Source organism: Crassostrea angulata, chromosome 8, assembly GCF_025612915.1.
Source record: "Crassostrea angulata isolate pt1a10 chromosome 8, ASM2561291v2, whole genome shotgun sequence".
NCBI classification, from domain to species: domain Eukaryota; kingdom Metazoa; phylum Mollusca; class Bivalvia; order Ostreida; family Ostreidae; genus Magallana; species Magallana angulata.
The window spans coordinates 23,878,298-23,950,386 of NC_069118.1; the positions used below are offsets into that span (position 1 = coordinate 23,878,298).

The window sequence follows — 72,089 nt, forward strand, 5'->3', positions numbered from 1 at the left end:
GCAGTCTCTCAATCACAAGATTTGTCTTCTTTACTCCTTGAATATCCCCACTTTGTTGCTAAGCATTTATCAGGAATGCCAGCAAATCTGTCTTTACTTCTGTTCCCTGATAAAAATATATCATGTTTGTACTGTCTTTTGATATGAAAATATGCTCATTGACAAACGGATTAAATTTATCCGATTGAAAAACACATTGGAATTTCACAGTTTATTTTCAACCGAGATTTCAGCTGAATGAAGATGTATTGTTCATAAAAAACGTCTCCATATGTGGCATGTATGTCCCAGAGTTTGGGGTTCATCTTGAAGACGAACTTCAGGATTTTCTTAGCCTTCTGTTTTTCATTTATCTAAAAGATTATTTTATTTCATTATAAATTTCATTTATTTGTCATTTCATTTATATGAATTTCATTTTTCTTCATGTTGATTTTCCTTATAAATCTTACATTATATGTAGTTCAAAACTGATTTACCGGTAATTAAAAAAATAAGTAAACTTCTAATTTTCAAATATGATTATTAACTCTGTTAAGTTATTATATTTTTTTATTCATAAGGTTTTACCATAAAACTATCAAATCAACATTTAAAATTAAATGCACTGTGTTAGAGTTATCTACCGTATTTTCTTTGATGAACAGAAAACAAATTTCCAATGAAAATTTACAAGCATTTGTTTCTTAGTTTATCCATGCAAATGCATTAATGTGGAAACATAAAATAAAGAGCCTCCCGTGATTAAGCGTGACTGTAATACGCATGCCCGATATTATAAAATCCAAAAAATTCATTTGATTTCCGGAATTTTTTCGTTGATTAAAATTAGCGAAGCTTAATTGAGAAAAAATAAAAATAAATTGTTAATCTTCAAGTACCAATGATGTTTAGAATATATAAAACAAAAGACAGTACTCTTTCGATTTATCGGTATTAAAGCCCAAAAATTCGAGTCTATGATTTTAATATAGTAGTATAGATTAGCCGTTATACTGATAACAATTTGAAGATTTATCTTCTCTTGTGCACACCAAACATTGCCAAGATCTCTCTCTATGTTTTGCATAGCAACAAAATGATTCGGCCTCCTGTTGCCTAATGATAATTCAATATAACAACCTTTAGTTTTATTTGATTTGCTTTTCATTTTCCCAAAAATTGTTTTAACCCCCCCCCCCCCCAAAAAAAAAAATCCTACAAGTTTCTATAACTGCATTTTACTCTGCATATTTATCATCCGTTATGTTCATATATTGCATGTATTTACAGATAATACTGAATTCATAATGAAGCTGGGACAAGCTTTTGCTGATTATGGACAGATTCAATATGGCGTGAAATTCTCTTAATAAGCTATTGATAAAGGTCCATATTTTGTGATAATTTTACCTTAACAAAGCCAAGATGCATTTGCAGAAGTTAGATTTACACCTGTAATTAATACACACTCAGGTTATGTAGACAATTCAGTTTAGGTAAACTAGTACTATCTAAACTATTAATTGCTTCACTTCAGTGCAGAGTGTTGTGATCTGAATGTGCATCGTTTATATAACCGTTCAGTAAAGGAATCAAAATAGTTGTGTTTACATGTCACTAAAATGAATAAAACGTTTTCCCCTCATCGTAGATTTTTGCAAGTTTTTTCAGTGGCGTAGCTAATTAAACCACAACAATAGGGCAAAACATTCATGATTCAAAAAAGGTCGTGTATGATTACCTTGAAGCTTGTTTTATATAAATTTCTTATTCAAAGGTAACGGTAAAACAAGTTTCAAAATGTTTAAGGAGTCTAGTTGTGTGGTTAACAAATTCATCATCAAATCTGCTCTAAACTTTTAATATGATATTTCGGGTCATAAACAATGATCCAGTAAGGAAGTAATTCAAATATTTTGGCTTTAAAACTTGATTTTTTTGTATATAAACAGAGGCATTTGTTTACAGGAAAAAAATACAGCTTAAAAATAGCCACGACCAACCAGTTCTTTTAAAATTCGAAAATATCTACATAGTAAATAAAGCACGGGGAATAACTCTAATTATTTGAAATCATCTAACAGATAACGAGCCTACGCAGCCATGTTGGACTGAAGAGTAGTAATGGGTGGATAAACATCGTTTTTATAAATACGTGACAATTTATGATGAATTTATATTTCCAACTTCGAATCTACTTTGATAAACCCCATTATATATTCAGTTAAAGATATAATTTTAAAGTTTATAAAAAAAAAACTACTTTCATTTTATTCATATACTGTATATACGGTTCATAAAGTTTAAAATTCGGTCAGATCTTTTTTTGGCTCTTGGTTGAGATCGAGGGACGATTAAAATTGAAGTTTTTAATACCTATTTGTAGAACAACTATGGATCCTCGTTCTAGTGCCCAGGACGTACACCGATGTGACCTTTGTGAGACCGCTACTGTGCAAAGCTACTGCGACTTTTGTCATATCAACCTCTGCAAGCTCTGTATAGGTGAGCACATCTTGGATGGATATGACAAACACAAAATAGTTCCCTTCCAGCAACGAAAATCAACCTTGATTTATCCTAAATGTGAAACACACCCATTCAAACATTGCAAATTCAAATGCAAAAATTGTGAAAATATTTTAGTTTGTTCATCCTGCATGGCATCAGAACAGCATGGGGGACATAGGTTTGAGGAACTTTTAGAAATTTATAAGACAAAGAAAGAAACTATTAAAAATGATGCAAAAGAGTTAGTAAATTGTATTTCTCCTTCATATGAAGAAATAGCCCTTGATTTGGAAAACCAGCTAGCCAACTTAGATGGAGGATATGAGAAAATAACAACAGAGATATCCAAACAAGGAGAGGAATGGCACAGAGAAATCAATACCATCATCAGCAGAATGAAAACTAAAATCAATGAGGTAAAAATGAAACACAGAGATGTTTTACAGAAACAGTTGGATGAAATCAGGAAGACGGAGTCTCTAATAAAACAAACATTACAGGCTTTGATGGATATTCAAGAATCCACCGAGGTATTACGAACGATTGAATATAAATCTGACATCAGAGATTTCAGCAAGCTTCCTCACATGGCACAGGTATCACTGCCAACATTCATTCCTAAACAAATAGATCATGAGAGGCTGTATAGTTCATTAGGCCATTTTACACCATTATCTATTGACACTAAAGAAAGTACCTTGTCACTAAACCAACACAATACTGCAGTCAGAGAATTACTGGATGAACCGGAGCTTGTTGTCTCAATAAAGACTGGATACTATAAAGATCTACGCCGTGTTACCTGCCTTGATGACGACAAGATATGGGCGGTTAATTGGACTAATAATATCAATTGCTTCAGCTTAAACGGATCACTCCTTCAGACAATCAAAACTAAATCAGGACAATTGTCATATGATATAGCTGTAGACAGTAAAGGAAATCTACTGTTTACTGGCGGGAAGACAATGTATAAAGTAATAAATGGGCAGATAGAACAGCTGATCACATTACAGGGATGGCGTTCCTCGCAGCTGTGCCTCACCTCTACTGGTGATCTCCTGGTTACCATGTACACTGATGATACATCTCAATCCAAAGTTGTCCGTTACTCGGGATCTACGGAGAAACAAACCATTCAATTCGATGATGAAGGTAAACCTTTGTACTCTGGGAATGGCATAATTAAATACATTACAGAGAACAGAAACCATGACATATGTGTAGCTGACTGTGGGGCTGGTGCAGTAGTGGTAGTTAATCAGGACGGGGAACTCAGATGGAGATACACCGGTCATCCCTCAGTTACCAAGAACGAACCTTTCAAACCCTATGGTATCACATCAGACAGTCAGAGTCGTATACTGACAGCAGATTTTGACAATCATTGTATTCACATTCTAGATCAGAATGGACAGTTTCTCCGTTACATTGATAACTGTCATCTAAACAATCCTTATGGTTTATGTGTGGATAATAATGACAATTTGTTTGTGTGCGAATATAATTACGAAAGCAATATAAAGAAAATAAAATATTTGAAATAGAAACCGAGTAACAGGGATGCGCTTAACAAAAGAATTTAAAGCTGAACACCTCTCGTAAATAGGCACTGTCCGCCATATTTCTCTTTAATCGCTGCTGTCCCTACAACTCTTATATAAGGGACAGACCTCTAAACAGTTCAAAGTACTTCGCTGTAGAGGTCTCACCTGTGTGGACGTACATTTTGCCTCGCCGTGTTACTCGGTCGCGATGAAATTATCAAATTTTACGGACCTTTTTGAAGCCAGGAGAATACTAACATCAAATAAATTGGTCAATGCATTATTTACGAACAGAAAATGAACATAAGATAAGAAAAAAAATGAATAAAATCTAAAGACCACGAAAGGAATACTACATGTCGGCCAAGAGGTTCAGGTGTGCAATCGGGTGTAACGAAATCGAGGGGTTTATATACCAGGTATCTGTGTGACGGTGCCTATTTACGAGCGGTGTTCAGCTTTAAGACTTACGATCAAATGTAAATGTTCATTATTTACAGGTTATAAATGGTTTGACTTATTACCGATAAGATTTACAAGAATTGAAATTATTTTTGAATACTATAGTAGTTTGCCACGAATTATTTTTTCTTATTAATATTCATTTCATGGGACTAAAAAGTTTTATGACTTTGTCGTCAGTTCTATTTGTTAAAATTAAAGGACCACGGAACATTGATGTAAATAATAAAAGTTTAACATTTTTCATGCGTTGTGAAATGTTTTAAAAATACATGTAATTTTATAATGTTGCCTTTATGCATCACTTTGGTACTCTGCACACTGCATACTTTAAAAATATATATATCATATAGAAAAGAACATGAAATGCATTATTACTGTATATTTTTAAATGCGTAAATTGTAAATCAAGCTTTGTTTAGTTTCTCAATAAATTAATAATTGGTACATGGAATAGACGCGTTCAACAAATTTTCATTTGGATAAGGCCTGTTTACATAGTTACATATGGGTGGTAACATCCTATTTTAATTATTCAAAATATCATTGTTTTAAAAATTTAACTGCACACAAAAACTGACAAGTTTTGTAGCCGTTGACGTTAATAAAACAATGGTAATAATATGCATAAATGCCAAATACTTCTAATATGACCGTTAACCCCCCCCCCCCAAAAAAAAAAATAAATAAATAAATTACAAATAAAGGAAAAGTCGTTCTAGAATTCTCAAAGTAATGGAGTTGAGCAAACACTGAACATATGATTTTATGCGACTATAAATGTTGTCTGTTATACCAATCTGGGAGCGAGTATAGACACTTTTGTTCGCAGCAGTTATTTGATGTGCTTATACTGAAAATTAAACGTGTGATTTATTGGATTTTTTCTGCATACAAATGTAGGTTTTCATGCAGTATCATTAGATACTGCAAATAATTCAAAGAGATTTTTATAAACATTTCAGTAGAGTGTAATTCTAATATCGACAATTTTAACAAATATTTACAAACATTGAACGCACACACAAGATTTACAAAAACAAGATTCATAAAAGCTTGAATTATTTTATTAGGTTTTTTTTTAGTCTTTTTTAGACATGAAGAGATCTCCAAAACAAATACAAAGAGAGACAACCCTAAAATTAACATTGAAAATGGAATGTACATGTTATGCTACATCGTCAGAAACCCACGGTTGGTCTTAGGTAAGAGAGGCGAGACCGACCGTGGGTTTCCGACTATGGCTATGCCAATACAGCAGAAAAATAGAAAAAAAAGATGGCACTATACCCTTGATAGAAAGATAAGAGTCAAAAATACATGGAACCCATGTCAATCAAACTTAACAGTATCTTATAAACTGAGGCAGCTATATAATTTTTTAAACAATAGATTTAATAATTAATTGTATTATATATTAAAATACATGCATAGGCCTACATTCTACATGTATACTGCAAATAGATTTTGTTTAAAAAAAGAAATTGGAACATACAAAAATAAACAATTTTAAAAAAAGACAATTCATATCAAAAATATTTTGCTGAATAATATTTTACAATGGGAACGTAGACATATATGTTTCAAATAAAATCAATGTATGAGGACAGAACCATGCAACCAACCCCTACCCCTAAGAATAGATACTGAGTATTTACTGCTTTTTTTCTTAAATCATCCTTTTATGACATATTTCAGATCTACTCTCATTTATACAGTGTACGTCAGTCCGAAAAATTATCTAAAGTAAACATTACCATCTATGAAAAGTTATTAAAGAATGAACCAAGGGTCAATACAGATTAGTGCTTGTGGAGGGAATCGGTCCTTTCTTCAAGCACATTTGATGTTGTATGAAGGCAGATGATTTACTCAGTGATCTCGCACAAATATACTTGTATCAATTTTCTCTTCTGTTTATTGAATATATGAATTGAAACAAGCTTAATACAAATACGATATTCATATCCATATATTTAAATACCAGAGAATGATTTCAAACTTTACTCTCACATAACATCAGAAATGCTTTACATCATTCAACTTTCAAAAACAAACATACATGGAACATGAGACAGATTCGACAACTAAGGGTCATGTATTTTCTACTTTAAAATTGTTATTTATGTTTTGTAATAATGAAATACCTTTCCTTTATTTGAATTAAAACAATCAACAACAATAAACCAATCCCAACAATCTGGAGTGAATCAAATTATGATATGCTTAAATAATTTGAGGACTTTTAATAGTCTTATTGCCTGCTTTGTTGTTCTCGATGCAGTCTCTTTATCATTGGATTTGTTTCCCTTGCTCCTTGATTATCTCCACTCTGTTGGTAATCATTTCTCAAATTTGCCCAAAACGGCAGCAAATCTAGCTTCACTTCTGTTCCCTGAAAAAGTAAATATTTTCTTATTGTTTTTGGTTATAAAAATATGCTCATTGACAAATAGCGGTTGATACAGTTAATTCGATTGAAAAGTTGGAAATTAGCAGTTTATTTTCAATTGGGATTTCAGCTAGATTAAGATGAAACTTTTTATACATATGCACTGCTTCCTTAAACCTTTGATTGTTTATTAAAAAGTTTCCATATACATGTTAAATATCGATATCTCGAAGTTCGGGGGACCACGGAAAAACTTCGAGATATCCGGGTGTTCGAGATATCCAAATTCGAAATTCTTCGACTCCATTAGCGTTTTTGTTTTTGTCCTGACGTGTTAACACAATTACCGTGTCATCGATAGCTTCACTGGCTAAGCGTGGAGTTAATAGACTATCAGTCTTGAGAAAAGGTGTGAATTGCCGCGGGCGAGAATAACGAGGACACGACATGCGGGGTGCGATTAGCAGACCGGAAAATTGACTTCACTTCGAGATAACCCAGGTAAAATTTGTTATTGGGACCGTAAACATACTTCGACATAAGCGGGGTATTCGAGATAACCGTATTCGAGATATCAGTAGTTTTTAAAATCAAATATATAGGGAAAACGGTCGGGACCGGCGGCCGACTTCGACATAACCGGGGTATTCGAGATATCCCATGTTCGAGATACCGATACTTACCTGTATAGCATGTATGTCCCACAATTTTGGGGTTCATCTTAAGGGTGAACTTCAGAATTTCCCTAGCCTTCTATTTTTCTTTTATCTAAGAGAATACTACCAATATTACAACTTAGCTTGTCTCCGATTTTTTTTTCGAGATAATTGTACACTCAGTAACATATAGTATGTGTTGGGTAAGATTCAGCCTATAATCAGCAAGAATTGAACTCACTTTGATCATCTTCGAAGGAAAAAAAATCAAGCGATTGTATTATTAACATCAATATAGTTACATGTAAATGATGTAACTCTGATAAATACTTGGTATCACAACTTGATTTATGTAGCAAAATCAGAAAAAAAATAATTTTAGAACTACGAATTCATGCGCTTTATTTACTGCTCGATATTAGGTCATTTTTTCCAATTACGACATGCATTGAACAGGTCCAAGTCCTTAACATCTATATTTTTATCCAACCAGTTTTGATAAATAAAATAAAATGAAAATAAATAAATAAAATAAAAAAGTTTATAGCTTCTTTGACATTGTTCTAAATATGTATTTGGTAATCTGTATGAAACGTTCATAAAATAGATTTTCTTTGTTTTATTATATTTATTAAGTAGTGCGTCTTTTCCATTGGTTATCCCAATGAATTCAAATGATCTGGGTGAGATTCAACCGAACCGAGTGTGATTTACAGGGAAGGACCATATCTCGTTTTGCAACAAGCCAATATCGTTACATCGTTTCAAATCAATAGAGAGACATATAGAAATCAGTCATCCCAATGGCAGGACAAACGAATGTATTCCATGGCCAGAGATGTTAGTTTTTCTTACTTATTTTCTGATTTTTTTTTTATTCATAGGATGTGTTGTTGAGAGATATATGCATTAATTGTCAAATGAATTACATACGTTATATCTTAAAGAAATATGCATAATAGTTAATAATCAGGTCTACGTTCCTTTTTTTTTATTTAAAAAATGTATCTTCAAATAGTTATGAAATGAACAATTTGAACTTTGGTTCAGTGCATGGTGTCTGATCTAAATATGCATCGTTTATATAACACTTCAGTAACGGAATCAGAATAGTTGTGGTCACCGGTCACTAAAATGCAATAAACGTGCAGAAGTTTCCCCACCTCGTAGATTTTTGCAAGAAAATTTAGTTGCGTAGCTAGATAGAAACTTATGAGCAAAACATTCATGATTCATGAAAGGTAGTGTACGGTTACTTTAAATTTTTGTACGGGATTTATCACTCAGCTGGACACAAGTATAGTATATTGTAACAGATTTTATTGCCACTACAGATGAAAGTTATATATGGCTCTGATACATACACAAACATACATAAACATACACATCACAAGACAACACAAACACATACATCAAGTACAATAACTCCATTTCATAATTCAATCACATTTAATATTTTAATGAACTGGAAAATAGATCATATTAAAATCCATCAATTGTTCATATTTCACCATTATCATAAAGAATGATCAATATGTAAATATATCACATATATGCATAATTATGACTTTTATATATAAATGTCAAAAATTAGTATAGACTCAGTTTAGACAATTAGGATACCACATACATTTAAATGTTAGTCACACAAAACATAAATCTTACCAGATATATGGTATCAAAACCTAGTAACATGCATCACTGTAATTTACACGTGCAGGATTGTAGGAATGACTCTACAAATCAACCAAATAAATAATTGATTACTGATAAAACAATTACTTTAATAAATAGCATTTTAACCCTTTATTTTAATTTTTAATTTATTTATCTTTCACACAAGTTAATAAAGTTAAACTCTCTTACTTTAGGTCTTAGTCAAAATCTGTATAGAATGAAATAAAACAGACCGCTCTCAACAGTAGTCACTGGAGAAATTAAATCAAACATCCCAAAATCACTCTACCTTAAAAGAATTCTACCTTTCACCTTATAACTAACCAACCAAAGTTAACAATCACTAGACCATGAACAACAATCTGAATACTCTCTACTTTTCATGTATGGTAACCCATAAGTGACTACCAAATAAATAACTTTAATAATAAATAAATAAAACTGTATAATATGGAAACATACGACAGCATGAATAAATTTATTTAAACAACCAATAATTAAAATCACTTGCAACCTGTTCTATCACATTTTATATACATTTCTTTTTCAAAAGTAATGTTGAAACAAATTAATGCTTAAGAAGGCTAAATGGTCAACAAATTCATCATCAGATCTGTTTTAAACTTTTAAATGTGATATGTTGGGCCATAAACTATCTTTCAGTGAAGGCAAAATTCATATATTTTAGCTTTAAAATTTAATTATTTTCCTATATACAGAACTCTTTGACTAAAGGATGTTAATACAACTAAACAATGGTCACGAACATCTTAAAACATCTACACAGTATATAAAACACGGGGAATAACTCTAATTATTTGAAAACATAGTAACAAGCACACGCAGCCTTGTTGGAGTGAAGAATAGTAGAGGATGGATAAATATCTTTTCCATTGATTCGGTATGATGAGTGTATATTTCCAACTTCGTATCTATTTTGATAAACCTCAAATTTATAGATTCAGTTAAAGATACAATTTTAAGTTTATCATTAAAAAATTACTTTCACTTTAATCATGCACTGTATATAAAACTTTATGTTTATAAATACGGTTCAAAAAGTTTAAAACTTGTTTTGATATTTTTTTGGGGGGCTCTTGGTTAAGATCGAAGGACGATTAAGTTTTAAGTTTTAATATTTATTTGTAGAACAACTATGGATCCTCGTTCTAGTGCCCAGGACGTGCACCGATGTGCCCTTTGTGAGACCGCTATAGCGCAAAGTTACTGTGACTTTTGTCATGTCAATCTTTGCAAGCCCTGTATAGGTGAACACATCTTGGATGGATATGACAAACATAAAGTAGTTCCTTTCCAGCAACGAAAATCAACCTTGATTTATCCAAAATGTAAAACACACACATTCAAACATTGCAAATTCAAATGCAAAAATTGTGAAAACTTTTTAGTGTGTTCTTCCTGCGTGGCATCAGAACAGCATGGGGGACATAGGTTTGAAAAACTTTCAGATATTTATAAGACAAAGAAAGAAACTATTGATAATGATTCAAAGGAGTTAGTAAATTGTATTTCTCCTTCATATGAAGAAATATCCCTTGACTTGGAAAACCAGCTTGCCAACCTGGATGGAGGATATGAGAGAATAAGAACAGAAATATCCAAACAAGGAGACCAATGGCACAAAGAAATAAACTGCATAATCAACAGAATGAAAACTGAAATCAATGAGATAAAAATGAAACACAGAGATGATTTACAAAAACAGCTAGATGAAATCAGAAAGACGCAGTCTCTCATAAAACAAACATTTCAGGCTTTGGGTGATATTCAGGAATCCACTGAGGTAATCAAAACCATTGAATACAGATCCCAGGTCAGAGATTTCAGCAAGCTTCCTCACATGGTGCAGGTATCATTGCCAACATTCATTCCTAAACCAATAGATCATGAAAAGATGTATAGCTTATTTGGTCATTTTACACTATTTTCTACCGATACTAAAGAGAATACCTCGTCACTAAACTTACAAAATACTTCAGTCAGAGAAATATTGAATGAACCGGAGCTCGTTGTCACGTTAAAAACTGAAAGCTATAATAATTATCCACGCAATGTTACCTGTCTTAGAGATGACAAGATATGGGCGAATGATGAGACTGATAATATCCATTGTTACACCATTAACGGCACAATCCTCCAGACAATCAAAACTAAATCAGGAACATTGGCATATGATATTGCTGTAGACAGTAGTGGGAATTTACTGTTCTTAGACGGGACAAACACAGTATATATAGTAAAGAATGGACAGACAGAAGAATTGATCATATTTCAGGGATGGTTGCCTAGTAAGATGTGTGTCACCTCTACTGGCGACCTCTTGGTTACCATGTACAGTTACTGTATTGATATGACTCAATCCAAAGTTGTCCGTTACTCAGGATCTACTGAAAAACAAGCCATTCAATTTGATGATGAAGATAAACCTCTGTACTCGGGGAACAGTAAAATTAAATACATAACTGAGAACAGAAACCATGACATCTGTGTATCTGATTGGGCGGCTGGTGCAGTAGTGGTGGTTAATCAGAGCGGGAAATCCAGATGGAGATACAAGCACCATCCCTCAGTTATCAAGAACAAACCATTTAAACCTTTTGGTATTACAACAGACAGTCAGAGTCATATCCTGACAGCAGACAGAGACAACCATTGTATCCACATTCTGGATCAGAATGGACAGTTTCTCCGTTACATTGATAACTGTGATCTGAAGGATCCTTACGGTGTATGTGTGGACAATGATGACCATTTGTTAGTGTGCGAATATAATAGAAATGGCAATATTAAGAAAATGAAATATTTGAAATAGAAACCAAATAACAGGACATTGATGTAGCGCTTTACAAAAGAACTTACGACTGATGGCCAGATTTAAAAATTAATGTTCATTATTCACAAGTTATCAAATGGTTTTGCTAATTACGAGTAAGATTTACTTACAAGAGTTGGAATTATTTGATACAGTTTAGCTCGAATTAAGTTTTAGACGGTGGCTATAAATAGCCATGGTCTATTGCTACCGTCCCGACCGAAAGAGTATTTCTCACGGGGACCCTAGCGGATAAGGAACGATGACTCTGTTAGGTATGCAGTGTTACAGACAATGTTTTTTCTATGTGTCGATTTCAGTATGAGAACTAATTTTAATCTTATCAGATATTTTAGGCATTATAGCTGCTAATTATTTTGTACATATATTTAAATAATTTATGAAATTGTGTTTATTTTAAATGAGCCGTTACCCTGTCTGCTTACGCGGTATCAAAAATTTATGCACTAACTGCCAGTTGTGACGTTACACTCTGTATCAGGGCTGCATAAACTATATCACTGTGATAATTTGTTAAGAGATCTCACAATAATCGCTTCTTGTTTTTTGATGATGTAAAAAAATGTCAGAAACACACTATTTAAACAGGTTTGCCATTTCATATTTCATTTTTCAACGCATTAATTTTAGTGGAGGCAGAATATTTATTTTGTTGTAGCGTATTCCAAAGAATTCAAAACAGATACTGACAATGAATATTACATAAATTACATTTTATTGAACTTCAACCGATCAATGGCACACTTTCTTCTACAAGTCTGCATGTGTTTTTAAACATACAATGTTCAAACAACTTGAAATTTACGATACAAATGTATTTAATTTTGGACTTACCTTATTTGGATTTACCTTGTTTTGTAACCCACTAAGTCTGTAGGAACATTAATTTTATTACAGGAACCTCAATATTCATCAGACAATATTTACTACTGAATTTGACGCTTTACTTGCTGCTGACTTTTTTTTCAAACACGCTAATCGATCGAGCTCGGATTATAAAATTCACGTGCAAATCGAGTAGCCATGTTACAATTTGCTACATTAAAAGTTTAAAATTTATCAATTTAAACTTAACTATAACAGTCATTTAAGGTTTTTATTACTTATTTTTAAATTAAGGATATTTTTGAAATAGTTTTTAATACCTTAATCCAATTAATTAGATAGTTTTTAAATTTCTTTCATTACTTTAATGTTAAAATGTTATCCGCTAAAAATTGTCCGCCTTTATTAAATAACTCTGTAATATTTAAATCTACACTTTAAATTATGCTTATTATGTATTAATTTCTGCTCTAAAACTAATTCCTTAAAGATTTAACTTTTCGTCCATTTAAACTTTACCGCGCCTTGCCAGATAGAACTCTTCTGCGCGAGGAGATAAAAAAGTTATCGTAAACAAAAACGAAAATAGAAACTTTTTCCGCTAAATTTACAAAACAAGTTTAAGTCTTTATTTTATTACATTTTTCGATATTTTATTATTAATCAACAATGTTCATTAGGAATCATGTTTTAGGTAAGCGCTATGCTCGATATTGTTTTGATTTCTTTTTATGTCTATTGTTTATCTGTTTTAATTGTGTTTCGGAACTTTTGTTATCTCTTTGATTTTATAACATGCTTTTATAATTTGTGTATATCATTCATTTTCTTTATAAGACACTAACTTTCCATCTTGCGGCAATTCAATAAAGACAGTTTTTACTTAAATTTACGGATTTTATTTTGATTCATTCAGGTTCTGTGGAAGCAAGTTTCTTGCAATTAGACACAGGTTAATCCTTGAGCTAATTTCCCCAAACAATTGGTCACGACGGTGAAAACCAGTGTGTGACAAATTTTACATGTATAAACAAACCACATTTTACGATGTTTCAAAGATTTTCAGTTCAGATTTTTTGTAAGCAAATAAAAGGATTTTCTCAAGGCGAGTAAGCAAAATATTCTCAATATCTGTGATTTTTGATGACGTATTAAAAGCAATCGACTGCATTTGTATTTCACATTTTTGTGTAATAAAATCTTCTATTGCAGACACGTTTTGAACAATTAGTCGATCTTGATCATCAATCCTTCTTGTCAATGTAGTTAAGGAGATCAATCAACGAATTGCTACATCAGCCGTAGCGTATACATCCATGCTATATTTGCGATAAATAATGAAACATGAAGGCAAAAATGTGCTTCATAGATGACTGTAATTTTTTACTGAGCTACAGAACTATAGCTTTCCGGAAATATTGCTGGGATATGCAAACCCTAGATTTATGTATACAGTACATGCAAAAAATAAAATGAAATTTATATTCACAGCTGTACGTTCAGAAAAACATGCGTTCAACTTTGATTTTGTTTGTTTGGTGTTTTTGAAAACTAATTTTCAATAATTATTCAATATTTGTTGTAAGTTTACTAGAAGAGTTTAATGTAGCAAGTAAATTATGCGTTTTAAAGTGTACTGAGAAGCAATAGAATATACATGTGACTTTCCCAAATCCAATAAATCTATAGCTAAATACAATAGGACACGTACAAATGTACTTTAAAAAGTTGATTGATGAAACTGCCGCGACTGAATATTGTATAACGATATCTTTTTTCAAATTGTTATTCACTTTCGTTGTGAGCAAATGGAAATAATCCAATAAAGTCGAAGATAAAATATTGATTGACTCTCCTGTTTCATGATGACGTGCATTCCAAAAGCAATACCAGTTTTATCAAATAGGTTCTTGTAAACCATTCCGTTTTCTTTACACCTAAATGTATTAACTGACTATGAGGACAAAAGAAAGTGTGATAGTCCACGAGACTGCAACTTTTTTTTATTTCGACAACAATTATTATCATACATGTAATATGTCACTTTCAAACAGCGCCACCGCCTAACAGTACTTTCAGTACTTTGATTCTTATCAATATTCATTCCATGAGATTAAAAAAAATATTTGTCGCAAGTTCTTTTGTAAAACGCAGCACGGGACATTGCTGTAAATAATAATAAGTTTAACATTTTCTCCTGCAATGTGAAATGCTCCAATAGATGCATGTAATTGAACATAGTTACATTTATGCATCACTTTAGTATTCAGCATTGCATATTAGAATCTACATATTATATAGAAAAGAAAATGTATATGCATTTTGAATTTATTTCTTTAAATGCGTAAATTGTAAATCAAATTTTGTTTAGTTTCTCAATAAATTAATAATTGCCACATGGAGTGGAATAGACGCGTTCAACAGATTTTCATTGCCTATACTACGTGTTTACATACAAACTTAATGTCAATGTTAATAAAACAAAAATAATGGTTTTCTCCAAAGGTCCAACATCGAAAAAGCTTTTTTATTATAAAGGAGAAGTTATTGAAAATGTTAAAGAATTCAAATACCTGGGTATCGTTCTGTCAAGAACTGGTTCATTTATAAAAGCAAGAAAGCATTTGTGTGAACAGGCTCAAAAGGCTATGTATGGTGTTATAAGAAAAATTAGAAATTTTAATTTACCAGTAAATTGTCAATTTGATTTGTTTGATAAGGTTGTTTTACCAGTTTTATTGTACGGCTGCGAAATTTGGGGCTTTGAAAATCTAGATATTATTGAACGTGTACATCTGAAATTTTTGAAAACAGTACTTAAGAAGCACAACACCGAATTTTATGATATATGGAGAAACAGGGCGCTACCCGTTGTATATTAATGTTTATACAAGAATAATTACATATTGGGGGAAAATGCTAATAAGCCCCGAGAACAAAATTGTATATACAGTGTACAAATATTTATTTTCACAACATTTTAATAGCGATTGTAAAAGCCCATGGATTGATTGTATTCAAAGAATTTTGAACATGTGCGGGCTACAATATGTCTGGCAGAACCATAATTTTGTCAATATAGAATGGTTATCTGCTACTGTAAACCAAAGATTAAAAGACCAATTTATGCAAATATGGTCAAATGATATACATTGTTCTTCCAGAGGTCAAGTGTATAAAATTTTAAAACCATATTTTGGCTTTGAGAAGTATCTTGATATTTTACCTGTAAAACTAAGAAAAAAATTCATTAAATTTCGTACATCAAACCATCGTTTTCCTGTAGAGACAGGCAGATGGTATAACATTCCTTTGAATGAGAGGTTATGTCTTTTGTGTAATAAAGGTCTTATTGGAGATGAATTTCATTATATTTTAGAATGTTCGGCACTAGAAGAAATAAGGAAAAAATACATAAACACAAAATATTGGAAAAGACCAAATTTTTTTAAGTTTTCTGAACTCATACTAATTGCAATTGTAAATCGCTAAGAAAATTATGTGTATTTATTTCAAAAATTTTTGATGCTGTCTGCTCCTCTTAGTTGTTTTCCTATTATGATCCTTTATACTAAAATCTAATATAAGTAGTGATTCTATAGTCTGTTCTTTTTTATTTATATTTTTTCCCTGTATGAAAATGTACCTGTTTGTCTGTACCTCTGACGATTTGTATTTGTATGTATTATATATATGTTCCTCTTGTACCAAATTATTTGGTCTGAGTGAATAAACTGAACTTGAACTTGAACATAAGGATGATTACATCATATTGTAATTATTGAAAATGTCATTGTTTTAAAAAAATTTAATGCACAAAAAAAGAAAAAAGAAAAAAAAACCACTGCAAGTGTTGTAGCCGTTGACGTTAACAAATCGATGGTAATCATATGGATAATTACAAAATAATTTGTATATGACCAATAAACCCCCAAAACTAAAGGATGAACATTTCTAGAATTTTCAAAGAAATGGGGTTGAACGAACCCTAAACATATGATTTTTTATATGCGAAACTAAATGTTGTCCATAATACCAATCTGAGAGCCAATATACACACTTGTTTTCGCTGCAGTTATTGCATGTATTTATCTGCAAATTATACGTGTGCTTGAGATTTTTTTCTGCATACAAGTATCGATCACTATAAATTACCAAAAAATTATATACCCAATGTTTGTAAATAATATTTGTTGCATAGGCGTCGGAACCGGGGGGGGGGGGGGGGGGGGGGGGGCTTAGCCCCCACACTTTTATTGCAAAGTTAGACCTAACCATTAGGCACATAGCATCTTAGAGGGTTCAGCCCCCCACTTTTTCTCGCAGGAAAGATAATTGTTCCTAAATTTACCATTTACCTTGAAAAGATTGAAGTCATTGGTATACTACCCCCCCCCCCCCTCCCCCCCTCCAGGATTAATTCAACAAATGAGAAATGATGAAAATGTTACCATTCCGTTAGAAGTTCCTTTTGACATTTACCTAGCCGCAGAACTGTAGCTCTCTGGGGAAAAAAATATTGACAGACCGGTCAATCAATATTTTTTTTCCCCGGAGAGCTACAGTTCTGCAGCTAACATTTACCAGGACCCAAACCATGACTTCTCCCTATATCCTCTTCCCCATTTTGAGAGAAAATTAATTCTTGGATCTTTTTCTGAGTATCAACTCGAAGCTGTATGGAAGGTAACTCTAGGATCACGATTATCAACATGAAGCTGAACGAATTTTAAAATGTTGTCGATTTAAGATGTCCAATTTTGATTTTCAGGCGGCATTCACAATTTCAAGCTTTTTGCGTCCTTTCTTTTTAAATAAACGTGAACTGTTATCTGTATACATTTCATTATAATTAATACATTACATGTATATTCTATATTTTAAATTGTCAGGTCATTTGATATATATCATAAAAAACCCTCCGCCATTTTCCTGTTAATTGTTTGTATTATGTACCTTTGAGCCACTTGAGTCCTTTGGTCAATACAGAATAAAAGAATGGGGAAGTGGGTAAAATTGAATTTATAATGCAGTATCATTGAATACTGCAAAACAATTCAAAGAGATTTTTTTTAAACATTTCAATAGAACGCAATTCTAATCTCTACAATTATAAATAATATTTACACATATTGAACGCACACACAAGATTTACAAAAACAAGATTCATAAAAGCTTGATTTTTTTATTAGGTTTTCTTTCATCTCAGCTGTAGGCCTTAATGAAAGAGATGAAATATCACAGATAGTTTGACATTGTGAGATCTCCAAAACAAATACAAAAAGAGATAACTCTAAAATTGACATTAAAAATGGAATGTGCATGCTATGTTATTATAGCAGAAAAATAGAAAAAAATAAGATGGGATTATACCCTTGATAGAAAGATAAGAGTGAAAAATACATGGAGCCCATGTCAATCGGACTTAATAGTACCTTATAAACTGAGGCAACTTTATAATTTATAAAACAATAGATTTAATAATTGATTTAATTTTACATTAATACATGTATAGGCCTTACATTTTATAATGCAAATAGATTTTGTTTAAAAAAAAGAAATTGGAACATACAAAAGTAAACAATTTTTAATTAGAAAAAGACAATTCAAATCAATAATATTATGCTAAATAATATTTTGCAATGTGAATGAAGACATGTATGTTTCAATAGAATCGTACTCCACATGTGCTTGAGGACAGAACCATTCAACCAACCCCCACCCCCAAGAATAGATACCGAGTATTCACTGATTTTTTCTTAACTCATCCTTTTATGACATATTTCAGATCTACTCTCATATATAGTGTACCTCAGTCCAAAAAATTTTCTAAAGTAAACATTTTATGAAAATTTTACCCAACTATGAAAAATAATTTATAAAAAATGAAAAATGACCCAAGGGTCTATACAGAACAGTACTTGTGGTGGGGATAGACCCTTTCTTCAAGCACATTTGATGTTGTATAAAGGCAGAGGTTTCACTCAGTGATCTCCCAAAAATATACTAGACTAAGTATCCATTTCCTCTTCTGTACATCAAATATATGAATTGAAACAATCTTAATAAAAATACAATACTCAAATCCATATATTTAAATACCAAATGGAATGATTTAAAACTTCACACTCATACATGTATGACACCAGAAATTCTTTACACCATTAAACTTTCAAAAAACAAGAACAAACATGCATGGAACATGAGACAGATTCAAGAACTAAGGTTCATGTATTTTCTACTTTAAATTTGCAATTAATGTTATGTAACAATGAAATACCTTTCCCTGATTTAAATTAAAATGATCAACAACAAAACAAGTCCAACAATCTGGAGTAAATAAAATCATGATATGCTCAAATAACTTGAGGGTTACTAGTCTTATTGCCTGCTTTGTTGTTCTTTATGCAGTCTCTCTATCACCAGATTTGTCTCCCTTGCTCCTTGAATATCCCCGCTCTGTTGCTGGGCATTTCTCAAATTTGCCCAAAATGGCAGCAAATCTGGCTTCACTTCTGTTCCCTGAAAAAATATATATATATTTGTACTGTCAATATGCTCATTGACAAATACATTTAATTTCTCTGATTAAAAAAAACACATTGGAATTAAAATAACAGTTTATTGGTATTTTCAAGGGGCTTTAAATAGTTTTCAGCTGGGATTTCAGCTAGATTATGGTGTACCTTTTTATACATATGCACTGCCTCCTTGAATCTTTGATTATTCATTAAAAAGTCTCCATAGGTGGCATGTATGTCCCACAATTTGGGGTTCATCTTAAGGGTGAACTTCAGAATTTCCTCAGCCTTCTGTTTTTCATTTATCTGAAAGAGTACATTATTTGATCACAACTACTTCATATTTGTACTACATGTATTTATTTAACTTTATGTCCAGTCAAAGAAACATTTAGTCGAAAAAAAAATTATTCATTTTTTTTTTTTGAAATTGATAAGATAAATTGTTAAATCAAAACTCAGAGTGAAAGTATTTTTTTTTTATATATATTTGTAGTGGCAAATGCATGGCTTCAATTTACCTAAATAAAAAATTTCTACATATCAGTGTATAGATTTTCTAATTAACCTACCTGGATATGCATCTTGGCTTTGTTCAGGTGAGCTATCAGAAAATGTGGATCTTTATCAATAGCTAGCTGAGTGAATTTCATGCCATCTTGAATCTGTCCAGAATCTGCTAAAGCTTGTCCCAGCTTCATCATAACTTCTGTATTATCTGTAAATTGCATGTAATATTTGAACATAAGTAAATATGCAAGGTAAAATGCAATTATAAAAAGTGATGGGAATTTTTTTTAGAAAAAATCAAAAAACATTTGGGGAAATCAGAAGTAAAATTAAACAAATGAATGAAGGGATGTTATATTGAATTATCTTTATGTAACAGAAGGCCGAATCATATTTCTGACAAGCAAAACAAAAGGAGAGAACTCTTGGCAAAGATAGGAGTGCCCGTGCACATGAGTAGAAAGGTCTTCAAATTTTTATCAGTAACAGCTAATGAACAAATTGTTTTGTTACCTGGTGATACACACTTAAACATATTCTTAAAAATCAGTGTATAATTTATACCTGGTAAAAGCTTGTGCAGTTTCTTAAAGATCTTGATCCTCTCCTGAAGGAGTTTGTCTCTGTTGGCACCAGGGGCTGCTCTCTCTAGGTTGAGCTCTGAAAAACAACAAAATATAGATTCTGAGACCTTTCTGTATACTCTGCTTTACTACATTAGCAGGAGTGTTGCTGCAGCTTTTTCAAAGGCTGCAAAAAAGCTGATAAATTTCTTTTTTTTGACATGATTAGAACAAAAATCTGTTCTCTGTACAGTGTAATGGCAGGATCACCATAAATGTTAAGCATTTCAAAATATTGATCCCAAATCAATAATCTTAATTTTAAAATTGATTACTTTAATACTTGTGAGCCTTTTTAAATTAAAAGTATGTAAGAAAATAAAATTCATATTCATACGCTGTCTGTGTGACCTAATGTTACCTTTGTAGAAAAGCTTCTCTGTTTCTGTGGCAGCCAGCTTCTTCTGTATTCCTATGGCAACCGTGTCTCCTAGGTTAATTGTACCATGGTATGTTCCTTCTGGCTGAAAAGTAATATGAAACTCGCATCAAATATTTTCAATTTCTAAAGACTAAATTTCTTTCTATTAGAGATTATAATAAATTATTACATACAGTTTTTGGAAATATTTGAACACTGCAAAGTTTGATCTTTTTAGTCGGTTAAATAAATATTTACACATCAGTGAATTTAAAAAGTACATGTAATTGCAAAATTATAATAACTGTAAACCAACTTTATTAACGACAACCTTACTTCGCGATTTTCTTTCAATTAACTGGTTCACGACGACTAATGTTCGCGCCCAAGCCTCATCCAGACCCGTATTGTTATTACAATCATACAATAATAACTGGTTCACGGCCAGAAATCTTTGCGACGCTGAGGCTCTTGCTAATTTCACAAAAATTTCTCCCACCCGAATAAAATATTGTTTACAGTAGATAGCTTATAAAGACGATATCCTGTGTTTACCAAATACAGAATTTCTCCGGCCTCCTGTACACACTCCATGGGGGCGTGGTCCTCTGTCAGGGACGGGTAAACCTTACTGTACCATTCCATCTGTGTAAATCCTGGATATACACCTGTCAATTCAACGACAAAGAATTAAATTCAGATCAATCCATTTTAGAAAATCTGGAATACATGCAGTCTCATACATGTACAATCATATAAATCAAGAGAAAGAAAAATTAAAAGTCTATCAAAATGGAAACAAATAATTCTTTATATAGATGTCTACGTAACGAACATGTTTACGAAAAATCTATTACATTGTTTTGCTAGGTTATTTTTCCTTGGACAAATTAAACATTTACTGGTACATGCAAAAAAAGCTAAATTCCTGTATGAAGAATTTCTCAAACATCAAATACTTAAGAGTGCGTTATGTTTTCTGTTTGGTGGGTCTGAACATCAAATTCTCAGTTGATGTGAAAAAAATGTTTCTTATCTACATGTATGCATTTGAAAATATTTGCATTTCCATTGTTCTTTCCCACTGTAAGCCCATACGGAGGAGCTGCAATTATTTCTCTATAATCGCAATTGCTCTGTCAGTATACTATGACGTCATAAAGGTGTAACGTTATATATACTTTTCCATGACGTTATAGATTTAAACCACTATACGATACATCATGTGTTTTTCTCCAACTCGATTAAAATTGACGTATTTACATGTAATATTAAAACATGTTTTTGATAACATTTTAAAGGAATTACTGTTATAACATCATTGATTCTCTTACAAATCTATGTGAATTAAAAAGATACATTACAGTCTGAATGTTTACTTTTGATGTAATAGCTAAATGTCAAGGTCTAGGCTAATACAGGGTATTTGCGAGTGGATAAATGCAAATATAAGTAATAAACAACGATTATTTAGTGAACATGGCGTTATGAATAGCAACTGCTCTGCTGGCATATTTTCCATGATGCGCTAGCGCGCATCATGGAATATGCCAACAGAGCAATTGCTATTCATAACGCCATGTTCACTAAATAACGTTGTTTATTTCTTAAATAGTTACATGTATGTACATTGTATAATGGGAAGTACAAAAAATCAAGATATGTGCAAATGAAGCAAATTATATTCAAGTATTAACATGTATGAATAACCCATCAAATAATGTTTTAACATTGAATATACAGGAGTTGTCCCCCTTATTCTACAATGTATATGTACCTCCAGGAGGTGTATGAGTTGTGGGATAGAGGAACCATCGTTTCTGTCCATAAATGACCCCATTCCAGGCATCAGCGTGTTTATGGAAGGATACACCACTACTGGAGGCTCCCAGGAAAAAAATACTGTCATCAATTCCATCCTACAACACAAATTCTTTACAACTTAACACAGTGTTCTAGTGCCCATTTCATATATACACTTGGTACACATGAATGCAGATACACGTACATTGTTTAGAGTGTCAGTGCTATTCAACTCGTAGATATTGAAACACTACATTAAGAGAAATGCAACAATATTATATTATTGATTAATCCAGTGAGGTTGATTTCCAGTTACCTTGATTTCGAAGTACTTTGGTGGTTTAAGAGTCCTGGGAAGACTAGAATCATTGTAGAACATCCTGTCAAATATGTAACTGAAATACGAAGGAAAATAATGAAATGTGCTGTGTCATCAATAACATAGTCACAAATATTCTCAATGATATTGTTACAAATTGCCTCAGCTGGGTTTGAACCTGGATCCTCTATCGAACAAATCCAGCATTCTAGCCAAAGCTAGCAGGAATGCCATATACCTGACTCTTAATTCACAACATTATACTAAAAAAATTTTCAACAATTACTACATGTAGTATGGAATGGGACCGCATGTACCTCAAGTTTGATACATACTTTCTTTAGTTAGAAATAAATAATAAGATTATTTCCATCTTTTATAAATATTATTTCACAAATTCATTGTCTGAACATCCATTAACCCAGAAGCAAGGAGTATGAGTCCATTTGAGTTTGTCTTCACCTTGTAAGGGGTACTGAGTCAACTCCCAGATATAAGGTGAGCATTCTCCTGACTCCTGGCATTGTGCACAGGGGCCAAGCCCGTTTTAAGGGGACTAGGGGGTGGCTTCCATTTTAGACAATATTGATCTCCTTTAAAAGAAGAGCTCCATATAAAAATAATAGAAAATGATAAAATTTTATATTAAAATATATGAAATTTTTCTTTATCAAATAGTAGTTGATAGCTTCAGAAATCGCATGTAAAATTTTCAAATAAATCTGATGGTTTTATATTATATTTTGTTATATTCAGTAGTATATTCTCACTATATAACGCTATATAAACAAATAGTCAATGATTGTAATATTAGCTCGTCCGAAAAATATTGACCGGTCAATATTTTTTTAATATTGACCGGCTAGGAATAATATCTAGAGAATATTCCCTCTATTTCAATTAATCGCTTCTGATTTGTTGATTGGTTAACGATGACGTAAATAACTCTTCGCAACTCCAAAACAAGGTGACGTCATAATAAGCAATCAGTCAAGGCAAGTAAACAACGAACGCACAATGCGACGGTTTGCTATCATAACGGATATAAGGATTTGCAAATTATTGTGAAGTGAAATCAGGTAAAACATCTTTAGCTTAGTTCCTACGGACGGTGGAATGTCACCAGTGACCTTCTGATGCCGACGATATTATGGAAATGATCTTTGCGCAAAATTGAATTCTATATTGAGCCGAGAAAATTACAGCGATCTGTTTTCAAATCCTTTCTTGATTTTTGGTTTGTTTCTTCATATAACAAAACAAATGTTGACTGCGTTTTCGGACAACATTGATTATATTAGCCCCCTTGGGACGAATATATTGCCCTCCGCTTCGCGTCGGGCAATATTTCGTCCCTCGGGGGCTAATATAATCAATGTTGCCCTCAACCCCAGTCAATATTTGTATAATATTTTGACCCCCCCAGCCTCCTTAACATTAATTTCAATGTAACCATTATGGTTACATTGAAATTAATGTCAAAACGGGTTTGGCCCCTGTGGCATTGTGAAGAGGATAAAAATCTTACAATAAACAGAGTACACGACAGTAGCATTGCAACAAATGAATTAGCAATATGTTGAAATTATATAAATATGATATATGATACATAAACATGAAAATTGGTTTACATTTTCATACATTATGAACATCAAGCATTCATACTGTAGTGAACAGTGCATGCATGTACATGAAGGGCAAATTAAAGAAATTGTCAAAATTATGCTTCTCATCAAATGAATTCTACAAATCCTCTAATCATATGTTCTTAAAGTAGGTCCTAGCTTATACATTGTAGTTTTGAAAGGAAAATAATTACATACTGGTAATATGTATATAATTTTTGATGTACAGTATATAAAATACTGCATGAAACTCTATAATCATAGTTATAGCTATATATATACATGTATAGTTACTTACAATGGTTCCCCGATTTCATCTTTATCCTGCATCAATGAATCCACAAATTCAGTGAACGATGATTGCACATCCCCGTTTCCTCCCTTGCGGACAATTTCCAGGGAATTCCCGGATAAGACGTACCACTGTCCATACTCCTGCTTCAGGCTGGAAAGGGACCATTTCTGTGGATTAGTCCAATCTTTGGCTCCATTGGGAAACCTCACAATCACAGGTTTTTTAAATCTATATTCTTTCTCAAACTCTTTCACAGTCAAATCACTAGCATCTCTCCTATCTACCATGCATTTTGTCGACCCATACAGTTTCCATGCCTCTTTACTGGCTGGTCTCCAGTTTGTGGAATCTGTCTGTATGGAATTCTGGGATGCTTTGGAATCCTGGGAAGAATCCAGGGACGGACTAGAGTTTTGCCCTGAGGAACTTACTGAAGAAAAGTCTGTCCTATACATGATGACAAAAGCGATGATTATTACGATGAAAGCACTCATTTGCACAGTTTTTGTAACCATTGTGGAATCTTCATTCTTCCTTCTCTTCCTCTCACCAGACATTCCATTGGACATTTTGGTCCCATTCTGTGACACCGTCCCATTGGATCGACTTGTCTGTTTCTTTTTTGATCCCATCGTCAAAGAAGTTCTTAAAAAATAAAGTAGATTAAAGTAACCATCAACAATGTAGTAGCGATTAATGTAAGCAACACAAATTTTAACATCAAAGACAGAAGAATTACATGTATACACTATACATGTATTTAAACAGCCATCCATGCATTGCCAGGCAGAGTATCATATGCAAATGTTTATACATTAGTTACTGTATCAAATGACAAACAGAATATACAACACAGAAGTACGACTTCGTCATTAGTACAAGTAATGCATGTACTCTAGCTTACTCTTTTCAGATACATATAATAAAAATGTCCAGCAATTTTCAGATCCAAGATGAAATCCAAGAGAAAAACCCAGCCAGCACAAATATAAGCTTACATAAATTCCCTTCTGTCCTGTCTGGCTTAATCCCCTTGAATACATTCAAATCTATCATCCACTTGCAAACTAACACATCTGTCTTTCTCACAACAATACAAGGCTTAGGGAACCTTAATTGATTTTCTTTTTCACTGAAAGCCCCCCAAATTTTCTTTACCTGGTCACAAAATTTCTCACATCTAGTACATTGTGTATGTCCCGAGTGTTATGTGTCGTATGCTCTAGAGCCAAGATCAGGATATGTTCCTAACATCTTATACTATTCATTTTAGGGGGTCAGTGCATGGGGATAATTAAGGGGATGCTTTAATTCATCTGTTTCAAATCTTTGTTTTTTTACAATAATCCCTTAATCTATAGCTTAAGTTAACTTCATTTTCTGTGTGTAGATATCATAAAATGAAATATTACCCAGTATTTTATTTTTCTTGTAAATGATTCTATTTATAAATACATTGTACAACCAATTATTGCATAATTCTCCTGTATTGGAGGTAGGATTATACACCGGTATTAATGACAATTGCTCTTAAAATCATTATGCACAGTGATGTTCACAAATTCCTGGACACACACATAGACACAGGAGATAGTACTTGTCCAGCAGTAATAGCCCCGCAATGAGAGGTCTTAATCTGTGTCGAGAAGATTGCTGCTGACATATATAGTGTGATGACAAATTAAATGTCCACTCTCATTATCATCTCAATATTTTCTACTAGAGCTAGTGGTCTATTTTTAGAGTGTTATTTTGCTGTCTTCAATGGATTACAGTCATGTCAGTGTGTCCATATGTACTAATACATGTATAATATGATATACATGTACCTTCTTGTTCAGAAATTATATTTGTAAATTAAATTTTTTAATGAATTTTAAAATACTTCATGGGAAAAAAATTAGCTATAACATGTACAGTTCAGTTAATTTTATGGATATTGTACAGATAAGTGAAAATTTTAAATGATACAATCAGTTTGGGGTAAATTTGAGAGAGATTATTTTTAGCTGCTTGCACAGTGGCTGTCAAACCAAGATTTCAGCAGATTAGTCTTAAAAGGCTATGGACAATATGGGACAAGAACTCAGCTAGTGACCTAACTCACCTATTTTTAGGGTTGAACAGTGTCTAGTGAAATCAAATTATGGTTGATTCAAATAATGCAGACCAGCAAAATTATCAATAAAATATTTCCTTAATTACTACAGGTAATTTTCTGATTGTATTTCAAACATATTATACTGACCAGAATATCACATCCAGCTACCAATCCGTGACCTTTCCTAAAAGCTGTTGACTTAAAATAATATATATTACATGTACTAGGTCATGTAACATATGTCGGCTTGTACAGGGATCATGCAATTACTGCAGTATATGCATCTCTATCAGTGTTATATATTATCATTACCATGGACACTGTATAGTTGTAAAACTTTATAATTACCCATTAGAAAAATAGATCTGTATTTATCTGTCAACAGAATAAGCCAATTAACAGGTATTTTATTTCTTATTCACACAAATGCAGTTCTCAGAAATAGGATTATTTCATACAGACATATATCATGTATTGCTGTGCTGAGTCATCTATTACAAGCATTGCAGAGAGAGTCAGAGAGAGAGAGAGAGAGAGAGAGAGAGAGAGAGAGAGAGAGAGAGAGAGAGAGAGAGAGATGAATTCCTGAAATGAATTAGTGTCAGTGTAATGGCTGTATAAAGATTTACTAATACCTAATAGTATTTAATTTGACAACATAACGTTAGTGAACTTCAAAATATTTGGAAGCTTGAAATTGAGTCCATCACATGTCAAATTCTCCCTTAATCTCCATTAATTATTCTACTATACTTAATAATATTTCATTTTTAAAAATAAAAATAGTTGTTATCAATCTAGAAATATCCTACCATCTCGAAGATAAAATAAATAGGGATTTCCAAATCAGAACTGTGTCAAAGATCCTAGTAAACACCTTTAGAATTAAAGCCCAGAGTCATCTCCTTCAAAATACATGACAGGGACTTCAAAGGCGGTGATGGATTAATGGTAAACTGTGAATTTCTTTAGATGTCAGTGAATTAAAACTGCTCATGCTTGTTGCCCAGTCTCCCAATAACACCACTGTTTGTTTGAATATCTACGGCTGGCTTTGTCGTAAATGACACTTAGTGGGGACCTGATGACTTTACCATGACCACTAACGGAACCTTAGTAGGCTTTTAAGGTCGGGGTTTTGACAGAAGATGAACCCACAAGCTGATGGTTGATAACATGGCTGAACTGTTTACTTTTAACCAAGGTAGTTTGGACATGATATTTTAAAGATTTAGGATAAAGAAATACTGGACTGGTTTAACTAAATGGACTGACATCATTAACTAAAGTGTAACATCTGGCTTATTTTAGAGGAGAGAGAGAGAGAGAGAGAGTATGTATGTAGAAGGATAGAGTCGGTAAAGGGTAAGACAAAGGGGAAAAATTAGGGGGTAGGGACAGATTATGAAGCTAATGGGAACTGTCAGATTGAGACAAATGAAGGAATGGGAAAAATATATTTATTTGGAGAGAGAGAGAGAGAGAGAGAGAGGTAAAAAACAAAGGAGAGCTCAATCTTAAAGGCAAGCCAGGAGACGTGACATGTTTAATTGAATTTAACATTGACAGATAATACATTTGCACTTAATTTTTAAGTTTTCAATTTAAGGGCATCAACAAATCTAACCTGAATTACATTTCTTTCCAACTTAACGTGAGGAGCATTATTTCATTGATCAAACTAAACAAGAGACTACAACACCCAAACTTACCCAATGTCTCCACATTCAATACACTGTTGAAATTAGGCTGAATTAAAATTTCAGAGCTCGTGATTGGGGCAATTAATTAAAAGCAGATACGAATCTGTAATTGTCAAATACATCTCGGGAACACCGAACGCTGTCGAGAGCAGAGGAGATAATACATGTATATCCAAGAGACACCTTACCTGTTATAGTTAAATATAGAATGGCAATGTACACATTCATCCAAATCCCTGCCTTTATAAAGTTGTAAACACTTGGACACTTAAAAAAAATTGTCTTATCTGTGAATGTGGGGATCAAATCATTGATTTTTTCTCCTCCGTGATTTTGCCTTGCTTTAAACACTGGGAAACAAAATATGTTTAGTCATTCAAAACTTGCAGACTTTTCATTTTATAATGCAAAGTTTTTTGGGGTTTTTTTGGCAATGCGTTGAAGTACACTCAGGTACTATACAGAGAGCAGAGCCAGGCTAATCCTTATTATGGCCCAATTTGTATTGTAAGTGCCAATGAAAATAATGGTCAAGAGATTATAAACAGAATTGATTTCTCTTTCCTTATACATACCTTGGAGGTTCAAATTTTAAAGTCCCATTTGCTTTACGGTCAGCTTGATCGAACGTCCGCATTAATACAGCTATATAACAGTAATCCAGATGATACAATCACATTTAGTTGGCCATTGGTCGATCAGCATGGCAGATAGTACGTAATTAATAAATATAGGTAAAACAAAGTTATCCAGCCATTTTTTCACCTGTGAGCTATCATTTACTCAGGTGAACAAAGGAAGGTCTCAAACATTGGCCTTTATAACGACCCCTCAATGAATTCCATGTACGCGATCAATCTCTGTGAAATTATCAAACAAATGGCATCAATCAATTCCGTAAAAATGGAAACTTTATCCATAAACAATAACATCTCGTCATGTATGGGGGAATTTCATAGACCCATTCAATCTTCTTAAGTAACTTATAAACCTGTTTTAAACATTTTTCAATTTCCTCCAAAAAAAAAAAAAAACGAAAAAACAAAACCAGGCTTATTTCTGTAATAAACACACAATGACCACAGTTTTCATTGATGGCTCTTAAACATGCAATTTTAAAAGTCCGTCGACAGACAAAAATGGTTGACTAGGGATTCTGTTGCCTCAAAAATACCCCAAAGTGTATAATCCTATGCTAAATTCTGCTTGTTTCCTTTACAAATTGTCGAATTTTAAATGTCTGCTTCATTTACACTGATGCAGTCGTGCATTTTTCAAGGGGAGTTAGATTTCAACAATTTTATCTATAAATCATCAAGTTTAAGATATCCTTTTCTCTAAATGGGTGTACACATAAAGGCAATCTCATTTTTTATATTCAATTATATGTTTCAACAATGCTATTTCAAGCATAATAACAATGAAGTCACTCTAATAAGAAGGAAAATAAAATTTCACAATTGTGCTTCCATGTTCTCTCCTTGGTCATTAAAATTCTGGAAAAAATAAATGCAAAACTTCGGGCAAAATGATATTACAGTTTCACTAATTTTTTCAAGGTCAAACGATCAGATAAGAACTTTTCTTTGGCAGTTTACTTTTAGTTATAGCCAGAATACAGATTAAGATCCCGATCAAATAGATTTCAAATTTGTATGACAATAAATAGTCTGTTAAGGATGAATTTAAATAAGCCCTCCTTTTATTGTTGAGATAAATTTTCAGCGCAGACTTTATTTCATTTTAACCACATATTTCACAATAGACAGGGGTCATGCATGCTTTAACTTTTTGAGACTTATCAGGATAAAAAATTCCGATGTGACTTCTTCAACATCGAAGAAAAACGTTTTATTGCTTAACGAGGAAATAAAAAGTGGTTTATAAAGACCAAGCCATTTGAAGTGGTTGCTGTAATTTCATGTTCTTTTAATGGCTTTATGAGATTCTAAACACAAAATTAAAGCTGTTTGGTTAAACATTGGCTAGAAAATGAAGTTCCCATGTAAGGTAGAATTGAAACTATGTAAATTAGATAACAACTTTCAAATCTTTCTTTTTTCAGGTTTAAATAAAGTAGTTGAATCAAAACTTGAAAAGACTGTCTTAAAAATGCAAAATAACCCAAAAAGACATGTGTAGATCTAAAGGGGGACAAGGGAGGGGAGGTCTTGAACCGTCCTGAAAATTTTTAAAATTTACATTGTACTAAAGCCAAAAGTAAGCCTTGGACCCCCCCCCTCCACCCCTCCACCCCCAAGGCAAACATAGTAGATAACCCTTGAACCCCCCCCCCCCCCCTTGGAAAATAAATTATAGAACTCCCAAGATGTTCTTTGTATATTCATAAAAAATATTAATGAGCTTGAAGATTTGCCTTTATGATAAAATTTATTATTAATGGGCATTGCATGCATGCTAATTCAAAAACATAATTATAACATAAGGGGACTGGGTGCACTAACGTTTACTCGGTTAAATTGATTGATTCATGATTGCATTAAGAGCAATTTATTAAGACACTGCAGTCCTATTTTCCGGGATCAAATGTCATACTTTGATAAATGTTGCAAATACCATTGATATTTTGATCAGGTATTGATAGCTAAATCTTTATAATATCTGGCGACCTCTAAAAATTCAGAGGTCAACTGTTCTCTTGATTTCATTGAGTTTGAGCTGTCAAGATGTTATTTTTATAATGCAGTATAGTAGGTTAATTTGATGGGGTGCTAATTTTGGCACTTTAAATTAATCCAATTAAATCACCCGAATTTAATTCATGCATTGATTAAGTTTATAGTGATTAGTAGAATATAAAAATATTTGAAATGTGTAAGATTAATGAGTTAGCATTTATTTCCCCAACTGCTTTCATCAATTAATGCATCATTGGGTGATTGACTTCTTATACTGATCAATCTCTATTCTGACTGGGCCAGGGCACTGAATTAAAGGAGTCCTTCATTAGCAGTACCAATGAATGTTAGTTCCTGGATCTTTTAATCTTTTGAAAATAAATCTCATTTAAACAAAAAATGACATTTTTATATACTATTAATAATTAGATATAAATAGTCAGTTGGGTATTGATAATATCTAATAAATTTTTAGATTTCACAGTACTACATTATGTATCATAATTATACATCAAAAAGTACTTTGTAAAATAAGAATTACATGTGTATGTTAATAACTTCATTACTAATTACTGTACGTAACTCAATTTATACTTAATTTATTTTCAGCAATGTATATATATTTATTGCTATTTCATCTCAACCTAGTATACCAGTATTTCTTTCACCAAAGTTAAACAAGAAATCTGAGAAAAGATCTCGGGACTTGATACATTATAAATAGTTACATACCTTTTTTCTAAAACGTTAAAATGGGTATTTTTCTCGGATTATTTACAGCGATGATCTTTTTTCTTTAAAAGGATCACTCTGTTTTGATGGGGCCTAAGTGGATTCTACAGACAATGTTAAGCCAGGCATGATCCATCAAAATATGCCGATAAATTGGATTGAGAAGCAAAACCCTCCATTTTCCCATTATGGTGTCCATAAAAGGCCACTTGTCAAACTAGAAGGGGAAGAGGTGCAAAGTTTCGCTTTGTAGAAGCGTTAGGTTTCCATTGATCACGGCCGGACAAAATTACCCAGCCTGTTCCGTTGTACAAAAATGAACTTTTCAAAAAATCTGACAGCCTTTAAAACTGGCATGCAGGTGAAAGAAACTTAATTATAGTTTTAGGAAAGGGGGAGCAATGCACTAATCATTCAGAGAGCTTCAGCATTCATTCTGCATTAGTTTTGCTTGTAATCTGCTAAAAGTACTTCAATTATCTAATTTAGATGCGTCACATGTTTCACACTTTTTTTGGCACTTTGCTAAATTCTAGAAATTTATGATACTCTTAAAATTAACAGTAAACTGCGTCTCTGAAAATCACAGGGATGATATATCATATGCATGTGTGAAGGATCTAATATATCTTGCAGAAAAACAAGTTAACCATGAAAACAGAGGTGAATTAATGAAGTGAGAACTCTCTATCAACTTGATAATCAGATGGGTTTTCATAATCACCCTTCTGTATGCACTTGGTGTCTAAGTTCATAAAGCCTTCTGTTTTCTTAATGTGTACAAGAATTTACAATTTTTTTCATCAGAAACACACCCTAGCACTCACTGAAGTAATCATGCATGCATACTTCACATAATAATCAATTTGGAGGCAAACTAAATCTGCAGGTTGAAGACTGCAAAAGTTTATTTTTTTTTAATAATCATCTATAATAACTTAATTAAAGAATGTGGCATAAATAACTTGGCTCGTGCACATGTTTCTCTCATTTCATCAGAGTTTGTTTGTCTGTCTCTCTGTATCACAATTATCACCATAATTCTCTCTCTCTCTCTCTCTCTCTCTCTCTCTCTCTCTCTCTCAGATTTTCTCATTGGTACAAATGTTTATATAATCTAACAATATATTATTTTTTTAGTCTTATAAACACACAAAAGCATTAAAATCAGCATTATCATCTCACTTTCTCTCTCTCTCCTTATTTTTGCCTCATAAACATCAATTCTCTCTCTCTCTCTCTCTCTCTCTCTCTCTCAGACACATTTTAGCAGCAGGTTTAAGATAAAATTTTCAGTAATTACATAGGACATAGCTTATAGGGAATATATAGCTTTGATGCTCTGTAACATCATTTTGTTAATTAAGCCACCTGCTGTCTTTCCTAGAGCAAATTAATTAGTGCAGAATGCTGTAAACCTTCAGCAACCGAGAATCTTCATCACAATCATGTTTTAGTTTTTCTCACAATTCTTTGTCTCATTAAAGCTGTTTTGACTCACTTATTATATGATTCAAAAGTAAAAAAAAAATAAACTATCATAGAATAGAATATTGTTAATGAATAAGGAGTTGTTTCCCTTGTTTCACACTTCACAAATATTTTAAAAGGATATTTCAGAAAATAATTTTAAAAAATTGTCCATCAATATTTGAGTTCACATACATGCACTAATTGCCATGAGAAAAAAAATACAAAAAGGAAAGTAGAAATTGACTGAAACTATTTCACTTTTAAAATTTATCAAGATTTAGATACAAACTGGGATGGAAAAGGTTTAACAAATGTTATCAAAAAGCAATATTACACAAAAATTAAAAAAAGAAAAAAGGATTCCAGAGCGATTCTGAAAACTCCATTGAAATTTAGAATATAATCATTTCATAGAAATGTGTTTAATGATTCCAAAATCATTCTTTTGAATCATAAGTTGTAAGGGCAAATTAAAATTTTTGTGAAGCATTCGAATTTTATGACTGTATTCAAGCTAATTTCTTGGATAAGATCTCTTTGAAAATGCAATTATATCTGCATATATTTATTTGTCAACTTGATTGTTAACGTTAAAGGGATATTAAACCCTGGGCAATCCACAAAATTCACAAGATCTTTTTTAACAAAAAAATGATTTAACAATAGCTTACAATTACTAAGGAATTAATAAAAAAGCAAAAAAAAAAAAAAAAAAAAAAGAGAAGGAAAGTTATGTTAGGGAGATAGCCAATTAAATAAAAAGAAAAGAAGCTGCAAAGACTGGTATATGTAGAGAGTTTCCTGGTAGAGATTTTTCAGAGAGAGAGAGAGAGAGAGAGAGAGAGAGAATGCCTATTTAAAAATGAGCAATGGAAGTTAAAGTCTCTAGGAGTGGGAGTAAGACAGACAACAAATGGTAAGTATAGAATTATTAAAGAGAGATTGAAGGATTAAGGAATGAGAGAAAGATGTGAAGAAGAGGGAATGAAAATTGACTTACTCTTCACCACTGTAAAACAGGCCGGTGTCGCTGGATCTCCTTGCTCCAGACGGAGATATCTGCTGATGTCCGGTTCCCGGAGTAGAACCGTTTCTGCCACGGGCAGACAGCCTAGACCCAGTGGACCGGAGTTTCAGAGTTGGGGCGAATGGCATCTTGGCAACAATAATCCCCCTCCAACAATGCTGATTACTTAGATTACAGGCACGTTAAAGGCCTGTAAAAGAGGAGAAAACAGTCTTGTTGACTACAAAGCGTCATAATTGGCCTTGTGTTGATTGCAGGGGATGGTAAATAATGCAGACAAATTGATAGAAGAAATAGTCTGCATTTATCGCCATCAAATGTCACATCCACTCAGCGTATTGATTCTGATAATTCTACGAGTTTACGCAGGATTACATGAGCCTTTCTTTGTTTATCAAGGTGCTACTGTCTCTTTCCATATTATCAAGCATGACAAAGATATTTTGAGATTATTTACTTTGAGCTTTTTAGAACAATGCTGATTAATTCATACTAATTCTATCACCCCTAAAAAAAAAAAAATTATTGGAATATTCTCCACTCTCTAAATTAAAAATAATTTGGCTCCTCATAAGATAAATACTTTGACTAAAATAATAACTTCGTATGGGGATATTTTTTTTTATCAAAAAAAAATATTTTTAACTTCAGGGGCCTCTAAGTTAATCAAATAATGCAAAACGCTGCCAATAAAAATAATACATTACTTGAAACATCCATTATGATTTAGCCAATAGCAGGTTATCCCGGGTATGTTGTGTTCGACCGTTTTCTTGGTTTTCCAATTTCTACAAGCCCATATTGTGAGACTGCAGCCTTTTTTAATTCTGTGTCTGACCTGAAATGTTCACAGCATGGATTTATCAAAAGACAGATAAGATTGAGTATTGAACTTCCTTTTTAGGAAACTTTATTTGTAGACACAGGTATTCCTACACTGTATCTCTTAAACCTTTCATGTACATACATGTAGAGGTTGAATTGCGTATTTTTTAATTTTTTTTGCACCTGTACAAATATTATTACATGTCACCCTCACCCATCGTAATTCAACTATCCCAACAATTATGATAACATACATGTATAAACTGCAAAGTACAACAGTTTTTATTATCATATCCCCACAAATATCTTCTTGCATGCAGATAAAATTATTAATAGTTTCAGATGCAGGCCTGAGATGACTAATAGATGGAATAACTTTGTATCAAGTTGTTATACTTGAGCTGCGTTACAATACCTTACAATTACTATAACGTACATGTTCACCATACTCTAGCTGTTTTTGGAGTTAGTGAGTGACACTCGACAGTGATAGTAATGGCCATGAGTTATGCATGTATCTGCATGAGCATCAGGAATCTTATAACTGACATAATGCTTGTGTCTTTACCCCTCACCATTACATAACAAGCCTACCTATTATAATAATAGACATTCTGAAAATTTTTGTTCCAAGCAATGTATTAGTAGCAAGTATCATATTAAGTAAAACAAAACTGTGTAAAGGAGTTTTTGTCCCAAGTATCGTTAATTTTAATAATTTTAACTGACAAATGACATAAATGTGTCTACACCTCACATATTAACAAGTATCATTGAGGCTTTAGAGATATGTGTGTTCAATTCCTCCCTCCTATCAAATATCAAGTAAAATATAACTGACAACATGAGGTTTGATGATCAACTGTTACACCCCCCATCAACTGCCAATAAGTATCATATCACTGACAATTGACAACCTTAATATTCAACTGCTAAAATAAGAAACTGATATGAAACTGACAAGAGTTTTGTCTTTTAAACACCTCAGCTGCTGATAAGTATCATAATATATAACTGACAATTGACAACCTTAATATTCAACTGCTAAAATATGAAACTGACAAGATGTTTGTCTTTTAAACACCTCAGCTGCCAATAAGTATCATAATATATAACTGACAATTGACAACCTTGATATTCAACTGCTAAAATAAGAAACTGATATGAAACTGACAAGAGTTTTGTCTTTTAAACACCTCAGCTGCCAATAAGTACCATATATCACCAAATGAAAACTTCTGAAGTGTTTACAACCAAGCTCTCTTTAAAGAGATTGCACATGAATGCAATACAAAGCTTTAAATTATTTAATTCAAATTTACACTTGTTAGCGTCTAGCTGTCAACAGAATGACATAAAGCTGTCTATAGGCTGTTCCATTTATGCTTGTCATAATGACAAAGTTTAATAACAATATTTACTAACCAGGTAAAAATGATAAATTAATTTTGTCAAGCATTTTATAGAAAACTACTGGTAATGAAAAATAGATTTATAATTTTGGGATTACAGCATATGTGAGCCAGCCCTTACATAAGTTAGGCAGAAAAATAAACATTGATGAGAATTTTATGGACATAATCAAGTTACCTTTAGAATAGATCCAGTAAAAGCCATGCAGTGGTAAGTTTTGATCCACACAAGTTCTGAAGAGTGAAATTTGCCATGAGTAGAATTCTCCACTTTAACATCAGGTGAACACAGCTAATCTATGTAGCCAGCTCTGAATGTCTGTTCATCAAACTGCACATAAAAATCTCTCCTGACAGGCTTAAAGCACAGCAAACAATAGAAGTGAACAATATAATTACATTAGGTGCAGGTATTTTTACACACTAAAACATTCACACCTAAATCGTCTCAACTTTTTTGTTTAATTAAACATTTAAATTGCACAATTCTTAAGGTATAACTTACTAAACTTGAATGGTTCACTTGCTGCTTTTAAAGAAAAAAAAAGAAGAATTATCACTAAACAAACAAACATTATTCAAGTCTATGTAAACATCATTGAAGATATTACCTTACCGTAAAGAACGGTCGTAGCTACCACAGTATCTTGTTCAAACTTTTTTTCCAGCGATGAAAAAATCAATAGTCTCTCTCTAGGTTCCTTGATTTACTTAAGATTTTTCATTTCCGTAATAAAATTACGATTAAATTGCGTCAAAATACCTTTCAGCTCCTTCAGGTTAATAGTCCATCAAATTCAAACAAATTATATTTAAATGCAGCTTGGTCCTCTTTGAACATTTTTAGTTTTTTTTTAAGGACAATTTGTTTTCATGCAACTTTAAGGCTCATCTAGAAAAGTATGAATAAATCTTAATTTGTCAGCTAGCAAGCATTGAGTTTAATTTTTTGAAGAGAAAAATGCTTTAAAGCTTTCATAATTATTTTTTTTTAAACATTTGGAAGGCATGTTCAGGGTACACTTTCCGACTTTCATTTTGACACATAAACTCTAATGGAAGTTCACTAGGTATTAAAACTGATAAAATCTTAAATCATAACATTTACGAGTAAATATGAATAAAATTTTATCCCTTTTCGAAAATCCTGTTACTTCTGTATAACTCAGTATAAAAGCACTTAAATACTGTTTCAGTAGATTTCTACTGAAATGAGAAGAACAAATATTTATCTTTATTGCGAGAAGCGGTACACCCTCCAAGATTTTAAAAAATATTGCTTTAACTTTTCTGACATATAAAAATTATATGAAACTATGACAATTTTAGCCCAGCTTTCATGGTTTTATATTCTTGTGATTTGATGCAAAAAGAAAGAATTTCGAAAGTATATATAAACTTCGGCAAAATAAGAAATTAATTATCCTGAGTATTTATGAACTGGTATTTATACATAATGTATGTAGTAGTAGTAGTATATTTAAACTACCAGACACCCATGCATTAAAAAAAGTTATGTATAATCTGAAACAGTTAATGATATTAATTAAGCTGGCAATCTGAGAAACCCCCAATCTACTCTCCTAAAAGTATTTTTATCCTTATATACATTAGATGTTATAGTGTAAAATTTCATATTTCTCAAGTCCAATTATCTCAGAAGGAAATTATTATTACACGAATACAATGTCAGAAAAAAGCATTGAATTAATCTGACAGTGAAGATCATGATGGTCAGTATGTTCATATTGATAATAAACAACAGGAATCCTGAATGTGCAGATCAGTATTACCATGCAACATAAATTGGACAACAACTGAGGATTATGGAGCAGAATTGATATGAAATATCACATTAAACAGAAAATCAGCTTCTTATCATGAACAATGTTCTGTGTAATTTAGAATACAGTCATATACATGTAATATACTGTAAATTTCTTATTTTACGCATGCATTAGTACTTACTTCTGCGATTCCACGGTTTTGTATCATATCGCGAGAACATAAAATCGCAATTAACAATTTTTTGTTATTACTTCCTAATTTTTTTATAGTTTGAAACTGTCAGAAAAATAAAAGCGAGATTTTAAAATCCGCGAGGATTGCCTCACGCGATTTTACGCAGAAAATAATTCCTCGCGTTTAATTAAAAATTTACAGTACATGTATATGTATATTAATTTTATGCATGCAGAATATTTTAAATTAGGCCTAACTATAAAACAGAGAAAGAGAGGGATGTAAATTGTTACCAGTAACCTAATTAATATAAGTGTGGGCCTTAACAATGACTTAATACCTGTCAAACACATTAGAGTTGACAATTTATGGATAGTGGCTGATTGAAGTCATGACATTGACATTGAAGTCATGTCCAATGCATTAATAATGCCCCCACAAATTTGCAAGATTGCATGGTCTCTTCGCTGTGAGTTCTGTATACCGGTACATGTTTCTTTATAGTTTTATAAGACAGCTTACATATTTTAAAAGTACACACATGTATATTGTGTCGGGTTTTACCATGACATTTTAAGGCCTGTAAAAATTTCCATTTTAGGAGGTAAGTAAGCAACACTGTCCTGTTAATGTCAATGGAGATAAATAAGACCCGTGTACACCATATTCCCCAAAATAATATTGATTTAAAAAAATTAATTTTTTTTTTTTTTAATCAATTTTTTTTTAAATTTCAATTTTGACCACCAAATGCATTTGAAATTTTCTTACAAAGGTAAAAACTGTAAAACCCTCAACCTGTTTCAAATTATGACTTATAATAGATCATTTATATAATGGCTGACACTTTAAGGTAAATTGCACTTAATATTAAACCACAAAAAGATTGAAGAAAATAAATTTTAAGTACCCATATTTTACAGTTAATTTCATCGTTTATTGTGGAAAACAGTACTGTTTACCAAAATAATGGAGGTGTACCATATAATATTCTCTTTCAAAACATCAAAGAACATTAACTCTTTTCTGTTGATAAAATAAATTAACAGTTACTAAAAATACCACTAACTGTTACACCATACATCAAATAAACAACTGATTCATTAATTTCTACAACATAACAAAAAAAAAATTGTGACAATTTTTACTTTTACAACGAATATAAAAAAAAAGTAACAATATACTGGTAACAGAAAATTAATACACAGAAGTTATCTAATATATACCGGTATGTCTACTTGCAGAATGCGCCATCGTGAAACCATTTCAAACACTGTGTAGCAATGAATATGAACTTCATCTTTTAAGCATGATTTAAGTGTAATTATACAAAAATCTAAAATAAATCATACTAGGGATCCAGAAACAAACTCCAATGAAAACTATCTACTGAATCAAATTTAAAAAATTAAGAAAAACTGGAATATCTTGACAAATGAGAACAATATGACCTTGACCTTTAACTGATCTATAGAAAATGAAGGTCATTTTCTAGGTCATCAGTCTTATATCAACTTGAAAACTTATAATTTGGAACTTGATAAAAAGCCAGAGAAGAATATATAAAGATGATTTATACAGTGTGTGACATGTTGAAACTCTGAAACAAAAGGCATGTACAGCTGATAAACTCTGGACACTAGTCAGTCAAGACTTCTATTTGGACACAAAGCAAATTAATACTTTACTGGAAAGATGGACTATATCTCGATCCCTGACAAATCTTCAGAGGGATGCAATCAAGCCAATGCAAACACTGAACTGTGAATGTTTCCAAAGAAGTCTTTGAACACACAATCTTGACTATAAAGTCTTTAATTTTGTATACCGATAGATAAAATTCTCTATATCAAAATCATACAGTAATTATTTTCTTGCATAGGTATGATTGTTATAAACAAATGTTTACATGCATCACAGCCAAAATATGATAATTACATTATCATGTTCAAGACATATTAAAATCACAATACAAAAAATGAATTATAAAAATAATTGTGTGGGTTTTTTTAAAAGGAAAAATGTTCATGTATATTTATACTATACTACCTCAAGTTGGTATTATATAATAACACTTGACATCAATCGACCTGAGAGCTTTAATGGTTTAGGAATAAGGTTCACCAGGATTAATAAGATAGCTGATTCTATCTGTGCGAGAATAAACACATGGTCTTTTTATTTTAGCAATAAAACAATGAAAAGTTTCGTATGTCTCAACCATGATAAAACAGTCTATCATAATTAGGCTATAATTTGATTGCAACTCTATCGTAATAAAGCAGGTAATAAATCTAATCTGTTAATTACAATAATGCCCATTTTTTTTTTTTTGGTAAAAAATATAGAAACAGAGACCTTTAATAAGTTTAAAGTCATTAACTCAGATGGAATGAAAATAATGATTAATGGTATCTGCAGAATTAATGCATATAATATCAGAATCTAACATAGTCTTGAAAAATTTGAGGAACGAGAATAAACATTTAGTCTAGACCCTTGCACAGAGAGAGAGAGAGAGAGAGAGCATCATTGAGAGAGAGAGCATCATTGGGGGTTAAAATAGGCAAAATAAAATGTTTTTCACCGGAACAATATCAACTGATTGCTTTTCGCATTGGAAATTAATAGATACAATAAAATCACCCAGCCTACCGGTTTTAGAAATAAAATGTATAGTAAATATTGTTTTCATAATATTCACATTACTAGCATTTTTTACAACTTATATAATCATTGATGGCTAACAGACATACATCATTGTATATTATACCATGTTTTAATACACATGGAGAGAAACTTAATTTCTAAAAAAAAAAACACCTTTATTGGAATAAAGAATTTTCTCTAATAAATTGTAAGAATGAGCAAACATTTCAGTGCATGAACACACAACAAACAACAAAATTAATGCAACATAAGTATAGCTAACAGCTGCTATTTCATTTATATAAATATATCAAGTTATTTTTTCCATAGACCAAGCTAAGGATTTATAATAGAAATATGGCACATGGATTTTTAGTCTTCATGTTAACTTCATAATGACATTATAAAGAAAGAAAAAATGGATTTCTCTAAAAACATATATATTGTATAATCTTCTTAAATCTGTAAACAGTCTTACATGTAAGTGTTTCCATTTCAATTGCATGCAAATTACTCTTTATTTAGTAGTGACACGAAGCAAATTAAGGCAAAAGTGCAGAGTCAAAAAACAAGAAAACTATGCCTTGCTTCTGCAAAACATAAATGCATGTACATGGACATCCATTTCTGATTTTATATAAAGTGACGGAATCAGAGGTTCAATATGGCACCTTCATCAGGGCAATGAAAAATAGGTCTACAGTTATAACAATGTTTTAATCCTTAAAATTTATCACAGAAGGCTAATTTTTGGCAGTTACACAATCATATAGTTTGTAAAATTGCAAAACACACACCAGTATGGCTAACCTAATAAAGATATTTTTTTTCATAATCAAAGGCATCATTGCAAACTTTTATCAACAAAAACACAGCTTATTGACTCAAATGTGGGAATTACAAAACAATGGCTTTTTTGAGGAAGTGAATACTATGTATTCATTAACAACAAGAACAGATAAATGATTTTTATTCTTTTGTGATAATAAAAGTTGTTGTGCCCTCACAATGAGTTTCACTCCTCAGTGAAAGAAGCTATGCCCCCCTCCCCCAACCAACTTTCCTTAAGTCAATACTCAGCCTCAAATCTGAGTTTTTACCTCAAGTTTAAGGATTTCTTTTAAGAATTTGAGTTGAGGACTGAGTTGAGTGATTTGAAAATTTTGGTGGTGGTCGGGCCTGCTGGTGCCCTAACATCGAGGTTTCACTCCTTACTAATACAAGTTCTAGTGCCCTAACAATGAGGTTCACTCAAGTTCTGGTATTAACCTCAAAAAGAGGTTCACTCTTCATTCAGTCATCAAAGAGCATAGACAGTAGTTCTGGTGCCCTCGCAATGAGGACCTTGTCCTCGCAGATTTTGCGATACATAGCATGATACTCCTCACTCATTCCCCGGAGCTTAGTCAGCAAGCTGATGTAGGAGGAGAACTGTAGCCCCGCCCTCTCCCCGTACCGCCTCTGGAGTAGGGACATCATGGTTTTGACAAGTGTAGCCTCTATTTTCTGTACAGATTCTGGGGACTCAAGTTTACAACGATCTGCAAATACAACATATGGTTACTAATACATGTATGTAGCTAGCTGTACTAAATGTCCTTTACCTTTGGGAAAAATCTATATTTTAATACTTATCAAAAGCGAGGAATTAATTTCTGCATAGTATTGGAGAAGCAATCCTCGTGGATTTTAAAATCTTGCTTTTATTTTTCAGAGAGTTTTGAACTATACAGGATTTTTTTTTTTTTAATTTGTTATTGCGATTTTATATTCTTGCAATTTGATATAAAACAGTGGAATCACGGAATTAAGTACTTGCATAAATTAAGGAATTTATAGTAAATTATACACTATTTTATAGCATTGTCTCTTTTAAATAACTATGAAACTCAACAATTAGTTTCTTGTTTTCAAGGCAATTTTCAAATTCTTCATTTCTAATTATTATAATGAAATTATATAATTGTGATCCATAAAGCACTTGGTCATTTGGGGGACAACATGATCAAGAAATGCACTCCAATACTTTTTTTAAAAAGTTTGTGCCAAGACTCAAAGTGTTCAATTTCTTAAGGAACCAACGGGAACCTATAAGTATACTATTTTTATCTTTATCAAATTATCATTTATCATCACTTTTTATCAACATCATTATGGTAAATATATCCAGTTGACATTAACCTGTTGACATCAGACAAAGTGCCAGTAGTGTGGCATGCTCCTCCGTCGTCATCTGTAGTCCTCTCAGATCGTACGTCAGTTTCCACCAAGATCTCAACATATCCTGAGGGAGGTATGCGCAGGCATCAGAGAGATGTGCAGCTCGACCCGAGTATGAGATCATCATCTCAGTCTCGGGATCCTTAGCCCGGTACTCAAGGCTTAGGAAAAAGTCTAGTCGAGATACTGAAAATTAATACGGAAAACATCTAAATTGCGTCTGTTTGTTATACATGTAATTAAATCCAAGAATGTTCTGCTCTTCTTCAGTTACATGTATATTAAAAATCACATGTTTAAAACAGTATAATGATCATTATATTTCTAACCTTTCACTAAGGTAGCCTTGTCTCTGGCAGAAAGCTCGTTAAACCCTGGAATCTCGTTACTGAAAGCAACATAGTCTGCCATGGCTAATCCAAACTCTTCTCTTCTTCTGCTTGAGTTCTGGGTTCGACTATCCACGTCCAAGTTTGTCTTCTCAAAAATCTCGTTGTATTCTTTGGTAGGAATCGGGTCAAGATTTCCAAAAAGGTTCACTTTGTCTTGATGTCTTGCCTACATTAATACATGTAATACACAACTTTTCTTTTGACATGCAACTTAGATTAAATGATTTGAGACATAACTAGCTTAGATCCAATGATTTGAGACAAAACTGAGTTCTGCAGTTGGCTATCGTGTCAGAAATACAGTATATAAATCTCTAGACTTACTAAGTATATAATCTGCATCATTCAGTATTAACAAATCAATATTCGTTTCATAAACAGAAGACCATATGGATTATCATTATATTTTTAAAACCTTTGTTAGGGACTTGAAATTCTGAATAAAAATAATCACACATTAACGCATTCAATTACTGCAGATTCCTTATTTTACTGGAGTACTTAATTCCGAGGTCCCGCTATAAATTTTTATCCAGACGTGAGAATATAAAATCGCAAATGCGAAACTTTTATCCTAAATTTCCTTTAATTCTCAACTCTCAGAAAATAAAACTAAGATTTTAAAATTTGAGTGGGGTGATTCTTGCGATATTACATTGATATTAATTCCTCACCATTTAATTAGGAATCTACCGGTACAGTATATCAATTGCATAGAAAGCAGAAAAGGTCATATAAATTCATTTTCAGGGTTTAATGTTTTGACATGACATCATCCCTACAAACTCATGCTTTTGTACATTTAATACAAAGATTTTATGTACACGTACATTAAGAAATTACACGGTTCTCACACCATTAGTCCTTATGTATCTAACAATCTGTTTTAGGGGAAAACATTAATTTAAATTAAATGATAACAAAACTATCAAAAATTTCAGTGATTACTCACAAACCCTATATCTAGTCTGTTCCTTATCTCTTCATCACTGAGACTCTGTGTAATATGCTGAAGATGTTTGTAAGCCTTTATCAATGCCTCGACCACTTCCTGAACATCTGCAGGCAACTCGGAGTCCATGGGGGTGCCGGTATTTCTGGGTGTCTGTTTCCCCTGAGGCGAACCCTCGGCACTGCTGGATGTGTATTCGGTTGGATAGTCCCCCGAGTGGGCTGCTAAACTGGATAGTTCAAGCAGCATGGCCTGCTTACCAGAACAACTGTGGTCCAAGGAATTCTGGAGGCGCTCACTATAAAGCATGTCCATTCTGCTAGATGAACATGTATCTTCACTATAGTCATTCAAATTGTGTTCACTATCATGTATGGATTCATATGGATCATATCCAGTTCTTCCCTCAGTTTTAATGGATTTATCTGGATTGCATTCTGAATCTTCCAGCTCTGTTGAGGATTTCTCTGAGTTATCATAATGTCTACTGTCAGTTTGGAATGATTCATCTGGATTGTATTTTTTATCCTGACAAGTCCATTCATTAGTTCTGGATTTCTCGAGCCGTTTGAATTCCAAGATCCGGTTTGTTCTCTCTGTCAATGTGTAGCGGCCTTGTCGAACTCCTATAACAATTCAAACATACACATGTATAATGCATTATTATATCAAACAAAATTTATAATCAGAATGATCATGTATGATTGAAGAAAGCATAATTAAGCCATTTTTTAACATTTGATATTGTATACAAGTGAACATATTTTCTCCAAAGGTAGAAAAAGACTTGTCTGTATGTACAGTAATTCATAATTATGAAACATAATCATCCAGTTATATACAAATGATAAATTTAAAAATATATATAACTATAAAAACAAATGATATCATACATCATGTGTACATATAAAATACTCTACAACTGGTCTGATCTGTACTTGACATCTAGCAACTTACTAAGTGATATCTAACATATCTAGTATCATAATATCTTAATCAATCTACATCTTCAATCTTCATCCCCAAGCCTGACAAATCATATATATCTGGAAATTTTTAAATTGCCATGCAATGATCAGGGTTGTCTCTAAACCCGGGTGGCGGGGAATTCCTCTGCCTATAATGCCTTACTTACCTGGCTATTATTGCATTTCAAACACAATCTAGCAACATGTATAAGCTAGACACCCAGACCCCCCTTCTACTTGTTTATTTCTTCCTTCTACTTCAATTTTTGGAGACAACCCTGAATGATATTCTAAACATGCTAAAGTCTAACAGATATCTGGAAGTCTGCTAAAGACTAACCTTCTTTAGACATCCCCAGGGTGAGGCATTTTTTCATGCGACATGCGGAGCAGTGTGGACCCTTAGATCTGATGTCAAGGTCACAGTTCCAGCCCTTGTCACAAACATACGGCTCCTTCCTTTTCAGATATCTTCTGAAGAAGCCCTAGGGTTTTATTTTAGTTAATAGTTAATGCAAGTACCTGAATTAATTATATATTTAAGATGATAAAATTATGTAGGTCTCATACTTCTTGAATGCAAGACTATTCACAACTGCACATAACAACAACTACATGTAATGGCATTTGTGATTAAAATACCAGTATGCATTTAAGCTTGTATAAAACATGAACATCCATCATTTCTGTATGAATTAGATGGATTATTTCATGCCCCAATCTAGAATCCACACAGGGAGATGATATATATACATGTATATAATTATATAACATTTTGGAGATGGTTTTGAAAATGTTTTACATGTTTTAATGGACTGTCATGCTATACTTTTAATATTTTGAATCTAGAGATTCCAAATTGTACATGTTAATTATCATACACATTCATTTTTTTTATATGTTAATTAATCAAATTCTATTAGAATGTGTCTCTGTGCACAGTTGTCTAAAAGACACCTAGCAAAATTAATACACAAACACACTTGAACTTTTCTGCATTTAAAAACTGGTATTATATTGGATAAAATTGCTATCAGACTGGGATATTTAAGATCTGAGAACCCGAATATTTAATCAATTGCCTAGATAATCAAGAATGGCATACTAGTGAATCTTTTTAAAAAAATGGGGCGCAAATGTGTTATGCAGACTTCACATTGAAGTTCATTTTTGTAAATACAAGCAGTCACAACAAATCCATTGCGGTACTACAGTTCCAGCTGCTATAATAGTTCATGCTTGAAACAAATTGAGTCATTTTAACTTGTTGAACAGATTACATGCATATGAAAAAGGAGCATTTATCCTCGGTCCTCCATTTAAAATGTTACATATACCTGGGTGGGGTAAATAAAATATGACTATCTTGTTTACATACACGTACATCATTATGATAATTATATATGAAAATATCCCTCTAAATCTTAATCAAACTGTGAAAGATGTGAACAATGTAATAATACCAAAGATAATGTACGTGTGAATCCACTGCACAACATTATAATTTAGACAGCAGATGCAGACAGAACTCAGATAGACTGGTTAACGTTCCGTTTAAGTACCCAGGTTACAGTCTTATAAAAAAAAATGTACAAGTACATGTATAACAGAAATGTTCCAATCTGACATACAAAACTGACTATCTCTAAATTCTCACCTTGCAGGCCTCACAGGTGTTGACCCCATAATGTATCCCCGAGGCCTTCTTCCCACAGATCTTGCAGGGGGGCAGGAGGAGGGGGAGACTCTCGGGCAGGTACTTGTCCCGCTTCTGACCCAGCCTCTTGCTGACCTTGCGTTTGACCTGGTTCTTGTGGACCACAGGCCGAGGGTCCTTGGACATGTTGAAAGTAGTCCTGAAGCAATTGACGTGAAGAATTGTAAATACAATTGCGTGTCAGGCTAGCTGACATAGAAAACTCACGCCAGTCTTATCAATATCAGGTTATCTCACTGGGAAAATACAAGCACCTACGTAGATTTTATCTATTTATAACCATGTGGATATAGTAGAGCTAGTACACTGTATTCATTTGTCCTTCTTTGTGAATCTGATATTTTATCAAGTTTTCCTTGGGTGTAAATTAAAACAAAAAATAATAATTGTTGGATGTCAGCAGGTGTCATTTTTGTTCTTTACAGAAAGACCACGGACCTATTCTCACTAAGTTCAGTATGGGTGATATTTCAACATTGACTTTCCATAACTGCACCTGCAACACAAATAATATTAAGCATTTTACATAAGCATGTTTTACATAAACTGGTCAAGTTTAAAATTGAAGCCTCAGAACTTGAGAATAAAATTGAAATATATTTTAAGTTACACTAGTATCACATACTAAAAAAATATATAATTGAAAAAAACAATTGAATAACCTACTAGATTAAGTTATAAAAATATTGTTTGGATTTATATCACAAAAAAATGCTGATATTCTATGCCATCCTAGAACTAAACTCCCCTTTTATTGCTTGAAATCATACCTAAAGCACAATAACTTATTTTCAAATTGTTATGATTAGATTTTCTATCATTGCATTTCATAATCAATCATATAATTATTGTTATCCTTGTCTATGAGGAAAACTCCTTCATACTTCTCTGAAGGCACTAAAAATTGATTGAAAAGTATTGTTTTGTATAATCATGCATATGTTGATGTACGTACTGTTTTCCACACCCACATGGCCGGTGTAAAGGAACAGTTCTTGGAGTATATTTTGGGGTCATGTGTACCGTACTTATAAATGACAATAATTGCCCACAATCACAACATACATCCAAATGAATAATGAAATTACCAGGGAAATATTTAGAAGATATAATTTTGATGGTTTCAATAGCTTCACTCAAATGATTCATTTTCAGAATCTGCCAAGGTATGAATACATAAAAGAGTTTGTGCATTGAGAAATCAGCCATATTACAGTGCAAAAAGCCCTCTAATCTGTACAATGTTGAGATGGTGATAATTTCAAAGGGTCCTGCTTAATAATGAACATCAAGATGAAAAGCATATCAGGAGACTTGCTAATTGACCTTAACCTTATCATTGAGAATTTTTTTAGTTGACATAAAACTTTATTTCAAGCTCATTTCAAACCTCATAAGGCATTCATTTGGTTTAATCTTAGCAAGATTGAGCTAATGAGACAGAATTTATGGCTCAAAACTGGATTTGAAGATTTCAGTAAGTACAACCTTCACATTTGACCTAGAAACGTGGTTCAAGGTCACTGCAAACCCTTTACCTAAAAGTTCTGTTTATGTGAAGTATGGGAAAGATACTGAATATAGGACTATATATAAGGAAAGAGAATATATGTTCTGGACAGAGACTTTTTTTAAAGACTCTTTTAACTGACCCTTAATTGACCTAGAAACTTCATTCAAGGTCACTGAGTGCAACTCTTTGACCATAAGGAACTCTGTGGGTGAAGTATAAATAAGATTGGACCTATGGAAGAGATTATCTGATTTAGACAAGGATTTTTTTTTTTTTTACATATTTGTGCTATAACCTGGGAATTTGGTTCAAGGTCAGTGCACAACCTTTACCCAAAGGGACTCCGTGGGGTGGATTATGAGCCAGATTGGGCAATTGGGTAAAGCACGCAGAGAAAAAATATGCTCCCAAAAACGTGATCTCGAATGGACAGATAAATGGATAAAAGAATGGACAAACTGAGAGGCAATTAGAAATACTTTTTTTTTAATTTTATGAGTAAAAAAAGTTTTATGAAAATATCTTTAACAATTTTTTTTGAAAGTTGCTCAAAATAAGGAACTTATAAAAAGTTATTAATACAGTCATGTAAATCATGTAAATTGCTCTATTATCTTTTCCAAGTAATTGTATCTATCACATTTTGGACGAATAAAAATATGCATACATGTGAAAGAAGTACAACTAAAATTGATAATTTAAGGGAAAATATCAAAGATATCTTCATTGACATATTATCATTTTTCACTCAGAAAAATTAATAGAAACGAAGATAGATAAATTTTCTTAGACAGATTTAAAATGGGAAATGTTGACATCTTTTTTCCATTCTGAAGTCGCTCAGAATACGTACTTCACACAAATTGTCAATGTAATCATGCATCCATTTAGTACTATCATATGTCTGTTGCAATGCAAAATCCCCATAAATTTTTATTTTCAGGTGTGTATCGAAACCTAGCTGATAAGCTAGAGGAGATTCAAAGGAAAAATCTTGGAATTTTTTGATATTCTTGAATGAACATCATTTGAAACCTGAGGTATTTGCAAATGTCAAGTAAGAAAGCAAAATCGGGGATTATTTGCAGAGTGTCTTAGATGTAAAATATGAGTAAGAAATTCCTTACTGTTTTTGAGATATTAGATTGTTTTAGGAGCCAACCCTTTATCTCCTTATACATATGTAGGGGCCATTTAACGATTTTGTTGGTAAAATATTTTTACAAACATCATTCTGAGCATCTTCTCTTCTAAAAATAAGGATTAGTGAAGTCAAGGTTTAACAGTCAACCTGGCCAAAGTGAAAAATTTCAATAGTATGATGTTTGCCAGTTTCTAAATTATTTGCAACAATTTGATAAAATTGTGGAGGTAAAAAATTGTTTCTGCTGCGCCTGCTCCGATTGTCACACCGTAAAATACATTATACTCTGTCCCGAGTTTTTGCTTCCACCACTTTTTGCTTGATGTTTCAATAATAGTAAATACCTTTGTGCTCAAACTACGTTCATCCGCTAATATGAAAAATGTCCAGATTATCTGTTTTGAAACGCCCCCTCTACCGCATCAGGTTTCAATACACATCCCAAAATTGAAAGTCTACGGAGATTTAGCATTGCATCAGCCATTAATAAGCCCGGATGATAGCGTTAAAAAATTGCGCGATGTATTCCGAACGGAGATTTAGCATTGCATCAGCCATTAATAAGCCCGGATGATAGCGTTAAAAAATTGCGCGATGTATTCCGAACGGAGAAAAGATGTAAACATTTCCCATTATAAATCTCCGTAAGAAAATTGTTTTCGTTCCTGTGAAATTTTATGAGTGAAAAGGGATAATTGTTCAATGAAGCTATCTTGGATATATTCCCTTTCATAGATTTCAATTGTATTTCTTTTACAGGTATGTGTATTTTTATTAAAAATCATCAAAAAGTGATGGAAGCAATAACTTGGGACAGACTATAGTACATGTAAAAACACTAACGTGCCAAAAGTATGTCAACTTTTCTTTCATTGAAAACAAGACTTATATCTAAAAGAGTTTTTGTTGTTATTTTTTGTCAGATTTTGAAGAAATTTTTATTGGTTAAAGTGGATTCAATTTGCACTCTTTGACAAACATTGAAATCGTTTTTTGACAACTCATTTGTAACATTTCATATTTCAAACACAACACGAAGATATTTTTTAAGTGCTCACTATATATCCTTTGCAATATTAGAGCCTAAAAATCTTACTTTGGATTGTGAACATCAAATCTCAAGAACTGAAAGTGGGAAAAATATTTAAGTATATATGATGCAAAAAAGGCTAGAGAAATTCTGAATTTATCAATCCAAGTCTTTTCAAAATCGATCAAGGGGTTATTTTTAAATGAGTCTTTGAGAAATGATGATTTTCAATGAAATATATAGTGAGAAGAAAAAACTTGACATACTTTTGGCACCTGAGTGTAGTTAAAACATTTTCACGCGAAATCAATGTTCTTCGTAAAATTTTTACACAAAATCAATGTTCTTCGTGTGATAGTAATGACACATATGAGAAGAGCTTACCAATTGGTTATCTCCGATACTCTGTCAATCGCAGTTAGTTTCGATTTAGCATGTCAAAAAACAGGAAGTACATTGGATAGAACGAAAAATAAAACTAATACTCGTCGAAATGAAATTCCCGGGTAGATTGTTAAAAGGTTAATTACATTCCTTTTCTATTATTTTTTCTTTTGATAAATTGTATGCATTTACATCTAGTAACACTTACTACATGTGTTCCAATTTTAAATAGGGATTCACGAAACACGTTAGCATTATACATGTAACCATGTTACCCCCCCCCCCCCCCCACCCCCCCAAAGGGCACCCGGTGTGACTAGCATGCGCGGATCCAGAAATGTTTACCAAGGGTCTGAGGATATTTATGTTTTCCAGGTGGTCCGAGGAAGTAATTTTTCTAGGTAAAAAATAAATTTGATTTTTCCAGGTGGGGGGTCCGGACCTCACTCCCACCCACCCGCTAGATCCGCGCGTCCTAGTGTGTATATTTTTTTTTTTCTATCAAATGATGTGCTCAATTCAATTTAAAAGAATGCCATTGGTATGATGATAAAAATTTGGAACTCATTTAACCTCTAAACTCCTGGAATTCAGGTTTCATACATGCATAAAATACCTGTACTTGCTATCATATGATTTTCTTTTAATTAAGGTCTTCCGTTTCCAACGGAAGACCTTGTACTGATTCTGTTGGAAATTCTTCATTATTATTTTTCTTCTTCTTTTTCTTCTAGACGTTTCTTTAAACTGTAATATATCGCCTGTTTGTCATTAGATTTTATTCAAATTTTCAGGGTTTATTGTAAATGACAATAGCTTACTATAGCAAAATAAATGGTGAAATCGCTACTTCGGGTTTTGAGTTATTCCCCTTTGAATATTTTTTAGTGGGTCTCGTGTACCTGCAAAGGCTCCGAGTAGATCCGTAGCAAGTAGTTTTAATTTACAAATCTTTAATGTAGACGTCTTGAAAGTTGTCCTCCTAGTTTTACATGTTTGATTAACACACGTATACTGCTTAAAAAATTACATCGAAATTTATGTTTCAAAAAATGTTAAATTTTGCTTATATCTTTGCTCAATAACTTTTTAGTTGTAATTTTTTTCTAGACACATATAGAATAAAAGTTGTGCAGAATATTAAGAGCTTTCATTTGATACCATAAAAAAGGGGCTAGCCTAAAAAATAAGGGGTCTAGATCCCTTAAAAGTCTTTGCTTCATAACTCTTAAACGGTAAATTTTTCGATATGGGCGTCGCTGCAAAAAATGTTGTTTGTGACTTTATTGATCTCATAAAACTGTTTTTGTGTTTGGGTATTGCATAATATGAGGGTAAAAAGTAATACGTGTTGACCAGTACTCGCGGCAATTTGGCCAAGTTAACGAAACTCTCCCTCGCCCGCGGCCGAGAAAATCGGTCACCATGGTCGCGGCTGGGCTACCTAGCGGTAAGCGGTTATCTAATACACGAGAGTTGCGTCTCTCATAAATGAGTTTATTTAGTCGCGAACTCGAAAATTGTTTTAGTTTTGATTACACATAAAAGTTTATGGACTAAAAGATTGGGTGTCAATTAAGAAATCGTTCAGTTAATTAATAAAAGCAATGTCATTCTCAATCTAAAGCAAGATCAGACATAGATCAATTGAAGGTTTTAAGTTTAAAATAAAAAAACTTTTATTTGATAGAATATGGTCATTATACTGCAAACTTTTCAAATCTTCCTGGGTTCTGAGCTGTGCGTGTCTGTGCGTTGTACCTTTACGTAATCTATCCTTCGTCCACGGCCGAGAAGATCAGCCACGGCTGCACTACTATACCCCTGCGAATGTTATTGTCATTTAAATTTTAGACCACGTGATTGTATTTGACCCTTTCAGTTTCGCAGTAAGAATTATGCCTCCTGTTTAGAGTCTATTCCATAGAATCGAAGGTACTTGTAGTCAAATATAAAATCTAGAGGTTTATTTATTTTAAACTTTATCTTTATGAATTGGTGGATAAAATGTGTTCTAGAAATAAATGCGACAATACAAAAATAGTTTTTATCTGCTGTTGCAGCAATTAACATGCTTGTAGAGATCCCCCCTGAGGATTAATTTTCGATCCGCGCCTGACCTAGTAATAGCATCAATAGTGAAACAGACTATACTATTTTATGCAGAATGTTCCTTGAAAATGCCTCGATATGCTACTTTTTTTATGCAAAACAGACACCCATTATTTTTCTAAAAACATGGTATTGCACACCACAAGCATCACACATGGCTATGATTTTATTAAGCAACCCAATGTTATATTTTCAACCACTCTACACGTTGATGAACACGAACGACAACTCTGTTCTGAATATTATCGTTTAATGTAAATAACCGCTAGATGGTGAAATAAGACAAACATCATAAAAGGTTTTCATGATTTAATATAAATCCAAGTAGGATATGATATAAAAACGAAATGTACTTACGTATTTTGAGTTTATTATCCGAACACTAATACTTCCGCTCGAAATTTCACAGGAACTGAACAAATCTCGGTGAAGTCTCGTGAACTTTCATTCGAGCACCCCTGGATTTATTACATACTTAGCAACAATAAAGAAAACATTCCGAACACATTCGTAGGGGTGTACTAGCGGTAAGTGGTTATTTAATACACAGGATTCGCACACCGCGACGCACACTTAGATGAAGATGAACGTGTTTGAGTTTATATATCCGTAAATCCAAGAACTGTTTTAATTTTATATTATTAAAGTTTGTCCATCTTGTATTTATTTAATAAAACATTTGAGTGTAACTGAATATTAATGAAAGATATTACTCCAAATCGGAAACATAGTCAGACATAAATTAATGGTTGGTTTATATATCTAAAAAAATTTAACCCCCCCCCCCCCCCCAATATTAAATGATGATCATCCCTCGCACATGGCCGAGGAGATCCGGCGCGAGTGGACAAGTGATCTGCGGTCGGCTCGTGTTCTTCTACATGTACTAGTACCTAATCACGCGTTCATGTTTCATATTTCGCACGGACAGAACTATATTTTATTAAGTTTTCAACTATTATATAGATTTATGGCAAAATAAATGAATTTATTTTACTTGTACAGTTGATTAAGCATTGATTTAATTATACGATAGCGTACAAGGTAGTTTAAAAATCAAATCAAATTATAATCAAAGTTCCATGTAACATGTTTGCGGTAGGTGCTAGCACGATAAAAGAATGTCCTGAATTGTCCTGAATTGAGGCATTTGATGAATATTTAAAAGAATATTCACATGAGTTTTAAACAACTTAAGATTAGATTCTATCGGTCACATATTAATCACTCTGTAGTTTTTCTACATGGTTGTTTGCTTCAGTGTGGAAGCGAACTCAGTGCTGCGTTTCCCCCTCCTCCCGCCCCTTTGACAAGTGCTCGCGCTAGATTTTTTTATATTGGCGAAAAGATATCCAGATCTGTCGAAAATCATTTTTGGTGACTTTTTCTTATGTGTAACATTTTCTCCTCAACGAGTTTAATTTCCCCACCCCTGTGTTTATTCGGTAAGTCTGTGTTAATTCAATCGCCACGTGCGACCGAAGATCTTGTGTCGCCTTAGCGCACACAACTCAGAACATATGTAATTGAGTAACAGTTGGAAGGGTGCTTTTATAAACAATAAGACTATTATTCGAAGTCAATCATCTTCACATTAAAGATGTGAAATCGTAACCTAAGAATGTGGCTAATAAATTAACCTGTTGAACACGCTAAACTTTTATAGTTATGAACATAATAATTCATAATATATTATAATTAAAAGTTCGAAGACAAAGAAAATTTTGTTCTTGGGAAATACGACTACATTAAGCAATGCAGTCGATCACCATAGAAATCATCAAAGTACTGCAACTGTCGACGGATTTCTTATTTCTTTGAAAGACCATGATAATTCACTTGACTTGCAGACTATAATATAGCGACATATCTGTATTCCAAAAAAATATGCGCTCCTCAAAGTTACACTTAAGTGAGATAGATGTGCGTTATTGGGAATTTTATTTATTGCTAATCAAATTTTAATTGAAGTGTATTATGAGGTTGTAATGCAACTTAATTTACTTACAAGGTTAGATACAGCCAGTGGAATATAGGTGGCTTTTATGTGAACAATGAATACCCAATATATTAAAATACAAGATAAATAGTTTCCAGAACTATAATACTAATATGCTTGTGTATATGAAGGTTGCACCCTCATTTGTATGGCTGTAGGTGAGGAGGTATAGGTGTATCGATGTACATACAATATATGACTGCACATATGGATTCCCGACTATGGCTACAGACGATACCAATGATAGTCTTTTAATACATCAATGCATAGTTTGATATAGAAACTGACCAGTTTCATAACTTCTTCGAATTTCTCTAACACGGACTGTCTAATTCCGTCCCAGAATTCCAATTTACGCAAGCGCAATTGATGTTTATTTAAAATTAAATTAGTCAACCCACTGACATAAAAATAAGGATTTTACATATTATTACATCGTCGAGAGAAGTAATATTCATTTCTGTAAATAAGGTTATTTAATTCACATTACATAGCGGTGTCTCTATGAAACAGCACCAGCTGGTGTAAAATTTAGATGCTCGCTTTTGCATAAATTCTCCCGCTCATCTTTTTTTTTAGCAGATTGTATATTATTTTGAGTGTCCAAATCTATTCGTATCATTAAATAATATCAGACGACACACATTTCCCTGTAGAAAATCTAAAAAATGCCATCAATTTTGACAAATTACTACATTTTTTCAGCACGTAACAATTCTAAACTTGCAAATAGTCTTCATGAATCATGAGTACATACTGTTTATAACAATGCTTCCTACCCTTTGAAAATTTAACTCGCCATTAAACATCTCACTTTTTATAGAATTTTTGAAACGATTACACGATTACACAGACTGTGTTCGACAAATAGTTTTCCAAAAACATGTTCTTCCTGTCTTGTTCAAAACACATTTTATATACAGGTTTTCAATCACGACACGTTTTTATAACAAAAGCGGAACTGAAAGTTTAGTCATTATAATCGTTTGACACCATATCACATATATTTTTAACCCGCAGCAACAACGGAAGACCTACTCGTGGCTTTGCCACGAGCTCTGCTCTAGTTATAATATATCATTTAGATAGTAAAAGTAAAATATTTGATAGTATTTTCGTATATCTTTTTTATATAAAACTCGTCATATGCTCATTTTGATTGATGTTTTAAATATACTTACCATGATTTAATATACAATATAGATGATAAATCATATGATGGTTCCTAATGTATATGTACATGTAATTATATGCATATTTAAATATATAAGTCCGGAAATCATTAATTCAATTTAGCAATAATTATGATCTTTCAGATAATCTTATCATTTTTCCTTGTTTTAAACAGTCGAAATTATTAATAATGTATTACATATACATGTAAGTCATATTACAAATTACAAAATATAACATTTTATTTAATCATGCAAATAGTTCTGTTGTGTTATACAGAACATGCACTAATTAAAAACATTTTTTGTTTAATTTACTACATGTACACATTCATTTAATATCCACTAATTAATTAGCGTAAATGCATTTTCATAATAAAAAAAAATGTAACCTCAGATTCATCACATCTCTTTTGAACTACCTGACATTATCTACGTGAATAAATTACTCGCATATTTTGCATGGATTAATCTTTGGATTAATACATGAAACACACATAGTTCTCTAAAAACCTTCCAAACTTTTATACAGTTTGCAGGGAAAATGTTGCATCAAAACAACACATTAGCGGGATTCTAGCAGCACTTTTCAAGTTAAGCATTGATCAAACTATACCGATACTATTAAATGTGAACTTTAAAATATACGGGATAGTGTTGTTCGAAGGAAAGCCTGGCCGAGAAATAAAAACATAACACATACATACATGAACCTTTGAGCGAATATTTCAGAAAGTTAATATATATTCCAGTATTCTTTTGTTCAATTTTAAACAAATGACAACAAAATATTCTATTGGAGCTCTAAGATTTCGATCTTTCATTTTGAATCTGTTTACAATGCTTTCCTAAAAAATTTCACAATATTCCACATTCACTCATGACGTCATCAATATGTAAATCCACGTTGCCTAATACTGCCTAATTCATGAACAAAAATTGTATTTTGTATTTTTTGTTTGATTTTGGTCTACGTTTTGATGTTTTATTAGTTGAATAGGTACTACGTGAATTTAATAACTAAAATTTTTATATTTCGCGTACTAAAATCGAAACTTAAATGACACAAGGACATTGGAAAAGTTAAATTTTAAACTATAATCTGTCCCAGGTTACCGATTCAGTCACTTTTTAAAGCAACCTGCTCCAAACCTTTTTCTTTTTTAAGTTATAAAACGTGATACTCACCCAGATCTCGCTGATTAACGATGTAAAGAAAAAGAACTCTTACATCTATCTATCACCGTGTGAAATGTTCCCCTTGGACATGACACCTTTTCCCCTGTCACTTGCGTTGAGTGACTTTGATCCGGACACCCTTAATTGACTCACAGTTTATCTTAGTAATCCGTTAATGGAATTAACTCTTTATATTTACTTTTCTATTATTCTCTATTGTTAAACATGTTTGTTATCTATATGTAATTGTTGGCCATGTTCAATTATTCGGCAGTTGGAGAGCGACGGTCAAGGCGCTCGTACTACCGACTCCCGATCTCGCGGAATATTGTAATAAGTTTGCGGAGTTTTAATAAATCTTGTAAAACGAATACCGATCGACTTGTACATTTTCCGTGGGTCACAAATGGTGTTAGAATCCGGCGTATCAACTTTTTAGCTTGATACACGATCCCATGAAGTACCTCTCAGCTAAATTCCCCCAAATGGATTCATAATCTTGTAAAACGATTACCGATCGACTTGTACATTTCCGTGGGTCACAATACAAGGTATTCGTTTTACAAGATTTATTAAAACTCCGCAAACTTATTACAATATTCCGCGAGATCGGGAGACGGTGGTACGAGTGCCTTGACCGTCGCTCTCCAACTGCCAAATAATTAAACATGGCCAACAATTACATATAGATAACAAACATTTTAACAATAGAGAATAATAGAAAAGTAAATATAAAGAGTTAATTCAATTAACAGATTACGAAGATAAACTGTGAGTCAATTAAGGGTGTCCGGATCAAAGTCACTCAACGCCAGTGACAGGGGAAAAGGTGTCATGTCCAAGGGGGACATTTCACACGGTGATATATCTATCAATCAATGTTATTTTAAGACACTAATGAAAATAAAGTATCAACATGATAAGCAATACACGATTCAGATAGTATTATGCAAATGACCTCTTTCTAGCCTTGACCTTGGAATCTTAAACAATAACTATAACTAATTGTTGGGAGTGCTTGTCATGGCCATTTATTCACAATCATCAAAATACAAATTATGCGCCGATCATCAAATCGATACAGCAGCATACACAAGAACGAGTCCAAGCACAAGAAATACCACCTTGACCCAAGGAACCTGGAAATAAAAGTGCCTCAATGCAGATGGCATTCTTTGCGAAATTCTGCCATTATTTGTATTGTAAAAGGCACGCGCATAAGCTTCTGTATTAACTGCTGTTAATGAAACTTGAGACCATGATGCTAAAAATAGAAGAAAAAAAAAACAAAAGCCAAAAACTTTGTTTTAAACATACACTCACATGTCATACAAAACTGTCAGATTTACAATAAATGACAAAAAGAAACCTTTTTAAATTGTAAACAAGAACATATTAATTAATGCCAAGCTGTTCTTCACACCTAATAATACCACAAATGCATTATCAAATAACCAATATTAGCAAGAGGTGGGTGGGAGGTTTTTTCTGAGACGAATTTGCACCACTTATCGACTTTGGGTTGAGCAGAAAAAGGAAGTAGCAACTGTGTATGCCCAGTCATATATATGCATTCAACAAGAATTATGGATCTTGTAACGATGACAGTTAACAAGAGTTGTGGATCTTGCAACAATGACATAATGCATATGCTTTAAATACCTGGTTTATCCAGACATGCCAGAGATGATAAGCTGATAAGGTGATAGGCCGTCTGATATCCGCCATTTAAAAAAGTGAAAGGACACCTCCTCTTTAACAAGGTTTGTCTGTTTTGGATTCGATTTTTTACCTAAATGCTTGCCGAAGCACTGTAGTTAACACAACATATACTTTTTAAAACTTTATTAACTATAATTACTTGTCGAATTGATTATCAATCTTGAATTACGTTCCTTTTTGAGAAAAAAAATATACCAGGAAGTAGAGAGATATTCTGATAACAACTGGGTCCTATTACGATTTTAATAAATAATTTCGGATCGATGAAATTTATCGAAGATTAAAAATCTTTTTAAATAAGTCAATAAATCAGTCTATAAATTTGGATTTGGATTTTACATGCATAATTAAGTTCTTAATGAGGAAAGTTTTTGTCATTAGAAACCCATATCATCATGGACCCTCATGATAGTGCCCATGATGTGCACCGATGTGACCTTTGTGAGACCGCCATAGTACACAGCTACTGTGACTTTTGTCATGTCAACCTCTGCAATTCCTGTATTGCTGAGCACATCTCCGATGATTATGAAAAACATAAAATAGTCTCTTTCCAGCTACGGGAAACAACCTTAATCTATCCTAAATGTGAATTGCATCCACACAAGAGTTGCGAATTACAGTGCAATGATTGTAGCATTTTTGTTTGCACATCCTGTGTGGGATCTAAACAGCATAAAGGACATGATTTTTGGGAACTTGAAGATATTTACAAAACCAAAAAAGACAATATTAAAAAGGACGCGGAGGAGTTACAAAACATAATTTCTCCGACATATGAAGAAATGGCTCAGGATTTGGAAAATCAAATTGCCAATCTGGATGAAGGATATGAGAAAATTACAGTAGAAATTTCAAAACAAGGAGAGGAATGGCATAGAGAAATTGACCTTGTTATCAGCAAGATGAAAACAAAAATCAGCGAGATAAAAGTAAAACACAAAGACATTTTACACAAACACTTGAATGAAATCAAACAGATACAGTCTCTAATACTACAGGATTTAAAAGCTACACAAGAAATTGAGAAATCAAATGAAGTATCAATTGTGATTGAATACAACTCTGACAACAGAGAGTTTAGCAAGTCTCCAACTGAGGTTAAAGTATCACTGCCAACATTCATTCCAAAACCAATAGACAGAGAAAAGCTGTGTAGTTTATTTGGGAAGATCAAATTACTATCTACTGCAATAGAACAAAACGTTTTGCTGCCAAAAATGCCACCAAACACATCTGCTACAAAGCTACTGGATGAACCGAAGTTGGACGTCAAAATACAGATTTTGCAGTCTATGTTGAGCAATGTTTCCTATGTGGATGATGAAAAAATATGGATAAGTGGAGAAACAGGAGAAATAAAATGCTTTAACATTAAAGGGTTACTTCTCTATACAGTCTGGACAAAATCAGGCGAATTTCCAACTGACATAGCTGTAGATGGTAATGGGGACCTTTTATTCTCTGATTGGAGTACAAAGTCAGTTTATACATCGAAGAATTGGCAGACAGAAGAGTTGATCAGGTTAGAGGAATGGACGCCCTGTCAGCTGTGTGTCACCTCTACTGGTGATATCCTAGTTACCATGTATAGTGATGATATATCTCAATCCAAGGTTGTCCGTTACTCGGGGTCTACAGAGAAACAAACAATTCAATTTGATGAGGAAGGTAAACCTCTGTACTCAGGGAATAGCATCAACAAATACATAAGTGAGAACAGAAACCATGACATCTGTGTAGCTGACTATGGGGCTAGTGCATTAGTGGTGGTCAATCAGGACGGGGAACTCAGATGGAGATACAATGGTCATTCCCCAACTAGCAAGAACAAAAACTTTTACCCTTGTGGCATCACAACAGACAGTCAAAGTCGAATCTTGACTGCAGATGGTGAAAACCACTGTATCCACATTCTAGATCAGGATGGAGAGTTTCTCCGTTACATTGATAACTGTGATCTTAACGATCCTTGGGGTTTGTCAGTGGACAACAGTGACAATCTGTTTGTGTGTGAATACGAAAGTGGAAATCTAAAGAAAATCAATTATCTCAAATAAAAGTTGTGAAATTGCATGCATAGGGTAGATATAGCATATAATAAAAAGATTTATTAACGCAATAAGAATGAATATTAGAAACAATAGAAACATATAAATTTGGATCACCTGTACCCATAGTCTCAACCACAGACTGGAGCCCGCAAAGTTCTCTCTTACACTGTACAGTTTGAACACACACCGAATGGTTAAGCTGAATGACATATTGGCGTCGAGTTTAAATCTGATTGAGTTCTAGGCCTATAGGCCATGCGCTGTGACTTCATTATCTATGAACAACATATTTACAATAGCCTCTGTTTGCATTGATGAACTGCACCATTATTTAGCTGTGTGATCCGACACTTGTTAACAAACTCTAAACACTACGCAATTTGAAAAAAAAAAAATTTAAATGCGTTTACTTGCAAGAAGTCAACGCCTTTGATTTGAAAAAAAACCCCGCATTGATATAATGTTCTTGAAGCAGCTTATTATGATATTGAATAAATCTATAAGTTAACTTAGATTGATGACCCTACGTTTTAGTAGGTTGCGCTCAGATCTAAGCTTTAAAAGTGTTTGCTTATTCTAGTTGTATCTATAAAATTATACTGCTTAGAAAATTGATATATCAAAAATAGATAAATAATGCAGGCTAAAAAGTAAAAAAGCACAAATGTTCTATCTTCATACGCTCGGTAGGGCTCGTCAGTTGACATAAAGTTGCTTTTGTGTTTGGTAGTGGGGTATTATAATTTTTGGTAAACATCGTGTTTTCATGCATATGCTGAAAATAATACTGAAATACATATAACGTATTCTATTTAATTTGACGAAAAACAGCCAACAAATAGCGTTGCCCAACAGAACATTTGTTTTAATTCGTTAGCTTTTTATAAGACTTCGTTTGCAAATATTCTGTAAACAATGTGAAACGAAGGTTGTGTAGTTGTTTTGTTTGACTATTCACTCGTGTGACACAAATAGTATATGTCCGATCCTAATTAAAAAAAGAAATAAACGCTATGCAGTAAAATTAATTTTTAATTCTTGTATTCTGTAAACATTGTTCCTGTGACGATATATTAAGAATAAAAGTTTATCACCTCAAATTGAAATTGCTTTTTGTCGTTCCTACTGTAAAAAGGTTGCGAATTAAATATTATATGACTGAAAACAGAACATTAGGAATAATTGTTATTTAACATCGTTGAATATTCAACGGTGTCGTCTAACTTCAATTAGGGGCTTTTTTTCGCAAGTTTATCAGACTAAATAGAAATACACCATAGTTGTTCTTCTGTATTTTCATCATAATGTATCTCATATATAATTCATCATCGGAATGCTAGAATTGGTGCTTAATTACTTTGAAAAAGGAATCCCATATATGTTGATTAATTCAAGGTTAACAGATAGAGAAAGCAGCGCCAAAAATGTTGGCAAATTATTTGCAATGCTTATTTATAATTCACATTGAAATAATGTTGTCTGATAACAAAGCCTCTTAACCTTTTATGATTGATAAAAAAGGGTTATATCAGTATGTGATTAGATAGTTTATATGTCGATGAAGGTGTGGCTCAACTAATTTATTTGAACTTAATATCTTATGTAATTGTATGAATGCACAGTTTGGTAAAACTCGGTTATAGCATTCCGCGAAGTCTCCGGGACCAATGAATTTATTTTGTTATATCCGTAATTTGTTAGATCCGTATAACGAAATCGCTATATGCATGTTTTCTCTGCTAATTATAGCTTAAAATGAATATACATGTTTGAATACCAAATCGGATTGTATATTAAAGCGATGAGAACATTTCTCGAACTGGTTTGATTCTACCCAACACTAGCCAAAAACTGCTGTGTAATGATGAAAAAAGTGATACATGTATAGGGTTCTACATGTTGTTTTGTATGCAAATTAGGCATAAAAGAACAGAACAATGCTTTTCATAGCAATGTTAAGATGTTAAGAAGTTCCACGGCTATAACGATATTGTTTGAATCAACGAAATGGACTGGGAGTATTTTTGAAAATCTTTATAACATATATTGACAACAATGTTAAACATTATATTTGATGCATTTTGTGACGTCATATGTACTTCATTGTCATGTGACGTACCAAGCCTAACATTACTAATTATCTAATTAAATCGTATCGGAGCAGATGATAACTGACATGAAATCATAAACATTTTAAAGGAAAATCCTTTGTTATGTCATATATTTTAACGCAATTTTATGAATTTTCAATATACTTTTCTATTTATTATACTGAATTCATTATTCACATTTTCAACATTTGATAGGTTTGTAACATATTCTATAGGTTCTGAGTGACATGTTAATTCTTGAGTTGACATGAGTTTAAGTCTGTAGCTTCATGCGCAGTTCATAGTGAGTAAAAAAGTCAATGTTCTGCACTTGTATGTGTAATTTGCATGCAAAATAACACGTAATACCTCATATTTTTTACTTTTTCATCTTTTGCCAACAGTGTTGGTCGGTTATGGACATAAACGATAAAAGATTTTACTCCTATGGAAAAATTTGGGAACCCAATTGTGTCCCCACCCTAGTCTTTGGGATCATGATTTGAATACATTCGAATACATTTGAATCTACCTAATTTGAAGGATACTTCCACTCAAGTTTCAGCTGTTTTGGTCAAATGGTTTTTTGAGATTTTATAAGATTTTTCTCAATATATTCCTTAGTAAAAATTGGACCCCCCATAATTAATAATGTTTAAAGAAATTTGATATATGAACCTATAAAACACTAGCAGTCCACCAGAATTGGCCCCGATGAAGTAAAATGTTTTCGATAACATGGAGCAATGAATCATAAATATCCTCCTACAATTTTGATACGAAATTAAACTGGTCTGTACAACAGAAGAAAGGACTGTGGTTTAAATCAGTGTCAATGCGGTGAAGATAGAAATAAAATATTTGGTAAAACGTGTGTTAGTACACAAAATCATTTGAATATCTCATCAACATGCATTTCAAAGTTCAGCAATCAAAAACTTACCAACAGTGATTAATGACCAAACTAAATAAGCATTTTTTATTGGCTATGAATATTGATAACTTTCATCGGGATAACAAAAGATTGCAGTTAACCTAGAGTCACTGGATTGATCTGATTACCGGCAATCACATGTTTTTAGATTATGCTTCTTTAGGTATTATTGGGGTTCATCATTGTATCAGTGGGGCTTAGGCATCATTACAGCTTAAATACAGTATCATTGGAAAGTAAATCTCAATAGAGGTTTGGCTGGGGATAATTGTTTAATAAGTACATGCATATTCTTGTATAGATGGGATTTATTTCTGTATCATTTTGAAAATAAAAATTCACTAGTCTGTAGACGTCATAAATAACTTTGACGTCACGTCTGCATTCCATTCGATAGTTCTCGGAGGATGTATCGTAACATTATAAGTAAATTATTTTGGTTTTTTTTTATATATATTGACGATGTTATTTATACTAGTCATACTTTATTCAAGATAATTGATATTGAGTATCAACTATTCAGCAGCTTTAAAGCTTCGTATTAGGTAAATGACTATTTATAAAATAATGGTTTGTAGACTCTCCCTTCATCATGTAAACTAATGAATGGAGATAGTTCAATGCTTGTAAAAACAGCTTGGCGCAAGTAAAAGATCTATACGATCTTAGTATATTTTGAATGAAATAGGGAGAGAAAATAAGTACCAAAGTAATTCATGCTGGGGGAAACCTACCAATCAACTCGATTTTGTGTAAATCAAGCGTACAAAGTAAATACGTGAATAATTTCGAGGATGGAGCAAAATGTTTTGACAATATTTTAAATAAACGGAATATTTAATTGAACCCCCAGAAAGAACTGCAAAATACATGACTTGTTAAAGTATTTGTCATAAATTATATTTTTTATTTAATGACATTAATCACTTGCGCCGATGCGATTTATATAGATCACTTGCTGTGTAAGAATACTCACGTCACGTGATAAAGAAGTACATATGACGTCACAAAAATGTATCAAATAAAGTGTTGGATATCGTTGTTAATAATATTATAAAAAAAGATTTAAAATATGCCCGATTGTAATATTTTTTTTCGATATTCAAATCAGTACCGTTTTCCGATATCATTTTAGCTTCAGACAGCCTCAACATAGCTGCTTTTTCAAACGTAAATTCGGGCTTTGCAGGATTAAATCACGTGACTAACCAAGTACATATCCCGGTGAACTTTTAACTTGCTGTTAATTCTTCTAGTGAATCATTACACAGGGCTCATTTCAAGTTTGTATCGGTTCGTAATTTGGGTGGGACATCAATGGGGTTCAATGGGTAATCATTCGGTAAAAAAAAGTCGCGTAGTTGAAATTTCATTCATTATGTAACATGTTGGTGCATAAAATTCATTAAGATGATCAATTATGCACATTATTAGTTTTGGGATATTTCAATGTTTATCGGGGTGTCATTGAGGTTCATTAGGATATCATTGGGGTTCATTGGTTTCATTGCGGTATCATTGGGGTTCATTGGGATAAAAATACGTACCCTTACAATACTAAAAACAGAATATTAGGAATTATTTTACATACTAGTTGAATATTCAACGATATTGTCCAGTTTGAAGAAGAATTTTATTTGCAAGTTTAGAAGTCAAAATTACAGTTAATACACCACAGTTGTTCTGCTGTATTTTCATCACATTGTATCTCATATTTAATTAATCGTCAGACTTCTAAATTGGTGCTTTATTACTTTGAAAAAAATCACATTTATGTTGGTTGATCCAAGGATAATGAATAGAGAAAGCAGCGCTTAAAATGTTGGCAAATAATTTGCATTAATATTGTTTAATTATAATTCATATTGAGATGATGTTGTCTGATTACAAGCCTCTGAAACGTATATGATCGATAATAACGGGTGATATCAGTATGCAATTGGAGAGTTAATTAGTCGATAAAGGTGTACCTCAACTAATTCATATGAACTAAATATCTTAATATGTTGTTGCATAACCAAACACAAAGTAAAAGAAATAACGTGTAACCCAGACTATAAAGTAGCCACAGAATCGAAGATTTACAAAGTTTTAATAAGCAACTTGTAAGCTTTTTCTGTTCGCTCATATTTTGCGAGACCATTGCATATGTATGTAACAGTTAATGATCCACACTTTAGAGGTAAATAACTCTTACATGTGCCTCCTTATCTGACGAGATTCGCCATTTAAACTGGACTTTTAAATGATTTACAAAAAGTTGAACGTTTAATTCTTTTTTTATGAAAGGATTGTATGTTGTATACAGTACTCGTTTTTACCAAAATGTATACAAGTTTTTAATCATTACGATACATTATTTATTTTATCGGTTACCAAGTATTACTTACTTTCATTTTTTGTTTGTCCGTCATCCCCAAGTATCTAGACCCCCGGGACCTAACTCTTTTTTTCATTGAAATATACTTTTATGACATATTTATAAACTAATGTGTACATTCATTGCACAGAATTACTTAAAACAAACATTTTGAAAAAAAAATAATATTCTCTCTCTCTTTCTCTCTCCCTCTCTCTCTCTCTCTCTCTCTCTCTCTCTTTTTGTGTATCATTCTGATAAATAAAGAAATTAGCATGTTCTACAAATGGATGAAAAAAAAATGAATACAAAATGAAATATATTCCCTTCTTTTTAAAGAATCATTATATTCACGCTCCAGAACAAAAGCAATACTATCGCAAATGTCTGAGGACTGGAGAACTCTCGGATACAATGTCGTATAGATGATATTAAACATTTTGACATTGTAACATCAGAGTTCACTTTGGCATTTTAGGTTTTATAGTGTCCTCTGGTAAGACTGATTTGTAAAACCTCCCATGAGAGCCATGTGTCGAGAATAACAGGATTTCGGGATTTGCAGAAATCACCGGAATCCTTTCAAAATCATTTGAAGGTAAATTTTAAAAAATGCACACACTGAAGTCACAATGGCCCCCCCCCTTTTTTTTAGACCGGTGGGAGGATGCGCTGATCCAGAATTCCCCTCCCTCCGGGGGCTCCGAGTGATAACCAAGTTTGCCAAGGGAGGACCCCTTCTAGATCCGCGCATGAGGGGTACATGGTTGTTTGCCAACGTATTTGGAATATTAATATTAAGTAAGTAAGTAAGAAGTAATTGTTTATTTTAGTGTCCCATGCCAATATTAAAAGTTAAATCTCATATTCATACAATACATAAAATATTGGCATCCTGCCTTTAAAGACATGAGACACTAAAAAAAGGACAGGTTATGCCCCTTTGCATTAAAAGTTTTGATTAAAAGTAAATGAATAGGAACACATTCAGTGTGTCTTACTATGATTCATTCAGTTTATCAAAAAATCAAATAGAATATTTCTAAATCACATTTATTGATGAAAATTACGATGGTTTCTAAAAATTTCAAATATCATTACATGCATACATGTATAGAAATCCGGATCGAAATCTAGGTAATGATTTTAGTATAGTGTCTGTAACCACTGATTTGTCATCAACTCAGAAAACCTGCATGAATATCTAGAACTCTGCATAAAGTCAGTTGATATTCTGAACCGTGATTTCTTCAGGGAAAATACAATAAATGAAGGTGTAGCGTTATTGAAGATATCTATTCATATTGGATATGCTCGTATTCAGAATTTACATTAGAATTTAGAAAAAAACCAAAATAGATGAGTAGTTACATGCAATTTAAACTTTCTATTTTTTTCATCGTTTAAGTGAAAGAAAAAAAATATTCACTACTTGGTGGAATCGATCCAGCGACTGCAAAATCAAAATGACATACGCGTTACCACTAGACTACGCATACAACATATATGTATTTTCAATAATTTGACTATATACATAAATGTTTAAGAAAATCTTTAATTGAAATATGTGTCCAATTTTCAATACAAAGACCACATTAAACCAAAATAAATGCAATGTTAACGTTTACCACAATACCTGTAGAACATAATTTTGATCGGATCGATTTCTTTGGTTTAAAGTGGTTCAGATACTCAATTATCCATTTTTGTATTGCATACTAACAATATTCTTATATATTTCTTACAAAACCTGAATATTTTAATGATGTCGTGTAAAATAATTAAAACGCTTTTAACCCGGTAATTGTGTAATTTGCGTTTCTTTAGATATATTTTGCAAAGGTATACTGTAGGCGAAAGCGTATATTAATTGCGATATACCTCTTCATCTTGGATAGCTACTCCATATAACAAATGATGTCAAAAACAACAAAATAATAACCATCCAATAGATTTGTCGTGTAATACTATACAATTAGATATGTTTTTATTATTTATACTTCATGTACACATTCAATTAATGTCCACTGATTATTTAGCGTAAATTTTTATAATAAAAAAATGCTATCTAAGATTCCAGATTCATAAGATCAATTTATAACTAGCTGACATTATCTACGTGAATAAAATACTCGAATCTGTTAATCGTAATAAAAATTTAACCAAATCACACGACCTTAATTATTGTACATTATTGTCATGGTTATTATCATAGCAAACATTTGCACGGATTAAAGGCTTAAAGAATATCGGAAAAAAAGTCAAGTAATTAAAATTTTTCATATTTTTATTTCCGAAAAATGTTGTATAGTAGTGTATACATGACTGTGTTTATTATTGAAACTAGATGGTAAGCTGATACAGTTATCATTTTTGTAAAAAAAAATATAACATTATTTTACAGCTTAAGAAATGGTATTTTGTATACTCCCTGTATTCTTTCATGGGTAATTTTTTTATTTTTTTGGATTATAATGATTAATAATGGTTACAGTAATGATTATAATGAGATGGTTCACATTATATTATTAAAAAAAAGAAGCCAGATTCGGAAGAATTTATTTCAATTTTTATTTTAAGAACAAGGAGTTATTTTTTTACTTTTATTGGGGGGATCGTGACGGTTTGGTAAGTCATCAATTTCAAAAAAGCCAGATGGTATATGATTCCTTTATTCCTTTATATATCAATTAATCAATTAAAATTTCTACTATCAGTTTTTTGAATATTGTATGCACATATATTTTGGGGGGACATTTTAACATTATTTTCGTCGTGCAAACCCCTCTCGCGTCTCAACAATGTACGCCATTTGACATCTATCGACTTTTCAACTATATATTATAAGGCTGTAAAACATAATGAAACTCTAACGATGTAAAGAAAAATAACTCTTACATATACCTTTCAATCAATGGTAACTAAGGAAAACTTTCAACTAACCGTCTGATATCCGCCATTTAAACACGTAAAAAGAAACTTCTTTGCCAAGGTTTGTCTGTTTTGTATTCGTTGAACCTTTTTTACTGCAGAACTGTAGTTAATGTATAATATTCTTTTATCACTTTATTCATAACAATTATCTGCCAAATCTACAAATATCAATCTTAATTTACTTTCTTTTTGTGAGAAAAGAACATAGCAAGTAGACAAATATTCTGTTAACAACTGTGTTAATATACGATTTTAATCATTGATTTCAGATGAAATTTATCAAAGGTTAAAAATCGTTTTAAATATGTCTATAAATTTGTATTTTAGATTTTTACAGGCATTATTACAGTGCCTAAAGAGATACAGTTTTGTCATTGGAAATTCGTATCAAAATGGATCCCAATCATAATGCCCACATGCATGATATGCACCGATGTGAACTTTGTGAGACCGCCATAGTACACAGCTATTGTGACTTTTGTCATGTCAACATCTGCAAACCCTGTATTGGTGAACACATCTCAGATGGATATGACAAACATAAAATAGTCCATTTCCAGCTACGGAAAACGACATTAATTTATCCTAAATGTGAAGTGCATCGACAAAAGAGTTGTGAATTAAAATGCAATGATTGTAGCATTTTTGTTTGCACTCTTTGTATGGCCTCTAGGCAACACAAGGGACATACAATTTGGGTACTTGACGATCTTTATAAAACAAAGAAAGAACACATGAAAAAGGACGCAGAGGAGTTACAAAACTTGGTTTATCTTACATATAAAGAAATGGCCAACGATTTAAAAACGCAGATGGCCAATTTGGATAAAGACTACAAAAATCTTACAACTGAAATGTCCAAACAAGGAGAAGAATGGCATAAAGAAATTGACAACATTAAACGTGCGATGAAAACTGAATTAAGTGAGATTAAAGAAAAACACAAAGACATTTTACAGAAACAATTGGATGAAATCAAACAGAAACAGTCTCTCATACTGCAGGCTTTACAAGCTACAAAACAAATGGAGGAATCAAATGAATTATCAATTGCAATTGAATACAACTCTAAAAACAGAGAGTTTAGCGAGCATCCAACTAAGGTTAAGGTTTCGCTGCCAACATTCATTCCAAAACCAATAGACAGAAAGAAGCTGTATAGTTTATTTGGGAAGATCACATCATTATCTACTGCAATAGAACAAAATGTTTTGCCGCCAACGAACACATCCGTTGAAAAGCTACTGAATCAACCGGAGCTGGATGTCAAAATACAGACTTTGCAATCTATGTTGAGCAATGTTGCCTATGCTGATGATGAAAAAATATGGACAAGTGGAGAAACAAGAGAAATCAATTGCTTCAACATTAAAGGTTTACTTCTTTTTACAGTCTGGACAAAATCGGGTGAATATCCAAACGACATAGCTGTAGACAGTAGTAGGGACCTTTTATTTTCTGATTGGAGTACAAAGTCAATTTATTTATCGAAGAATTGGCAAACAGAAGAGTTAATCAGATTGCAGGAATGGACGCCTTGTCAGCTGTGTGTCACATCTACTGGTGATCTCCTGGTTACTATGTATAGTGATGATACATCTCAATCCAAGGTTGTCCGTTACTCGGGATCAGCTGAGAAACAAACAATTCAATTTGATGAGGAAGGTAAACCTCTGTACTCAGGTAACAGCATCAGCAAATACATCAGTGAAAACAGAAACCATGACA

The 72,089-nt window shown here is 32.6% G+C and overlaps 5 protein-coding genes and 1 pseudogene across 9 annotated transcripts in view; 4 read left to right on the forward strand and 2 right to left on the reverse strand.

Moving 5' to 3' along the window:
- The first annotated feature begins 2,225 nt into the window (after positions 1 to 2,225).
- LOC128160265 (uncharacterized) lies at positions 2,226 to 4,695 on the forward strand. The gene has a single exon (XM_052823561.1). It carries the CDS (start codon positions 2,376 to 2,378, stop codon positions 4,038 to 4,040), a length of 1,665 nt encoding a protein of 554 aa, XP_052679521.1. The 5' UTR covers positions 2,226 to 2,375; the 3' UTR covers positions 4,041 to 4,695.
- Positions 4,696 to 10,383: 5,688 nt separating this feature from the next.
- Positions 10,384 to 13,736, forward strand: LOC128160606 (uncharacterized). Its single transcript, XM_052823940.1, has one exon. The coding sequence runs from the start codon at positions 10,384 to 10,386 to the stop codon at positions 12,058 to 12,060; it is 1,677 nt and encodes a 558-aa protein (XP_052679900.1). The 3' UTR covers positions 12,061 to 13,736.
- Positions 13,737 to 18,075: 4,339 nt separating this feature from the next.
- LOC128159646 (bifunctional arginine demethylase and lysyl-hydroxylase JMJD6-like) lies at positions 18,076 to 37,395 on the reverse strand. 5 transcript variants are annotated; one of them, XM_052822795.1, is made up of 12 exons: positions 37,054 to 37,395; positions 35,346 to 35,476; positions 34,612 to 34,828; positions 24,967 to 25,608; positions 23,041 to 23,119; positions 22,699 to 22,840; positions 21,477 to 21,589; positions 20,922 to 21,024; positions 20,502 to 20,597; positions 20,000 to 20,145; positions 19,593 to 19,733; positions 18,076 to 19,428 (listed from the first exon to the last, which is right to left on the reverse strand). In XM_052822795.1, the coding sequence occupies exons 3-12, from the start codon at positions 34,764 to 34,766 to the stop codon at positions 19,288 to 19,290; spliced, it is 1,758 nt and encodes a 585-aa protein (XP_052678755.1). In that variant the 5' UTR covers positions 34,767 to 34,828; positions 35,346 to 35,476; positions 37,054 to 37,395; the 3' UTR covers positions 18,076 to 19,287. The 5 variants fall into 5 exon arrangements, with proteins under 5 accessions (XP_052678755.1, XP_052678756.1, XP_052678758.1 ...); XM_052822796.1 differs by lacking the exons at positions 34,612 to 34,828; positions 35,346 to 35,476; positions 37,054 to 37,395 and adding an exon at positions 29,343 to 29,934; XM_052822798.1 differs by lacking the exons at positions 34,612 to 34,828; positions 35,346 to 35,476; positions 37,054 to 37,395 and adding an exon at positions 28,956 to 29,183.
- Positions 37,396 to 41,177: 3,782 nt separating this feature from the next.
- Positions 41,178 to 47,946, reverse strand: LOC128161312 (nuclear receptor ROR-beta-like; annotated as a pseudogene).
- Positions 47,947 to 59,850: 11,904 nt separating this feature from the next.
- On the forward strand, positions 59,851 to 63,166 carry LOC128161774 (uncharacterized). The gene is made up of 2 exons (XM_052825166.1): positions 59,851 to 60,031; positions 60,372 to 63,166. The coding sequence occupies exon 2, from the start codon at positions 60,386 to 60,388 to the stop codon at positions 62,048 to 62,050; it is 1,665 nt and encodes a 554-aa protein (XP_052681126.1). The 5' UTR covers positions 59,851 to 60,031; positions 60,372 to 60,385; the 3' UTR covers positions 62,051 to 63,166.
- Positions 63,167 to 70,733: 7,567 nt separating this feature from the next.
- LOC128161645 (uncharacterized) overlaps positions 70,734 to 72,089 on the forward strand; it is a 1,692-nt gene continuing 336 nt past the window's right edge. The window contains exon 1 of the mRNA XM_052824965.1: positions 70,734 to 72,089. This exon is cut by the window's right edge and continues 336 nt beyond it. Coding sequence (XP_052680925.1) covers positions 70,754 to 72,089 — 1,336 coding nt within the window. The 5' untranslated portion in view covers positions 70,734 to 70,753.

Bases quoted from the DNA above. Each gene is read 5' to 3' on its own strand.
- LOC128160606 (XM_052823940.1), top strand. From the start codon at position 10,384: ATGGATCCTCGTTCTAGTGCCCAGGACGTGCACCGATGTGCCCTTTGT.
- LOC128161774 (XM_052825166.1), top strand. From the start codon at position 60,386: ATGGACCCTCATGATAGTGCCCATGATGTGCACCGATGTGACCTTTGT.
- LOC128159646 (XM_052822795.1), bottom strand. From the start codon at position 34,766: ATGCCATTCGCCCCAACTCTGAAACTCCGGTCCACTGGGTCTAGGCTG. The intron at 23,120-24,966 runs GTAAGTAACTAT...TTCGTATTTCAG, and splicing joins GATGAAATCGGGGAACCATT to TTACATATTTGACAGGATGT. The intron at 20,146-20,501 runs GTATAAATTATA...TGCAATTTACAG, and splicing joins ACTGCACAAGCTTTTACCAG to ATAATACAGAAGTTATGATG.
- LOC128160265 (XM_052823561.1), top strand. From the start codon at position 2,376: ATGGATCCTCGTTCTAGTGCCCAGGACGTACACCGATGTGACCTTTGT.